This window comes from Meriones unguiculatus, chromosome 18 (genome assembly GCF_030254825.1).
Source record: "Meriones unguiculatus strain TT.TT164.6M chromosome 18, Bangor_MerUng_6.1, whole genome shotgun sequence".
NCBI classification, from domain to species: domain Eukaryota; kingdom Metazoa; phylum Chordata; class Mammalia; order Rodentia; family Muridae; genus Meriones; species Meriones unguiculatus.
Genome location: NC_083365.1, coordinates 10,110,045 through 10,172,541, shown reverse-complemented (window position 1 = coordinate 10,172,541; position 62,497 = coordinate 10,110,045). Strand labels below are relative to the sequence as shown.

At 45.8% G+C, this 62,497-nt stretch overlaps 1 protein-coding gene across 2 annotated transcripts; it reads left to right on the top strand.

Moving 5' to 3' along the window:
• The first annotated feature begins 3,294 nt into the window (after positions 1-3,294).
• On the top strand, positions 3,295-57,472 carry Cds2 (CDP-diacylglycerol synthase 2). Of its 2 annotated transcripts, none has more exons than XM_060371710.1 (13): positions 3,295-3,371; positions 35,930-36,066; positions 36,928-37,024; positions 38,031-38,128; positions 39,703-39,842; positions 40,097-40,155; positions 40,951-41,033; positions 45,389-45,476; positions 46,520-46,588; positions 47,586-47,738; positions 49,999-50,118; positions 50,488-50,591; positions 50,832-57,472. In XM_060371710.1, the coding sequence occupies exons 3-13, from the start codon at positions 36,968-36,970 to the stop codon at positions 50,962-50,964; spliced, it is 1,104 nt and encodes a 367-aa protein (XP_060227693.1). In that variant the 5' UTR covers positions 3,295-3,371; positions 35,930-36,066; positions 36,928-36,967; the 3' UTR covers positions 50,965-57,472. The 2 variants fall into 2 exon arrangements, with proteins under 2 accessions (XP_060227693.1, XP_021506833.1); XM_021651158.2 differs by lacking the exon at positions 3,295-3,371 and adding an exon at positions 3,379-3,627.
• Positions 57,473-62,497: the final 5,025 nt, after the last annotated feature.

The window sequence follows — 62,497 nt, the reverse complement described above, 5'->3', positions numbered from 1 at the left end:
AAGAAAGAAAGGAAGGAAGAAAAGAAGGAAGAAAGAAAAAGAGAGATGGGAAGTGTTTTATCATGAAGTGATATTATACCCAGTAAGAGTAATGGCCTCTTAAACTGGGTTTGCAGTTAGCATGCACATTCTGGGAGACCAGACTGCCAAGTGCTATCAATATCTTTAAAAGTAAAGGAGAGGACCCAGGTTTGACTCCCAGCACCATGATGGCTCACAACCATCTGCAACTCCATTTTCAGGGGATCTAATGCCTTCTTCTGATTATGACCTCTGAAAGTATAAGCCTAAAAAATTTTACAAAATATCTGAGTCCTGGGCACAAGATAATGTTAAGGGTAGAGGAAGATGATTAGATGTTTTTTTTTTTTCTTTTGATTATTTCTGCAATTGAAGGAGAGACATTAAAACTGAAATAAAGTGCTACTTCTAGAATTGTCTGATTGATGGATTCCTGCTCCCCACAACACTGATTTTAGGAATGCACTTATTTTGAGATCAGTTAGGTCTGATGATAACTGAGAACTTTGTTCAGGCCAAATTCTAAGGTGTTATCTAGTTGAATACATACTTCAAAACTCTCTAACTCTGATATATATTAATTGGTTTCCAGGTCTTGTTTTATTTTGTTTTGTATGGGTGTTTCGGCTGGATGTACTTATGTGCACTATGTGAACACCTGGTGCTTTGGAGGCCAGAAGAGGTTGTTGTATCCCCTAGGACTGGAGTCTCAGTTAAGGGCTGTCACGTGGGTGCTGAGAATTTGGCCTGGGTCCTCTGGAAGAGCAGTCAGTGCTCCTAATGACTTCACCATCTCTCTGCTCTGTTTTATTTTTAAGTGATGTTTATTTTATTTTGGGTATGTGTATGCCTGCATGAGTTATGTGTACTTGTGTATCATGTGCATGCAGGAGCTCCTGGAGGGTAGAGGAGGGAGATGGATTCCTTGGAACAAGAATTATAGGCAGTTGTGAGTCCCATATGGGCGCCGAGAACCAGACTTCATCCTCTGCAACAGCAATAAGTGTCCTTAACCACAGAGCCATTTCTTTAACCGTGTATTTTGGTTTTTGAGACAGGGTCTCATGTATCTTAGGCTGGCCTTGAACTCCCTATGTAGATGAAAATGACTATTTAATTCTCCTGCCTCTACCTCTCCCATACTGCCATTATAGATGTGTGCCATCAGAGCACACCGGTTTGTGTGGCAGTGGGGATTAAAACCAGGCTTTGGCTAGGCAAGCACTCTACCAACTGAGCTACGTCCCTAGGCCTCCAGCCTTCTGACACTGGGTTTGAAATGGAAGAGCTTGTACAGACCAATGTAATACTCTTCCACTACAAGATTGGTACCCAGATGTTGGGGGCTGATTTGGTGCTATGTATTCTAATGCTAATTACTGGCCTTCAAGATCTGGTTGCAGTCCAGCTGAGTACATCCTCATGTACAGTGGTCTTTGTTGTGTAGAACTTGCTCTACATAATTCAAGTTGATTGGCTAATAAAGTTGCTGAAGCCTGTAACTAGGCAGAAGAAAAGTAGGGGCTTTAAGTTTCTTGGGTTTGGGTGTCAGCGGGACCATGAAGCTGGGAGGAGGAGAGAGAGGAAGCAACAGATGGAGCAGGAGGAGAAGAAGCCAGAGAGAAGGAAGTCACCATGGGGCAGTATGGACCATGAGCATGTGGCCATGAGCACTGGCCTGATAGAACAGAAGCAGTCCAGGCAGGAACAATTATGGCAAGTAACTTAAAGTGTATAGCTGGGAATTGGCGAAATAGCATAGAGGGTTGATATCTGACCAGTTACTATGCTTTAAAGCTGTTATAAATCCAAGAGGTCTCTGTCTTGATTATTTGGGAACTAGCTGGGGTAGAGAAGCCCTCTGGAGTCTAATATCCAATTCCACAACACCCAAAAAAGTGAGGATCTGAACATCTTTACTTGCCTCAAAGATGTGGTCACTCTGAACAGATGCTCTTCTAAGTCTTTTATATACTTTGATAGATAAAGTAATTACAAAAAGTGTTAGTCAAACTGGTGCTCACTAAGACCTCAAGGCATTTACAAGAGTTTAAAAATTCCCACCAGCATGATTCTTTTTAGAGACAAGACAGAGAAGCTTTTTGGTCTAACAGAACAAAGCAAAGTACCAAACTCAACAAAACCAGCAACAACCAGCAGAGGAATGAGAGCACCAAGTATCTGTGCAAAGCAGCTAAACAGAAAACAAAATTGAGAGTTCAGAGGTCTGAAGTTTGTCTAAATACTGTCACTTCGAAGCATCATAACAAGATCTTAAGAATATATTCAGAGACCAGTGCTATTTAATGTCTTTTACAGCACTGTTCCTATTTTCTGAAAACTCACAGCTCAGGTCAAAATCGCAGAGAGGAAATTGAAACTTCCCTGTGTGGAAGACTTCTTACTGTTAGATTGCAATATGGCTAAGGACCGGGAGCCTCTGTTTTGCATGAGGGAAATGCCGGAGCAACACCGGCAGCCAGTGTGAATAGTGGTTACAGTGTGATTTTGGTAACAAAATCTGGGTTCTAATTCTTACTAGTTAATTTGTAGTTAAATCATTTTCCTTTAGAAGTTTAAAATCCATTCATCAACTGTTTAGGCTATGTCAGGAATATGGGGGTCCACAGAAAACATTCCTGTCAGCCGAAAGATCTTCCAATAATCAGTTGCGGCTGTTAGCTTACTCGAAGAGCTTGTGGTTACATAAGAGAGGCTCCGCGTTCTATCTTCAGCACAAAACAAGAAATTTAAAATACTTGATCGTACTTGCAAAAATATCCATTTCCAAGTGGTTTCTTCTTTTGGAAACAGGGTCTCATTGTGTAGCCCTGGAGCAGGATACATAAATCAAGAGCCTCTGAATGCTGTGAATCAAAAAGGCGTGTGATTTGAACCGGACAAACCAAGCAAGGCGATTTCTGAGTTCGGTGTTTAGAATCAATGCTCACTAATTTACTGGAGGTCGCGGCTGGGCAAAGCAACGCGCTTCGGTGTCCCCTCCTGCTGTGATGTTCAGCGGGCCACCTGACCTTTCCACTTGGACTTCAAGCTGAGAGCAAGCGCTGGCCACCTCACACCGCCGGGAGGCGCTGCCGTGCCCTAGGAACACATTCCCACCTGGCCCAAGCGCTCCCGCGCGGGCGCACGCGGTAGGACGCAAACGACCACTGGCTCACCGTGCTACTTTTCTTCCGCCCCCTCCCGTTTTTGTCCAATGAGCCTCCGACTCCGCCCACCTCCGCCCGACTGCCCCGCCCCTGGCGTCTGGGCTCCGGGGCCAAGATGGCGGGGGTGCGCGTGCGCGCTGGCTGGCAGCTTCCCGGGAGGAGGAGCGAGCGGCCGCTGGGGTAACAGCAGCTCTGCTCCCCGGGCGAGGGCGGCGGTGCTGGGCGGGGCCGGGCTCGGGGCTCGCGGCGCGGCTGCAGGCGCTGTGCGAGGCTGTGCGGGGCCGCGAGGTGCTCGGGGCCGCCGAGAGGCCGTGCGCGCTGAGCAGAGCTCCGCGGCCGCCCTGCTGCTCGCCCTGAGTGACGTCGCGCCCCGGTCCCCAGCATGACCGAGCTACGGCAGAGGGCTGTCCGCGAGGACGCACCTTCGGAGGACAAGGTAGAGGCGTCGTTGAGCGTGGAGGGGCGCGCCGGCTGCCCCGCTCTCTGACCTTCGCCGCGGCCCTCGGCCCCAGGCCTGGGCTGCGCCGAGGGTCGGCGGGCGCCCTTCGCTCTCGCCACAGCCGCCGGCGGGCGCGGGGAGTGGCGCGTGAGCTCGGGGTGGGGTGTCCGCGCCCTCCCTAGGCCTTCCTGGTGTGGTCTCAACACCCCACAGACCTTGCTTGTGGCCGCGGGAGTGTGATTTCGGCTCCCCGCTGGCCTTAAAAGTGCTGGTGTTTACTGGGGGGTAAGGAGACCCAGGCCATAGCATTTGTCCCCCGAGAGGTTAAAACACTTTCTTGAATTTGATTAAAACATTACATCGTTGGTTCTATTAGAGGGGCGTCTTGATGCACGCAGTGAGCCGGCCGGTTAGTGAGAAGGTGTGTGCTCCGGATGGTGGATTTGTTTACTGCGCCAAGTGTGGGCATTGATGGGGTAAAAGAGGGAGGTAAGGAGGAGGCCATTTTGGCAGGGACACAGCCAGTGTTGGGGGCTCCTTTGGTTGAAAGTGCAAGGTTTGTGTGGAGAAGTTGAGGAAGGTGCAGAGTACTTGTTCACCTGTGGACGTCGAATGACGGCATTTGTGCTTCTTGACTTAGCAGTGGTCAGGATCAGTGATGGGTAGAGCGGACGGAGGCAGCCTGGACCAGAATGATGGAGACTGGTTAACTCAGGGATTGCCAGCTGGTGACCTGCAGAAGCTTCCTTAGGCCTCCAAGCTGATACGGAAATAATGGTTCTGTTGACGGTGTTACCGGCTTGTCTTCAATAGAGGAGACTCTGCCGCGTTTCCCTTGATTAATAGTTGACAGAGTTTAGTATCTTTTTGTTTGTTCCAGATAGGTTTTCTGTGTGTAGCCGTGGCTGACCTGGAACTTGCTCTGTAGATTAGGCTGGCCTTGATCTCAGAGATCTGAATGCTGCGAAGGTGTGCCACCATGCCCGGCTTAGTTGTCACTACCCCTCCTCCATCCCCCCCCCCCCCCCCGCCGCTGTTCAAGGAAACATCATCAAGCCCGGAGCACCCACTTTTGTCGTCTGAACTTTTGTTTATTTGGTTTTAGACAGACTCTATGAACCCCTGCCATCTGGCTTGGACCTCAGGGTAGGCACCTCTGCCTACCCCGTGCTATATAGTTAAAGGCATGAGCCACCCAGCCAGCTTGTACTCTTGGTCTTTAAATCGGTTAGAGAGAACATCAGGAAGGAAACAAGCATAAGCTTTGGTGACAGGATGCCAACAGTAATTTTACTGGGAAGCACGGTTCAGATGAAAGATAAAGGGCTTAAACAGCTTTGTGACTTCTGTGGACGGTGGGTCATCAGAGAACTCTGTCCTTTGGAGAAAGCTTAGGGCTGAGGTCCAGAGTTAGATTGCAAAGACAGTACTTACAACTCTGGTCTTCCCCTTGACTGTAGTGGATTGGCCCTGGAGAATGCTTTGTTCACTCTGAGTCCTCCTTGTTGAGTTTGAAGGCCACTCTGGGAACCTTCTGATTGAGGAGGACTTCATACTTAAAGCTAGTGGGGCCCCTGGGTTAAGGTGTGAGAAGAGGGAGAAGGAAGAAGGCCTACCTGGGTGTAGTCGTGCATGCCTGTGGTCCCTGCAGAGATAGGTCAATCTGATCTCTGAATCCTTCTAGTGAGGCCAGCCTGGTCTACAGAGCAAATTCCAGGGCTACACAGAGAAACCCTGTCTTGAAAACGAAACGAACAAACAAAAAGTCTGATAGCTGTTGGGATACAGCTATGAACGCTCACGCAGACACACACGCATAAACACACACATATGCACACATATTTACTTAAAAAGTTAAGACAAAACGACTATGATGTTAGTAGGGCCGAAGCAGTTTTTACCCTCCCTCCCCAGCCCTTTGGCCCCATTCCCTAAATGTAGTGTCAGTTGATTCTTAGTATTCGCATGCATATTTTATGTAGAATAGATATGAGGAGCTGTCCAGCCTTAGTAATTTCAAGTGCATTTAAGCCTCATGTGATCTGAAAGAGGCTTGTGGTTGGTTTTGAGGTCTTCTAGGTGTGTGCTCCCTCAAATGTAGCTGTTTTGCATTCTGCTTAAAAGATTGTGGGCAGTTAGCCCATGCACAGTAATGATTACTTATTATTTCTGAATTGTCATGTGTAGGATTTTTAGTAAAATAAAAATAAATATAAAATATTAAAAATAAAGACTGACTTTAATAAAATAATAAAAAGATAATTTTAATAAAATTAATGCATTTAGGAAGCAGTGAAATGCCTTATTGACGAACTACATATAGTAACATTTTAAAATCTTTAATTTTTTTTTGTTGTTGTTTTTTCAAGGCAGGGTTTTTCTGTGTAGCCTTGGCTGTCCTGGACTTGCTTTGTAGACCAGGCTAGCCTCGAACTCTGGCTCTTCTACTTCTCTGAGTGCTTGGATTAAATGTGTGTGCCACTGCACCTGGCTTAAATCTTATTTATTTATTATGTATACAATGTTCTGTCTGCATGTACACCTGCATGCCAGCAGAGGGCACCAGATCTTATTCTAGATGGTTGTGAGCCACCATGTGGTTGCTGGGAATTGAACTCAGGACCTATGGAAGAGCAGCCAGTGCTCTTAATCTCTGAGCTGTCTCTCCAGCCTCCAAATCTTAATTCTTTAGAAAACTATTTGCTTTTATTCATGTTTGTATATGTTTCTGTGTGTATATGCATGTGTGTATGGGTGCCCATGAGGCCAGAAAGGGGTATTAAATGCCCTGGAACTACTCTTGGGTGCTTGTGAGCTTCCTGATATGGGTGCTGGCTACATGCAAGAGCAGCAAGTACTGTTAAGCATAGATCCAGGTCACCACCCAGTTGCTATTCATTGTCTCTTAGACTGGAGAAGACCCACTTCCACAGTTATGATTTTGCTATTACTATTGTGTCACAATCCAAGGGCTTAGGTATAGCGAAGCACTACTGTCTTTTTAGGGAAATGAGTAGTGAGACTTGAACTCTGTTACTTCACAGGATGAGAATCCAAAAAACAATTTTCAAGACAATTCTTTAAAGAACAATTTTGAAAGATTACTCAAAATGTTACAGTTGCTAAACTGTGTTTGCAAATCTGTCTTGTTACTAGACAATCACCACTATCAAAACAATCTGGAGAATGTGTTTATAAAAGTCAGGAGGCATTTTGTTATATTTAGCATCCTAGAATGGAATTCTCAAAGCCAGTTGCTAATAAAGGAAATGTTCTCTGGGATCTAGAGTCCCAAAGCAGTTGCCAAACTAAGACCCTTGGATGTTAAGCTTTAAGACTGGTCTCTGCTGCCAGCAAAAGGATGAAACTTGGACTAACGAACTAAAAATGGTTGGATTGGCATTTCAGGAGATTTGTTGTGGACTTACATGGAAGGTTCTGGGTTTTCTACTTTACTTAGAAGCTGACATGGTGTGAAAATATAGCGTTAGTTGTTTTAAGGGCTTCCATTCTTCTGCCTATCCATTCTAGATGGATGAAGTTAGTATAGGTAGGTAACAAGTCACTCATCTGTCTGTTTGTCCATCCATCCATCCATCCATCTAGAAACAGAGACTTGCTTTGGACCTTAGGCTGGTCTCAGATTTGCAATGTAGTGTAGGCTGGTCTTGATTGGAAACTCTTTTGTCTCTGTCTTCCCAGGGCTGGTATTACAGGTGTATGCCAATCTGATTAGAAAAGAAAATTCAGGTTTTAGCTGCAGATAATTCAAAGCATCAGTGAGATCAGCCTTGCACCTGGGCTCTTCTGTAAGCCATTCTGCCGAACAGAAGGCTTTTGTCAAGCCCGTATTCTAAGTGGGAAAACTGATGTGCTTCATAGGTCATTTGAGTGGATTCAGTGTGTATACAGGGTAAACACCGAGACAGAGCATGGTGCACTGAGAACATGTAAGCCACTGTTGCTGCTGCATAAAATAGATTTTTTATAGAATTTAAATTATTTTTTGTACGTATTGGCATGTGTTTAAACTTGCAAGTTATATTTAGAATAATGGTTGGCCTTCTGTGACCTGTTTTGAGTTCATTTTCTTGATGAAATTTTCAGTACTCAGATGGCACACTTTAATTGTAGAAGGAACACTAGGCATTTGTGTGTGCAGTCTCTGCTTTGGTACACCGGGGGTGGGGGCAGTTCGTCCTAGGCTTCCAAGCATATTAGGCAAGTGAGCCGCCACTGAGCCATATCTCCAACCCATTTTTACTTTTTTTTTTTTTTTTTTTTTTTTTTGTCAGAGAGTGTGTAAGTTGATCAGGTTGGCTTTGGAGTTGGTTGCACCCTGAGAGTAGGTAGGATACAGGCGCCAGTTCTGGCTTGTAGTTATCTTCTTCTGTAGCATCAGCTACGGTACTGCAAGATGCTCCTGAATAATCAAAATGTTTTTCTGATAGATTTTGGGAGTAAATCTACTGAGATATTATTTTAAGAGCTATAACTAGGTTTTCAGAGGCAGAATTATGTTATTTATCTTTAATTTTTATAATTAAAAAGATTATTTTATATGTGTCAGGGTCTTGCCTTGCCTGCATGTATCTACGCATACTGCGTGTGTACCTGGTGCCCATAGAGTCAGAAGAGGCCGTTGGATGCCCTGGATCTAGAATTATTGACGGTTGTGAGCAGGCATGTGGGTGCTAGGAACTGAACCCACGTTCTCTGCAAGAGTAAGTGCTTTTCACCACTGAAGCATCCCTCCAGCCCTGTGAATTATTTCTTTTTTAAAAAGTTTTTACATGAGGAGTGAGTTGGGAATTGAAAAAGTAGTAAACCTTAAGCATGGCTTGTAGACTTTATATAGGGAAATGATGGAAAAGATAAGTTTATCATACACCCCAGCATTTTAGGTTTCTAAAAGAAAAGTAAATATCTATTTATTATTTGCTGTGGGAGTTGTACATTGGCAGATGTGAGGTCAGAAGATAACTTGCAGGAATGGGTTCTGTCCTGCCTGTAGGACCCTGGAGTTTGCACTTAGGTTGGCAGTAAACACCTTTACCCATTGAGCCATCTTGCTGTTTTTTATGTTGGAAAAACAATATTATTTTAAGGACTCAGTTACTTCCTGACTTAGGACTGCTTGAAATCCACCCCTACCCCCTCCCACCCCAAGCAAAGCTAATTTAATTCAAAATACTTTGTCTTTACATGCGTTAGTATTTCTTTAAGACGATTCAGTGTCCTCTATAAATGTTAACCTGCCGTCTTTGACTCTGGGACTACAAGGGCTCTTAGAGGTGATCACTTCCTGTAACAGGTGCCACCGTCTGCAGAGTTAGGTTTCCCGCCTAAGTAAGGTAACGTAGCTAGTTCGGTGCAGGGTTGCTAGTGTGAAGTCCTTCCAGCTTTCTCTCATATTGCATATTGAGAGAAAAGGGTATAGAATTTAAGGGTATAGGATTACTTTTAATTGAAAGTCTTTATGAGTTCTTGTATTAATGAGTATTGGTTTAAAAAAAAAAGGCCTAATTCTTATTTATTTATTTTTCTTGACTTGTTTTTTTGAGACAGAACCTCACCATATATATTCCTGGCAATTCCGGGACTCAATGTATAGACCAGAATGACCTTGAATTCACAGAGATCCTCCTGGCTCTATCTCCTGAGTGCTGGGACTAAAGGCATGTGCCACCATTTGAAGCCTAATTTTCTTATGTAGTTGTAAATAAAAAGTTGGAAAAACCATGTTTTAAAATGCAAAATGTTAAAAAAGCAAGTGAGGTCGCATAGTGTGTGTGGGGAGAGATTTTTTTTTTTTTCAAGAGAAAGTAGATTAGACAGTTCTCAATCCTTGGTTCTAATTTATATACTTTGAAGTCCATCCCTGAGGGTAGCCATTGTTGGTGTTGGGATTGGGGGCTCAGAACATCCTTGAATGGAACTCCCTTTTCAGGCTCGGCCACCACAGAGCTCCACTCAGAGCAGTGTGAGTGTGTGAGGCTGCTAGAGGAAGTGCTAGCCAGGCATGACTAAGCATCAGAACCGTCTGTTCTAGCATCATCCGTCATCAGTGGTGAGCGCTTCCCAGAACATTCTCTCTGTCTGCTGTGTACATTGCCTGTGCTCTAATATTCACTGTGTCTCCGGTTGAGGTTGATGTCAGTCTGTACGGGTCACATCTATAATAACTCCAGAGGTGTGTGCTGGGGGTGGAACCCAGGGCCTTGTACAGCTAGGTAGGCCATCTGTCACTGACCTCTATCACAGCCTCTATACCAATTTGATTCCCAGTGATCTCTTTTTTTCCCCCGATTTAAATTGGTTTTGATTTGGTGGTGTAGGAACTTAAACCCAGGCCATAACGGCTCCTACTTCAAGTATTCTACACCTCCAGCCCTTAAAAAAATTAAAAATTAGCATTCCTGTGTGCGTGAGTGTGTATGTGTGTGGGTAAACATGCTACAGTGAGTGTGTGGAGGTTGGAGGACAGCTTTGTGGAGTCAGTTCCCTCTTCCACTTTTAGTTGTGTTCCTGGGTTTGAATTCAGGTCACCATCTCTAAGGCCAAGCCCTAGGTTTTTGGAGACAAGATCTCATGTAATTCCAGCCAGCCTTGAACTCGGGATCATTCTCTACCTCTGCCTCCTAAATGCTTAGGCTATAGTCACGAGTCACTGTTGCTGGCTGAGAAGCTCATTGAAAGTGACTCTTGGATTTGCATTTCACAGTGCAAATATGTGTCCATGTGTCTAGTTTTCACACTTGTCTGTCATTCTGAGGTTGTATAGGCCAAGCAGATTCCTTCATATAGCTTGTTTAGCTGCACCTGTGCCGTGACAGTTTCCAGTCCCTGACTGGTACAAGAGGCCATGGGTTAAAAAAGCACAGCCACTCCTCCAGTTTGGAAAAGAGACTTGGGCTCTTGACTGTTCAGTGTGCCAGGGTCTTGTTGAATGAATGCTGATTTGTTCCTGGCACTGAGCAGAGTGTCTGCTTTCCAAAGCTTGTTGTGGAGTAGCTGCTTGACTGGGGGAGTAGTGAGGCACACCCCTCCACCCACCCACCCAATAGTCACCTTCACTGTGCCAGTCACTGATCTTTGACCTCGTGTTTATCCAACAGTAGGGATGGCGTTGGGCCCACAAGCCTGCATGACCTCGCAAAGAAAGTTAAATTTTATCATGTTCTTTTAACTGGCAGTGCTTGCTGGGTCACGATGAATCTCCTTTCTCCTGCCTGCTTTTTCCCAGAGATACTCCTTTCTTAGTGAGCTGAAGAGCCCCTTCATGCTGGTATAAAGAAAGGCTTGACCTGTCTTGCCGAGGTCAGATGTCCCTTTGATTTGGTGCATGTGACATCAGCCTCCTTGTGTTACGGTCCCCACAGCCCCATTTTGACCATTTCTGAAGACTTGCCTGAGAGTTTGAAAAAGCTTTGGAGCCAGGCGTTGATGGCATACACCTTTAATCCCAGCATTTGGGAGGCAGAGACACGTGAATCTATGAGTTAGAGGCCAGCCTGGTCTACAGAGCTAGTTTCAGGACAGCCAGGACAACACAGAGAAACCCTGTCTCGAAAAACAAAACAAACCAATGAAAGCTTTGGGACATGTTGGGGGTTGGTCTGGTGCTATGTATTCTAATGCTAAACACTGGCTCCTGAGATGTGGTTGCAGTAGAGAGGAGTCACTACCCTAGTCTTTGTTGTGTAAACTTTGCTCTACCTAATTTAAAGTTATTTGGTTAATAAAATAGCTAGAAGTTTGTAACTGGGCAGGCTGAGAAGTAGGAGGAGCTTAGGTTCCCTGGCTTGGGGTCAGATGGAGACCACAAGGAAAGGGAAGAAAAGAAGAAATAGAAGGTGTAGCAGGAGGAGAAGAAGCTGGAGAAGAAGGAAGTAGGTATGGGAAAATAGGGACCATGAGCATGTGGCCATGAAGGTTGGCCTGATGGAACAGAACAGAAGTAGCCCAGACAGGAACAAGTATGGCAAGTAACTTGGGGTGTGTAATTGGGGAAGATTTACAGGTGACTCTTTTTGAATATCTGATATTGAGAGTTGCCTGTCACGGACACTCCCAACTTGGTTATTCTTAGAGCTCTGTGCTCCCCGTCTGTTTCCTGGTTAGTGTTGTGGTTTCAGCAGTCTAAACACATACACTCCTAGGTCCTTTCATCGGTGCAAACTTGGCTTGTCTCATACCTGAGTTTGTCATGTTCTCTATGCTGACCTTATTCCTACAGTTTCCTTTCCTCCTCCGCTAGAACCACAGGTCCCTCAGTTATTCAGGCTTTGGGCCCATTAGATAAGCTGCTGCCAAGTCTGACAGCCTGAATCTTGTGTATCTCCTCTGCTCCTCTGAGGAGTCCAGGACTCAGGTTCTAAGTGTTACTAGGATTTCTTATCTGCTGCCCTGGCACAATTCCTGTCGTTCAGGACTTGATGCCTTCACTCTTGTAAACTCTTCACATTGAGTCTCTTCTAGCTCTTCAGGATGGGCTCTAAGCACCTGCTCTAGTCCGTCTGTGCTTCTGTCCTCTAGCACTTCTGAAGCTATGCTATGAATCATAGAACAAAGACATGGAACCCTTTCTGTGTCCTTGTGTCCCTTCTGCTGGATACCTTTGCCATCTATCTTGTTCAGGTCCCTGCAGTGGCTTTTGTTGTCACCCTCTTCCACTTGGACTTAATCCCAACTGGAAACGTTCTTGCCTGTATTATAGAAACAAATGTACACAGGTAAGAATACAGTCCATCTGTGAACCCATGAGAGACATGGCTGTGGTTTGGCTCCTGCTCAGGTGTGACTGAAATAGCCACCATGAGCTCACAGTTTTCCTTTGTGCTAATGGGGCGGGGTTTGAAAAGGCAGGGTTTCTCTGTGTAACAGCTTTGGCTGTCCTAGAACTTGCTTTGTAGACCAGGCTGGCCTCGAACTCACAAAGATCACAGCGCTTGGGGAGGCAGAGGCAGGTGGATCACAGTGAGTTTGAGGCCAGCCTAGTCCACAAAGTAAGCCCAGGTCGGCCAAAGCTACACAGAGAAACCCTTTCTCGTAAAAACCTTAAAAAAAAAAAAAAGGAGAGAGAAAAAGCTCCACCTGTCCCTGCTTCCCAAGTGCTTGGGTTAAAGGCATGCACTGCTGCTGCCCAGCCGAAGTTTTGTCCTGATTATGAAGAAACAGATGAAGATAAAGACATTTATTGTAGAAGCACCAAAAAGAAAGAAAAAAATGGTCTTAATTCTGCTGTTTGGGTACCACCGTTAATATTTTGATATCTATGTCATTTCATTTCAGACAATTTACACATTCTTTCATTCTGTATATACAGCTACTTTATGACATGTGTTTTCCCCCTTTTCTAGAAATGTGATTTGAATGTTGAGAGTTTAAACTATTTTTTTAAAGATTAAGTTGATTTTGTTTTATTTTTTGTTTGTGTGGGCGTTTTGTATGCGTGTATATGTGTGTACCACATGTGTGACCAATGCCTGCAGAGGCTCAAAATGGGTGTCAGGTTCCTTTTAACTGGAAGCACAGAAGGTTGGGATCTGCCATGTGGATACTGGGAATCAGACCTGGGTCCTCTGGAAGAACAGTGAATGCTCCTAACCACTGAGCCATCTCTTCAGGTCCCCAGCATCTTAAATTTTTTTTTTTATTGTATTTATTTGTGTACATGTGGCAGTCAGGACAGCTTATGGGACTTATTTTCTTCCTTTTCCATCTGTGGGTTCTGGAGACTTAATTTAGGCCATCAGGCTTGGTGAGTGGTGCCTTTTTAAAAATTTTAATTAACTGAGCTATCTTGCTGATGCTCACCATCATTTTTTAAAAAATATTTTTATGTACATTGTGTTTTGACTGTCCATGTGTCTGTATGAGAGTGTCAGATCCTCTGGAACAGGAGTTAGAGACAATTGTGAGCTGCCGTGTAGGTGCTGGCAATTGAACCCAGGTCCTCCTGAAGAGCAGACAGTGCTCTACCACTTAGCCATCTCTGCAGCCCTCACCATCATTTTTTTAAACTTAAAAAATTTTATTTTTATGTGTATGTACCTGCATGAGTTTGTGTGTACCACATGGGTGCAGGACCCTGCAGAGGTCAGAAGGTTTTGGATCCCAGGAGTTCAGGAGGTTTTGAGCTGCCAAAAAGGTGCAAGGAACCAAATTCAGTTCTTCTGCAAGCGCAACAAGTATTCTTAACCATTAGCCATCTCTCCAGCGCCCCGCCCCCATCATTTTAACAGCTATAAGCCATTGTGCTTTGTGCTGAGCCTTAGTCTATTAAACTAGTTAAGAATTAAAATGGTTTTAAGTGTTTGGTTATTATAATTAGTGCTGTCTAAGGTAACTCTAGTTAAAAAAAAAGAAAGAAAACAAACACTAAATTCTTCTATTCATGCATGATCTCCTTGGAAGATTATTTTGTGTAGAACTACTGACCCAGAAAACATATCTATATAACATAACTGAGTTTTTTATTTATTTTTATTTTTTAAATTTTTAAAAGATTTATTTATTGTCTATACAGTGTTCTGTCTGCATGAACACCTGTGTGCCAGAAGAGGACACTATAGATGGTTGTGAACCACCATGTGGTTGTTGGGAATTGAACTCCGGACCTCTGGAAGAGCAGCCAGTGCTCTTAACCTCTGAGCCACTTCTCCAGCCCCTGAGTTTTTAAAGATGCCAAAACTTCCACTACATTTTTCCCTTTTAGTATAAAAATGGCCTTTTATTTATTTTTTGTTTTGTTTTTGACACAGGGTTTCTCTGTGTAGCCTTGGTTGTCCTTGACTCTCTTTGTAGACCAGGCTGGCCTCAAACTCACAGAGATCTGCCTGCCTCTGCTTCCCTGAGTGCCAGGATTACAGGTGTGCACTACCAGGCTCAGGTTTTGTTTTTGTTTTGTTTGTTTGTTTGTTTTTAATAACCTGGTAACTCTTGGTTTCTCTTGTTTGGAACGGCTTGTGCTTTTTGCTCCCAAGCCTTGGGCTATGACTCCAAAGCTGCTTCCTAATGGCAAGAGGTTACCTCATGTCACTCTTGGACCTGCATTCACTAGTCCAATGACGCCTTGTAAAAGGAACTTTTATTCACCTGAAGTAATTGTTGTCCTGGAGGCTCACTACATCTGTCTGTTACCCTAGGCCGAGTCCTGGAAGCTTCTAGTCTGTGTACAATCTAACCTAGGCTTAGAATGTTTTCAGCTTCTGAGATTTACTATAGAATAAACTCACCCTTTATGTTCTTTCTGAGCTTATATCTGGCTGGTTCAATTCAGCTGTTCCAGCTAAAACTCCTCTGCCAGCTGATTCTCTCAACCTCTGAATTGCTCTGCTTGGCCTCAGACTAACTCCAGCAATGATTTCTAATCTTCTGGTTCCTTCTCATTTTCTGGCTTGTTGTGTCTTCACCTGTGTCTAGCTTGTTCTCTTATTCAAGCTCTCTCTGTAAAACTTTCCCAGTAAAACAGCTTTCCCTCTCTCTCCTTCTCTGTGTTGTTCCTTTAGATAGCTTCCCTTTCCTTTCTGTTCTTGTGAGAGCTAGGCAAATCCTATTCTGTCAAATCTTTTTCTGATTCAACATTTTTTTTCTGCCACTCAATTAAACATCACTTTCAAACATGGGTGCTTCCTTTTACAAACTAACTTTACCTTTATTGTTTGGTATTAATGGTGGGATTAATTAATCACCATGCCCGGATTTAAGCTTTTCTTTACCTGAAACTTGCTCTATATTAGGCTGGCCTTGAACTCAAATATGTTTGTCTCTGTCTCCCAGATTAAAGGCGTGTTTGTATTCCAGCCAGATCACACAGCCTAGAAGGTCTTTGGATGTGATCTCTTGCTGGAGCAGCCATGTTCTAAAATAAATTCCCTCTACAATGGCTTTTATCACAGCATCCACAAACCCAGGGGAAGCTTAGGCATTCTTGCTGAGATCCAGTGTTACCAGAAAGGGCTTGTTCTCTTCTCTGGTGGTGAGTACGATACTTCTCAGAGTTAACAGACAGCCATTTTGAGTGCTGAGGCTTTTAGCAGGCTGGTCACAATTTCTTTTCAAAAGACTGAAATTTACTGCAGTTGAAGTACTGAACATTTTAGTATCCAAGACTTTAATGGCTGCTGGGAAAGCTAATGGTGGTAATGTCTTAATGTAAGGATTAACACTTTCTCTTGAAATGGAGTTTCTCTGAAACTCTTTTGCCCTATATGGCCTTCTGCTCCTTCCAGCTCCCCAGCCTGCCCAGAGCCTGTGGGAACGCGACACTGAACGGGCGTGGAATAGGGCATGGAGCAGGTCTTGGCAGCAATTGTGGGGAAACTCCTGCTCTCAGTTACCAGGTCTGAACCCTTTTTCTCCCTTTACCAGTAGTGCTATTTGCTTTCCAAGTGCTTCCATCTCTACCTACAAAATCTCTAGTTGCACAGCCAGCTCTGCAATCCTTTAAAAAATGAGAGAATTGAGTGACACTTCTGATTTTCCTATTTCAAACATTTTTTGTTTCTCATATCCTTTCATATCTACTAGCAACTTTTCCGATTGTTCAACTATTCTTCCAACCTTATTTGAAATGGAATACAGGAAGAAGACTAAGCAAAAACAGAAAATTCCTCCAGGGAGCAAAGCATGAGCGAACCCAGTGGCAGCAGACATAGTAAAACCTTTTGCGTATGTCCTGAAACGGCATGTTCATCCCTCCACACCTGCTGTCCCTACAGCATTAGAAACCAGATTTCCCGTCATTCCTCACACTGGGCACCACATGTTGGCGTGAATTTGTTTTTTAAATCTGTTTTATTTTATTGGGGTTTCTTATATCTCTTTGTCCTTTTTTTTTTCCCTCCAGTCCTCCAGCTTCCCAGCATTAGTAGGATTAGATTGTTGGGTTCCTTGGAGCAAGTCTAATCTTTTTTTCAGTACATCTCCAACTTCTCACTAAATCACAACAGCAACCAGGAGCAGTAGGGGGGAGCAGGAGCCTTCATTCTTTTTCTCTCGGCACTCCATGTCTCTCCCCTGGCTCTGGCATTTATTTCCTCTCCAGAGTCCTCAGCATTCAACTGTCTGCAGCTGGCGAAGATCACACCCCTTTCAGAGCCTGCACAAGGCAAATTGCCTGCTGCTGTGGACAGTCTAAAGCAACTTCATATCCCACTCCTGGAATTAACACAGAAACATGTTTACATAACATAACTTGAATCTTTAAACACACCAAAACTTCCGCTACATGCCACCGCCACCCACCTCAAATTTTATTTTCTAAATTTATTTATGTATGGGTTGAGTATGCCATGGTATGTATGTGGTCATAGTATCTGATCACTTTCTGAAATTTCTTTCCTTCCATCATGTGGGTTCCAGAGGATCATACTCAGGTTTTCAGGCTTGGTAGCAAACATCTTTGCCCACCCAGTCATCGCCCTAGCCCCAGGAGTTTACTTTAAAGTTGCTATATGTATAATTTTTGTTCTTTAAACACAAAAGCATATTTGCATCTGAATTGGATGCTCTTATTTTTACGTAGAGCTAAATCTTAAAATTGTTAAGTCAGATGTTGTGCACATAGTCTTAATCTCATCACTCAGGAGGCAGAGGCGGGTATTTGTGAGTTTGGGGCCCCTGGTCTGCATATCGACTTCCAGGTTAGCAGGGGCTACATAATAGATTGGCCCTACCTCAGAAATCAAACAAAAGTATTATTATGATTTCCTTTGTGAGGGGGCGTACGGGCATGGTGCACGTGTGGATGTCGGAGGACAGCTTCTCTCCATCATGTGGTTCTGGGAGATCATCACAGGTTGTCAGCCTTGGTACAGTCAGCTTTACCTGCTCTTGGTTTCTTTCCCGCATTCCTTTGTTTGTTTTTAAGGATGTTGTTTTTTGTGGGGCCTAGGGCGACAGCAGTTAAGAATGCACACTGCTCTTGCAGAGGACCCAGGTTCAGTTTCCAGCACCCACATGAGGTTACTCACAACTCCGTGATTCTAACTCTGATGGATCCGAGGCCTCTGGCACACGTCTACATACACATCTACACATACAAACAAATTAAAATGCTAAGAAGAAATATTACATTAAATTTAAAAATTGTGTATGCATGGGAATACTGCTTACATCTGTGTGCTATGTGTGCAGTGCCTCCAGGCCCCACAAGGGGGCATCATATTACCTGGAATTGGAGCTACAGACAGGTTTTTAGCTGCCATGTGAGTGCTGGGAACCAAAAACCCAGGTCCTACACGAGGGCGACAAATGCTCTTTACCACTGCACCATCTCTCAAATGGTAGAAATTGTTAGAAACAATTTGAAGCCAAAATCTATTTAATAATTCTTTTGTGTGATACTTAAGTCAGCAACTCACACAGCTATAATACGATCTAAAGATTTACCAATTTATTACATACTGAGGAATGACAGCAACATATTAAGTCTATGTTTTCTATAATTAACCTATTACATTTCTGTCAGAGCAGAACATCGTGTGTGTAAACTAAAGACATTACAGATCCCTAACAGTTGTTTAGAATTTGAGCCAAGAGGTTTCAGGCAGTGTTTGTTCATTGATGCTGTGTGCTTTGATATTGTACACATGCAAAATGCCCTTTCTGTGTGCTCAGAACCAGGGTCCCAGTGATTGCTTCGCTATGTGTTTGATTTAGAAAATTTGGTTGTTCCTCACTTAGAAATGTCTTACTGTTGCCAAATGTGAGACCACATTGAGTTAGGTGACGCAGTACGGAGTTGACACCCATGGTTTAAGAACTGGTGTGTATGGCTAGCAGTGGTGGTGGTGGCCTTTCATCCCAGCACTTGGGAGGCAGAGGCAGGTGGACCTCTGTTGAAGCCAGCCTGCTCTACAAGTTCTAAGCCTGACACAGTAGCTGCAGCCGCTGTGAGGTGTCTTAGTTAAGTTCCTGTTACTGTCTTCAAACACCATGATGAAAAAAGCAGCTTGGAGAAGAACAAGTTTATTTCAGTTTACAAATCTGTGGTTACACTTCATTCATGGCTGAGGGAAGTCAGCGGGAGCTCAAACAGGGCAGGAACTGATGAGAGGCCGTGGAGGCTTCTCCCAGCTCCCTCAGCCTGCGTTTGTATAGCGCCCGGGACGAGCAGCCAAGGTGCGGCACTGTATGCAGTGAGCTGGGCTCCTCCGCTTCAGTCGTCAGCGAAAAGTGCACCACAGGCGTGCCACAGGCCGGTCTGGTGGAGGCATTTTCTTAATTGAGATTCCCTCTTGACCCTGCTGCGTCAGGTTGACACAAAACTACCTACCGTGCTGACCTTTAGCCTAATCAACCCAAATCGTTGATTAGGGAAAGTTTCTCTTTATAGAAAGTGACAAAGGAATGATGGAGTGTTAAGGGACTGGGGGAGTGTAGGTCAGTGGCCAGGCTGTGGGTTCAGTCTCTATTACTACAATAACATTAATGGAGCTGTTTCGGCCCACACTTAGTTAATGGAATGAGATAGTAATTGTGCTCTAGTAGAGGTGGCTAGATACATTTTGTAGTTTCTGATGGAGGAGTTCCCTAGACAAAACCCGCTTGCAAGTGACCAGAACTTTCAGTTGGAAAGATTCATTGACAGGAAATTGAAGGGACAAAAGAGTTTATTGTGAAAAACACCACTGGAATAATGGCCTGCCTGCTTCTGTGAATAAACAGCTCAGAGATGCTCTACTTCTCCGTGAGACACGGGGTAAGAAGGTGAAATTGCTACATTAGCAGACTTAAAGAATATTAATGATTTCAGAACTGTATTCGAATGTTGAGCCAATCAAACTTATGCATAAAAATAATCAACATATTGGGTATATTTGAAATTTATATCTGTATGTATGTATGTATGTATGTATGTATGTAATGTATATATGTATGTATGTGTGAGATACAGTCTTAGCCAGGTGTGGTAAAATGCAGCATGCCTTTTAATCCCAGCACTTAGAAGACAGAGTTCTGTGAGTTTGAGGCCAGCCTGGGCTACATCATGAGTTTCAGGGCAGATAGGGCTATATAGTGAGACCCTGTCTCAAAGAAACAAAACAAACAAACAGAAACTAAAACAAAAGGAGAGGTGAGGTTTTGCTGTGTCCAGGCTCAAGCAGTCTCCTCAGCCTTTCAAATAGCTGGAGCTACAGGTGCATCCCTCCTCTGGCTCTTTAATACTGGGTCTTTATTTTAATATAAATGAACTTAACTTTCTTTAATTTTTTTATTTTTTCCTTTAGAAACAAGAGCCTTATTATGCAGTATTGGCTAGCCTGGAGCTCACTCTGTAGACCAGGCTGGCCTGGAACCCATAGACACCTGACTGCCTCTGCCTTGCTAGTGCTAGAATGAAAGGTGTAAACTAACATACCAAGCTGAACTGACAGTTTTTAATATTTTATTTTACTTGTGTCTGCATGTGCTAGTGCTTGCAGAGACCAGAATAGGGCATTAGGTTTCCTGGAACTGGAGTTCTAGGCAAGTTATAAGACATTCAGCGTGGATGCTGGGAAATGAACTCAGGTCCTCTCTAAGAGCAGCAAGCATTCTCAACTGCTGAGCCATTTCTCCAGCCCTGAATACTTTTTCTGACAGTTTGATTTTCTGTCCAGCTACATTCCTATTTGTTTTGTGGGGGCACTTTATCCATTCTGGAAATGAATCCCATGTCAGGTATGTTTTATAGAAATAGTCTTCATTCTCTTACTAGTTTAAGAAACAGAAGTTCATGTCTAGCCTCCACACCTAAATGCACTTAACTGCACTTAAATTACCCAACCACACACATATGCATGTAGTGAAAAGCAAAAAGAAAAGGTGCGGCCAGGTCTGGCATGTGGGAGGTCTTGGGTTTACACTCTATACCAGAAATCAGTTAGGCCAATATCAATATTAGTTATCAGAACACTAAAAATTAAAGCCCATGATAAAACATGTGCATCTGAATGGCTAAAATTGAAAAAGGTGTGAATGTACTAAGAGCTAACAAACATGCAGAACAAATGCACTGTTTGGGGAGTGGACGGTGTGTATGGAAGCTGAATATACCCGAGCCAGCCAGGTTTGAAGACCCACGCTGTTGACACTAATCCCAGCACTGGAGCCAGTCACCTACATAGTGAACTTGAGGCCAGCCTGGATGGCAGAGACCCTGGCTCAAAACAACGATAATGCTCTTTCCTTTTCTGATCAAGTCTTTGCAGTCATAGTGATTGACTGCCTAATAGAATTCTATACGTACAGCCTCTGGAGGAGAACCGTGGAATATTTATTGAAAGCTTTGTAAGTCAGTGTTGTGAATAGTGCTGCTTTCAGTACAAGTGTGCACATACTTCTGTCTTTGCTCACAGCTCACCCCTCTCCTCTTAAGACAGGGTCATTATGCAGCTCTGGCTGCCCTAAAAACTCACTGTGTTCTGTCTGGCCTCGAATTTCAGAGATCCACCTGCCTCTGCCTGCTGAGTGCTGGGATTAAAGGCCCGTGCCTGGCTCTGCTCAGCTTTTTTAGGTGGACAGCCAGATGTGGTGTTGTTCAGTGTTAGTTATACAGACTTTAATGCTTTTCTTTTCCTTGCCTCTCCTCCTTTTTTTCCTCTTTCAGTGTTGGGGAATCATACCGCTGGTTATATTTGTGCTTGCAGGTGCTCAACCACTTCCAGCTTTTTAGTTTTTCGAGGAACCACAATACTTGGGTGTTGTATTTCAGAAATTTCTCAGTTTTAATTTATTACCTGGCAAATTTTGATGGCTCTACATAAACAAGTCGTAAGGTCCTTAATAACTAAGAGCAGCCACTCTAGTGAATGAGGTGTGTCACTCATCGTGGAGGAGGGGCTGAAGCTGCTGCTGTGCTGACATGGTTCTGACATGGGTTCATGGGTTCATGGGTTCTGACATGACGGTGTGTGACTGGCTCTTGAGCACAGTGACACAGCGCTTGCTCCCTAGCGCTCTGCAGCTCCCGTCGGTGTCTGTGACACTGTCGATATCTAGTTGTCCTGAACTCGGGGAGTCCAGTTCTAGGAAGAAAAAAATGCAGTGGCACTTTATGAAAAGAAAAGACTTAATGCGAGGTGTTATGAGACATTTTAATTAAATATTGGCCCTGTGTTTTAAAAATCTTTACTTATTTTGATTTGTGTGTATTTGTGTGTGCGTATAGGTGAATGTCACGTGAGTGAGGATGCCTGAGGCCAGAAGAGGTGGGGGATCCTTGGAGGTGGAGTTACAAGGCCTCAGGTATTCCTACCGACTGAGCTACTCCAGCCCCTCTTTTTTTTTTTTTTTTTTTTTAAGGAAATTATCTTATTGTCGCAAAGAGCATGCTACTAATGCAAGCTTCAATGTCAGTAGCTTTGGGGACTTTACATTTAACATTTCATGCACTTTGCAGAATGGATGGTTTCTCTGAAGGTATGTGAAATTTATTGTGAGGATTTCCATTTAAAATGTTGACTGAGTTTTGAGTTAAAAGTCTTTTTTTTTCCTATATAGACTTTAAGATCATATTAAGGGTTAGAGTTATAGACATATGTACGTAGGGTTATACACATACATACATAGATGTGTCTGTGTATGTCGTCCCAGGAAAACATTAACCAGGAAGGGTCTGCAGAGCATGTGGGCTTGATCCACTCTCCCCATTGGTCTTGCAGAACACTTCAAGTTTTCTTCCTGGGTTTGGTCAAAGAGACACAAAGAAAGAAGCCTTGTGAATGTCTCAGAGTGAACCCCTCCTTTCTCTGCATCCAGTTTTGTAGAGAGGAAGTGCCTGCAGTTCTTTGAGGCTTTCCTCCTGGAAGCAGGAGCATCCTGGAGCCCTCTGAAATGATGTATCACAGAGCTTAAGGCTTCAGAGACTCAGATCAGCCCCAGCCTCTCCTGTGACACTCTGGACACTTCCGGCTCATATCTTTCCCCCTTGTTTCTGTGGAAGTCACTGTACACACCTCCATTAGGTGCCGTCTCCCGCTCTCTTCCCAACAGGTGGTCTTTGAGGTTTGGTTCTTGTCTTGGATTTCTGTAAATGCTATGTGTGTGTTGGGCTCACAGGTTTGAATTTTCTGCAGACTATGTCATGAACTCGATGGCTGGACCCAGTTTCTAGTACATGTGGCTTGTCAGGAGGTTAAGGGTGAGTTGGTACTAATCGGCTGTGAAGATTAACGGCTGCATGGGCAGTAGGAACCAGGCCTGTGATTTAGGGAGAAGTTTGTTATGCTCACTGAACTGTCAGGGTTTTACTTTAGGGCTGAAGTACCAGGTAAATATGTGTTAATGCTACATTAACACAACCTTAGTGCTAAATTTAAAAGTTGGGATTTAAGAAATGATGACAATCAAGTGGTTCAAATACTCAGTGTTTGGATATACCACAGAATTGTAATTAAAAGCCCAAGTTAATAAAACTGTAATTTTGAACATTTATTCTTCCTGGGTAGGTTTAGTAGACAAAATTTGAATATTATTTCCAATTAAAATTTATGAAAATGTCTCACATTAACTGAGTTTATTAAATACAAAGTCAAAACATAGATTTAAAGTGAAATGCTCTTTTAAGATCTGCATGAGTGGTGATGCTGGCTAGGTATTTTTCTTGGAGGGGTTTTCCCTGTGCAGGCTTACTCTAGGAGGAGGAATGCTGGGATCATTAAACAGCCACTCTTCCTCTTGGCCTGACATTGCTAAAGACTTGCCGCTGTGGTGTGGTAACTTTGAGGACATTGAGGCCAGTGGGCTGACTGTGTGTAGCCTTTTAGTTGCTAGTAATCGGGTTTTGTTTCTTTCTCCAGACAGGATTTCCTGTCTGTCTGTCTTGATGCCCTTCAGTTTCATCTCTTGTCTAGAAACTCCTGGAACCCAATTAAGACTTAGTCTTTAGACAGAAGCTTTGTCTTCTTGGTTGTTTTCCCTCTTCCTGAGGCTCATGCAGGGAGGCAAGGTTTCTAAAAGAAGACATTTGGTACAGGTGAGCCTATGCGTGTATACAGGCAGTGGCGAAAAGCTTGTCTTTCCGAGTGCATTGTATCAAGCCGGGGTGGGGGCATGGTGCTGGAGAGCACACGCGGGGCCTGGCACATGATACCCAAGTGCTCCACCATTGAGCTGTACCCCCAAACCCATTTCATCTTAAAAAGGCTGTCTGCTGTCTGGACCCAACACTAGGATATGCATCTGTGTGTGTTAGCTTGTACATATGTGACTTGGGTATAAACATTTCACAAAACAGTCTGTCTGTGAACGTGTCAAAGATTGCTGCTCTTTGATTTTATGTATCTACCCTTTCTGTAAATCTTTTGCTGAACTATAACAGACATGCAGAATTGTACATATTCGTAATTTCTCAGTGCCTTTTCATAAATGAAGCACATCCCTGCAACAGCGTCAGATGAAACAGATCATTCCTAGTCCCCGGGAGGCTCCCATGGGGAGTCTTCTGAGTGATCACTGACTCATAATCACTCTGGGAGCCACAACCTGCATTCTGGCACTGTGTGTGTGGGTAATTGTGACCCACTAAGTTAATTTCAAGACCCAGTGGGTCTCAGTTTCCTACTTGGGAAAAACATGTAGCCATGTTTCATCTAATTATTCTTGAAGTAGGAATTTTCTTTTCTGTAGATAAAAAAGATGAAGTCTAAGATGACTGGATCTCTCCTAGGATCACATGGCTCGTGCTGTTTGTCTCTCTCCCATGTCTGCTCTCTGAGCTGAGGGGTGTCTTGTTGAGAAGGTTATAGCTGGTGTTGTTTTCTGCTCAGCTTATCCCTCCTAATGTGTTTACAGAGTGGATGCTCACGAGGAAGATAGCTGCAGTGATTGCGCTATTAGCACGATGAGCATGAGTCAGATCCATTTGCTTGTTTCTTTGGTGTGGTCTTGGAAGTTTTCTTGGCATTTGTCCTCTGTTCTTGGTATAGACAGAACCTAGGGCATAGACAGCTCGGGCTTTCACCACGCAGGAAAAGCTGAGCGCATCCCTGCCTCTCCTGTACAGCTTGGTGGAGAGATTGCTGTCCAGCCCACGCCTCAGCAGGTTAGCATTCCTGCTGGAAGCTAGTGCAGTGGTCCTGTCGTCCTCACATCCTGGTTGAGGGACCACTACTTCTAACCCGCATCTCTCAGCCTGGAAATGTTTGCTAACGTTGTTAATGCTTAGCTGAGACTTTAGCTCCAAAAGCCTTCAATTTTCAGGTTCTTCACGCATGGTAGAATTATCCGGGGGCAGTGTTGTCAGACGTGGGTTATAGCAGTGAATAACCCAGTTTCTTCCAACATGGAGTTCATGTTCCATCGAAGGCCACAGATGAGTGTCTCCTGACAAGAGTTACTGATGTTATAAAGGGCAAAGCAGGACTCTTCTTTGGAGACGAGGTCCCTCTATGTTGCCCAGGCTGTTGGAAAACGTGAGCTCAAATGATCCTCCCATGACTATTCCTTCCAGGTAGCTGGGACTACAGGTAACATGTTGCCAGGCCTGCCTCCGTCTGTTTTGTCTTTCCTTCCTTTCCTGTTCTGTTCTTGACAGTCTTCACTGTATTGTCAAGGCTAGCCTCAAGTTCATCCTCTTCATACCTCGGTGCTGAGGTACTTTTTAGTGCTGAGATATATAGGTTTGTGGCCACCATACCTGAACCTAGGTGTTTCTTATTATGAGGGTAGCATTTTCAAGTGCTAGTTTCTCGGGGTGCCTTCCAGTGTATAGACCAGTTGGCTGAGATGTGGACAGATGTTTCTGAATCTGTCTGAGAAACAAGTGGAAATGTACTGAGACCCGTACATTCTATAATGCAAGGTGGAACCACTAAGAACCCTAAAAGGCTTTGCCTGTTATTCGTCGTTCCTGGCAGTACATTAGCTGATGTTGGGAAGTACAGCTAACCACTCCCCAATATTTATGGTTGCCCCTAGAGGGAACCTCTTACGGCTGTGGGAGCTCAAACCAAACTGTGACAGGCTTTCTCCACTTGTCTCTTCTACACACATGTCGGTGAGACCCCATAGAAAAAGGTGCATGAATTTATTACAAAGCATATTTGGAAGATGAAGAGATGACAGTGGTTAAGAGGACTTGTTGCTCTTGCAGAGGACTGGAGTTGGTGGTTTCCGGCCTCCATCAGGTACTCGCCTGTAGCTATGGCTCCTGGGGATTTCATGCTCTTTTCTGGCCCCTGGGCACCTGTATATCCATGCACATACACACACATGCATATAAATAAGAAATAACCCTTTAAGGAAGATTACTTGAGGCCAGTAAGATGCCACAGTGGGTAAAGGCACTTGACACTAAGCCTCACAACTTGAGTTGGATTCCCAGAACCCACATGATGACTCTCCCAAATTGCTCTTTGACCTACACACACACGGCAATGAAAGCATTGAGGTCTCAAGATAAATATGAAAAGCAGTCCCTATTTGTGATGGTCTTAATAAAATAAGCTATGGAAAATATCCTCTTACTGGATATTTTAAAAATAAAAAGCATAATAAATTTTATGTGTAAGATACCTATGGTAATTATTGTTATTATTAATATTATCACTGTTCTTTTTTTTTTGAGACAAGGCCTCACAGTTTAGCCCTGGTTGGTCTAGAACACTGTATAAAACAAGCTGGTCTTGAACTCACAGACGTAATCCGCCTACCTCTCTCTCCAAGTGCTAGGATTAAAGATGAAATGAAAACTATCAGAAGAGAACATTGACAAGGATGGTACAGTGAGTGTGGTCATTGTGACACAGTACTTTCCCAAGAGCTACACAGTCCAGTTACCAACAAAACAACCAGCCCAAACCTTACATGTTTTAAGTAAGTTTATGGATTTTATGTTGAGCCCTATCCATAGCTGTCTTTGTCCTATAGATAATCCTGGGGCTGCTGTAACAGATGACAATTGGGTGGTTTAAAACAACAATTTAGGTGGCATGAAGAGATGGCTTAGAGGTTAGGAGCATTGACTGCTCTTCCAGAGCTCTTGAGTTCTATTCCTAGCAACCACATGGAAAACAAAGATTTTAAAACACATTTTGTGTTTTTTTTTTTTTTTATCAGTTACATTTTATTAACTCTGTATCCCAGCCATGTCCCAATCCCTCTTTCCCTCCCAGTCCCTCCCTCCCTCCCTCCCTCATCTTCACCGTGCCCCTTTCCAAGTCCACTGATAGGGGGGGACCTCCTCCCCATTCATCTGATCCTGTTTTATCAGGTATCTTCAGGACTGGCTGCAAAGCCCTCCTCTGTGGCCTAACAGGACTGCTCCTCCCTTCGGGGGTGGGGAGGCCAAAGAGCCAGTCATTGAGTTCCTGTTAGAAATAGTCCTTGTTCCCCTCACTTTGGGAAACCAATTGGTTACTGAGCTACCACAGGCTACATCTGAGTGGAAGTTCTAGGTTATATCCATACATGGTCCTTGGTTGAATGTCAGTCTCAGAAAAGACCCTGTGCCCAGAATATATTTGGTCCTTGTGGAGCTCCTAATGTTTTGTGTTTTTTTAAAACAGATTTTTGTTGTTGTTTTCCTTTTTTTTTTTTTTTTGGAGACATTGTTTCTCTGTGTAGCCTTGGCTGTCTTAGACTCGCCTTGCTTTGTAGACCAGGCTGGCCTAGAACTCACAGAGATCCAGCTGCCTCTGTGTCCTTGAGTGTTTGGATTAAAAGTGTGTGCCACTTCACCTGGCTTTTCCTTTGTGTTTTAACAAAAGATTTATTTTTAATCCTGTGCATGGGTATGTACGTATGAATGCAGGTGCTCTCAGAGCCAGAGCAGAGCACCTCCAGGAGCTGGGGTTACAGATGGTAGTGACCCACCTGACATGGCTGCTGGGAACTGAATTCAGGTCCTCTGGAAGAGGCATCTCTTCAGATTCAGTTTCTTTTTTTTTTTTTAAAGCTTTGAGGTACATCATTAGGTTGTCTATTTGAGAACTCTCTAGTTTTTAAATATGAACTCTCATTTAGAATGGTCTCAAGAGACAAAGCTGGAAGCCTAGCCCAGATCTTATCCTAAGGGAGTTTGAAAGGGTTTAGACATAGTATTTGAACTATGGGCTACTCTGTAAGATGTGGAGGAGTATGTTAGCTACTTTTATTTTTCCTTTTTAAAGATGTATTATTTTATTATTTATACAGTGTTCTGCCTGCACGTATACCTACACATCAGAAGAGGGTAGCAGATCTCATTATAGATGCCTATGAGCCACCATGTGGTTGCTGGGAATTGAACCTAGGACCTCTGGAAGAGCAAGCAGTGCTCCTAACCTCTGAGTGATCTCTCCAGCCCGTTAGCTACTCTGCTATTCCTGTGATTAAACATCATGATTAAGGCAACTTATAGGAGAAAGAATTTATTTGGGCTTCCAGAATTCATGGCTGCTGGAACAGAAGTTGAGAGCTTGTTATCTTGAACTGGGAGGGGGGGGGAAGCAGGAAGAGTGAATTGAAAATGGAGAGTCTTGTAAATTCTCAAAACCTACCCCGAGTGACTTACTTCCTCCAAAAAGGCCAACTTCCTAATCCTAGGAAGTATCATCAACCTGGGACCAAATTCTCAAAGGCTGGCCTATGGGAACAGCTCATTTGCCCCTCAGGGAGTGGGGAGATTAGATGTTCTTTCCTTGTGGCAGTGTCGAGAGTAGATTCGAGGCTAGAAAAAGGTAGCAAGTATGCTTTTGCAGTTATCAGAGGAGGAAAGATGATACCAGCTTGAATTAAGGAGTCAGAGAGGTAAAAAGATGAAATGTAGCTGAAAGCAGTTTAGGAGATAGCATTTACACATTTAGTAATGGGTGTGAGGAATGTGGGATGAGTCACATTTCAAACTGGGAATTCAAGGGGAAAGATCCCATTGCTAGATAGGTTACACAGGAGGAGGAGGAGGCTTGGAGAGGAAGTAAGTGTGCATTTTGTTTTGGAGATGTGGAGAGTTTTAGGTGCATGTGGAGCCTGAAAAGTGTTTGGATATAATGCCTGCAGGCAAGCAGAGACTCGATGGCTGGAATATAGCATAGAGGTGTAGAGAGAGCTTGTCTAACATGGGCCGAGCCCTGGGTTGGGCCCCAGCCTCCCTTGCCCTACCCCCAAAGGAGGACAGTTTGGAACCTGATTTGAGGGAGTGAGGTATTACTCAGCATGCCCAGTGGTAGGACGGTCTCCCAAGGAACCCCCCAATTAAGGGACAGGCTGAGAAAGAGGCTCTGCTGAAGAGAAGGCTGGTTAAGGTGGTCTGGCCAGAGAGGCAGGTGGGAGACCAGGGTGTGTGCTGCTGAGAGGCCAGAGGAAGAGGGTTTTTGTTGTTCGTCGAAGTTGCTGAGGTGAGGATGGAGAGCTGGTTCAGAGGGCTTTCATAATGAGCTTATTTTGATGAAGGAGCTGCTTGGACCAGGTTGAGATGAAGCTGGCTTGCTAAGGTTTGAGGAATGGTACAGCCAGGGATGCTCTTCCCTAAGGTTTTCTGTGGAGCGGTGAAGAAAGCACATTAATTGGATGAACTTTTAGAAGTTGTTTATTATTGAGCCTGCTTAGATGGCTGGGAGGAAGTGGTGAGAAGAGGAAGGAGGAGGTGAGCAGTCAAGGGCCGGGCAAGCACATGCAGACTTCTCAGTGTAGCTTTCCAGGAGCTCTGGTAGGGTACATGCCATCCGTGCTCTTGTCCTCTGCAAATGCCTCTTTGTCCTGGACTGGTGAAATTTAGGTTTTTAAAAGGTAAATTATCCTCTGCCTCCTCACCCTTGATATTTTTTCTGATGCTGTTACTGGTAATGAGTTTCATCTCGGCAGGCTAAGTGCCCTTTTTGTAATCTCAGTATTGATTTGAGACTTTACTTTCCGGGGGGCGGGGTATGCAATAGTGGGAGTGGTTCTGTTAGGGCTCAGAAATGATGCCCAAGTGTGTGGCACTTTGGCGTGCAGAGCACTTACATTTCTTGGCACTTCTCTCCTGGCACTCAGAGGTCTTTATGGTTCTAAACCGGCCAGCTGTATTCTCCAGTAGAGTTGCAGTTGTAACTTTTTCTTTTCTTTTCTTTTCTTTTCTTTTCTTTTCTTTTCTTTTCTTTTCTTTTCTTTTCTTTTCTTTCTTTTCTTTTTTCTCTTCTCTTCCTCTTTCTCTTTCTCTTCTCTTCTTTTTTCTCCTTTCTTTCTCTCTTTTTCTCTCCTCTCTCTTTCTCTCTTTCTTTTCTTTCCAGGGTTTTCCTGTGTAGACTCAGCTGTCCTGGACTTGCTTTATAGACCAGGCTGGCCTGGAACTCATAGCAATCTGCCTGCCTCTGCCTCCTGAGTGCTGGTACCAAAAGCGTGTGCCACCATGGTCGGCTCAATTCACAAGAATGAGGGCTTGACTCCATGCAGGATAGAGTTGGGTCAGTTAGCACCAGCTCTCTGGGCCAATTCATTGCCCTCGAAATTGCCAGCTTGCTTACAAAGAGTGTAAATAAGCTCCTGTTTCCTGGGTTCATAATGTTCACTAAATCTGGGAATGCCCCTTCCTCTGGAGGTAAAATCTATGTGTCCCTTTCTGTAAATCTTTGTAGGGCAGGGAGGAAGTTCACTTTGCTTCTGCAGTTCCCTACTCACAGTAAGCTCATCTTTGACCTTTTCCTTAGACATATGAACTTGTCAAATGAAATTAGCATTGAAAACAGGAAGAGTATTTCTTTGTTCTTCTTAACAGTGCCTACCCCACCCTGCACACGTGCAGTACACATGCTGGCGTTTATCCTTCTGTTCTGTAAGAACTCTGATGGAAACCTACTGGGCGTTCCCATCGAGAAGGACGCAGGGATCCTGACATTCTAAGCACCCTCTGTCTAGCAGTGTCTTTCCTCAGGACTTGTCTCTGAAAGTGGGGAGAAGTTGGTTGCTCTGGCAGCTGCCAAAAGGCTTGTTAAGATGACAGGGTTAGTATTCAACTAAGGTTAAGCTTAGGCTATGTCTTTGCTCCAGGAGGCGGCATGCAATTTTCATATAAAGCAGTGCAAAAAAATAGTTTGTAAGTTGTGGAGTAACTAGTAAATGGAGTTTATGGATTGGACCACTGGGTCCCCAAAGGAGAGAGCTTGGGGATCGTAAGGGGCCTCTTGAAATGAATGAAAGCCTAGTGGGTGGTACTGTTTGTTTCTTTGCCCCAGTTTTTAGCTCTTCTTAGCAAACTAGGATAAAACATGAAAAAAAAAAATGGTAAAGAAATGGGTGTAGAACAGAGTGAGGCCCACCTACCTGGATCCCCCATCCACAGGGCCTTCTGTCCAGCCCTGGCCCCTGGCCATACTTCTAAAATGTCAACCTCTGTCACATGGGGAAGGTTGCTGTTTTTTTGTGAGCCAGAGGCAGCCAGTCATGAAATACGGAAAATTAAGAGGGTATGGTGAGAAAACAGGGCATGCATGGGCTGGTTTTGTGTGTCAAGTTGACACAAGCTAGAGTCACCAGAGAGGAAAGAGCCCTCAGTTGAGGAAATGCTTCCGTGAGATCTAGTTGTGAGCATTTTCTCCATCAGTGATCAGTGGGGAGGGCCCAGCCCATGGTGGGTGGTGCCATCCGTGAGCTGGTGTCCTGGGTTCTATAGGAAAGCAGACTGAGCAAGCCGCAGGTCAGCAGGCAGCACCCTCCATGGATTTTGCATTAGCTCCTGCCTCCACATTCCAGCCTGCTTGAGCTCCTGTCTTGACTTCCTTCAGTGATGAACAGTGATAAGGAAGTTTAAGCCAAATAAACTCTTTCCTCCCCAGCTTGCTTTTTGATCATGCTGCTCTCGTCACAACAATAGAGAACTCAGGGTGCAAGTCAAACAAGGGGCTCCACTAAGAAAGCCTTAGCAGGAATGAGTTAGAATAGGCTGTGGCCGGCCCAGTGAGGTCCTTCCCCAGTAAAATCCAGATGGCAACACAGGGGCTTCCTTGCCTACCCACAGTCTCTCTGCTTCCTTCCACATTTCTTTCTGTTTTAGATAGACTTTTTGTGCTGTTTTGAGACTCCTGCGGTGGTGGGCCGGGGGTGAAGAGTCTGGAAGGCTGGTCAGGCACACTCTTTGAATAACACTTTCTCTAGAAGAGCCACTGTCTTTTGCTTGGCTCTTGGTGTCTAGGCTCTGCATGTGTCTTCACTCTAAGTGCTGATGTCTCTCCCTGAAGGGTCTGTGACCTCACAGGAAAAGGCTTCTAGAGGCCCTTTCCCTTCCTTGCAGATTGGTTTGTTTCCTGTTTACATCAGCATCACATCCCTCTGGGACTGCCTCAGGAAACATGGGAAGATGGGTGGAGGCTGAGGGGCTTGCTCTGCTGAGCTGCTGCTCTGGGCCTGGGAACTAGAAAGGAAGAAAGGCTCTTGGGAAGGAGGAGGGCCCCTGGAAAGAAATGCGTTTCTAGGAAGGAAGCCCTGGGGAGAAATGGGGGTCCTGGGAAGGAGGAGGGGCCCTGGGAGAAGCCTATTCTGCAGCCACTGCCCTATGCCCATCAAGGAGGGAGGTAAGAATGGGTTTCAGGAGCATTGAGTAGCAGTGGAGGCAGCCCTTGTGTTGTCCATGGGAGCTGGTGTGGGGACTGTATGTTCAGTAGAGTCATAAGGTCTTGGATGTGGATTCAGAAGGGACACTGAGATGGATTACTGGGGGCATGGAGTTTATTTGAAGAGTTATTAATGCATGGACAGACAGATAACTAGCATTGCATAGACCCTGAGCAGGCTACAGCACTAGAGAAAACAAGCAAAGCAGGCCTGAAGACAGAAAACCCGGGCCTGACCATAATCCCAACAGCAGCCCTTTCACAGATACACATAAATACTCTATTGCTGCACTGTCTGATTTTCTAGTTTCCAGACTCCCAGGTGTCAGAATCTCATCCAGCAAATGAATTTACACCAGAGAGCATTGGTACATGGGAGCCAGACAGCCTGGCTGCCAGCGTGTGCTGTGAAACCACCCCCATTCTCAGCAGTGCTTAAGAGGCCCAGGGCTGGAAACATGGCTCAGTGGTTAAGAGCACTTGCTGCTCTTCCAGAAGAACTGGGTTCAGTTCCCAGCACCCACCTGATGGCTCATCTGGGATGGAGTTACAGAAGACCCTCTTCTGGTCTTCCAGGGCATAAGCATGCATATGGCACACAGAATGCACACAGACAGCAAAACACTCATACATGTAAAATAGAAACAATTCTGTAGAGGGGGAGGCTGTCCCGGCACACAGAGGGCAGATGTGTTATGTGCATCCCAGTGGAGAGTGAGCACGTACAAGGCATTGTTGCTTTAACAGGCAGCTTGCGAGTGTTAGACATCACATGTTGGCTCAAGGGGTCTTCGTTTTTGGTTGGGCTGCCAGTGTGAAATGAGGAGGCCACACAGGCAAATGCTGCATTTGAGTAATTTATTAGTTGCTTAGCCCACTGTTTTTCCCTGCACCCCACCTTCCTTAGGAACGATGCCCAGGTTGCCTGGCTATTTGAGGTTCTCTTGCTTCTGACCTGTGTGTTTTGGGCATATTAGTGAGAAGTAGAAGCAGGAGAGGCTGATGGATAGCTGCCGCAGACCCCCGCGACTGTGAGATAAGGGAGTCTTCCCTACTGGAAGACTCGAGAAGGAAACTCGTGTTGAGTGTGGTGAACATGAGCCAGCCTTGCTTCCCAGGCTGAACCTGCCACCTCCTACAGGAGGTTTTCCTAGACATCTGTCTGCACTTCTGAATTTCTGTCTGTCTATCTATCAATCTATCTATTTCTGGGTTTTTGAGAGCCTTGGCTGTTGTAGACTTGATTTGTAGAGCAGGCTGACCTTGAACGTACAGAGATCCGCCTGCCTCTGATTACAGGGAATGCCACCAGGCCCAGTGGATTTTTATTTTTAATTTGTATTTATTTGCTTATTGTGGTATGGAGGCGTGCGTGGAAGCCAGAGGACAACTTTTGACGTCACTTCTTTCCTCTCTTTGGGTCCCACAGGTTGAACTTGGGTCACCAGGCTTGACAGCAGCTGTCGTTTCCCACTGAGCCATCTTCCTGGCTCCACTTCTGACTTAAAACAAGACAGAACAAAAAATTAAAACGTTCATGTGTGCTGCATGTGTGTTAGTCCAGAAGAGGGCATCAGGCCTCTTGGAGCTAGAGTAACAGACAATGTGAGCTCTGTGAACTGAACTCAGGTTCTCCGGAAGGGGAGCAAGCCCTCTTCACTACAGAGCAGCCTCTCCCATCCCTCATTCCGGTTTTTCTGCCCAGAATGTGCTACTTTATTCTTGGCCGGACTCTGGGCCCCAGGTTCCCTTTCTGCCCGGCATGGAAACTGCTGTGGGCACTCTGCCTCCCTCATGTCCACATGAGTTGCCACTTTCTGAGTGGAAGGTCTTTGCCTGGAGTTGAGGAGAGGCCAGGAACACTGCAGGCCCCAGGTTCCCGTGGTGTGTTTGGTCCTGACCTCCACTCCTGGGTGTGTGGGGGAGTAGACGGAGAGGTAGCCAGCTTCACCCTTCCCAGACGCTGGGCAGGAGCATGGTGTTATGAATGAGTGTGGGCCTCTTGCCTAGCGGTTACTCCTAAGGAGGCCTCCAAGGTGTTTATTCCAGAGACATCTTGAGGCAGGTAAAACCTAGGCTTGATCATTCCAGAAGCTTACTCCATTTCTTAGTTCTTCATCCTAGTCACGCTGAGGTCCTGGTAGTGATGACAGCCAGAGGGCTTTGTGAGAGTTCTTTATCTCCTACTTTTTCCTCTTCAAAGAAGAGGAAATAGGATCAGGTTTGGAAAGTATAGGTCAGGCTGAAGACTTTTTTGTTTATTTGTTTCTCTTTTAGAGACTGGGTTTCTCTATGTAGCCTTGGCTGTCCTGAACTCAGTTTATAGACCAGGCTAGCCTTGAACCCACAGAGATCTGCCTGCCTCTGCCTCCCCAAGTGCTGGGATTATAGGCATGTACCACCATCCCCAGCCCTTGGAGACTTTTTAATTTAATTTAATTTTTTTTTGGTTTTTGAAACAGGGCTTCTCTATGTAGCCCTGGTTGTCCAGGAACTTGCTCTGTAGATCAGGCTGGCCTCGAACTCAGAGATTCCCCTGCCTCAGCCTCCCAAGTTCTGGGATTAAAGAAGTGCAACACCATACCTGGCTAACTTATGTTATGTTTGAGACAGTTTTACTGTGTACCTGTGACTGACTTGGAATTCACTGTAGGCCCAAGAAGGCTTCAGACTCAAAGCGGTCTCCTGCCTCATCTTTCTGGGTGCTAAGACCCCAGGATTGCAGGTACATGCCACCGTATATGACCAGAGATCACCCTCCCCTTAACTTGCCAGCACTAGCCTTTGTTTTTGTCCTTTCCTGCCTAGGGACCCAGCAGTCTCTGAGTCTCCTTGACAACGGGATAGATAAGTTAAAAATAACCCTGCGCTGGCCTTCTGGTGCTTGGCTCAGCTCCTGGGGCTTGTAGATGCTCCTGGAGCGTGTCAGCATATGGGGCAGGCAGGTGCTCATGTGGTGAAGCCCTGAGGTTTAGGGGTCAGAACTGCGTTATTATCTAGTCTCACTCACAGGTAGTTGGTTGCTAGTAGGATGTAAATGTAAATGTTAAAGAATGGAAAACTGAAGCTGGTGCCTGGGCTTCACTTCCTCTAACAGAGCTTGGGGGTGTTGTTGTCTCAGAGTTTCTGTGACAGTGAAGTGGGGCACAGCTCTGCTGGCATTTGCTTATCTGTCTTAAGGGAATCCCCAGGCTGGACTGGAGGATACAGACAGTGTGGTAGGTAGGGCCCAGCATGCACAAAGCCCTGGGTTTAACCCCCAGAACTGTAAAACAAAACACACAGGAAAGGAACCCCTAAAGATGAAGAGAACCCTTCGTGAGCTCCTTTCACAGAATGGGAACATCAGAGTGTTCAGAGCGTCTGGGTCAGTGGTTACAAGCCGTGGCTTCTGCCCGCTGGTTAGGCCCAAGTGCTTGTGGAGCGGGGCTTTCAGAAATGCTTAGGCCTGACATAGGGAAGGGTCTTGGAGGCTTAAACAATGGCCGGCTCAGGGCCAGGCCCTCAGGAAGTCAGTCACAGTCTCCTCCGTTTTACATTCTTTGGATACAAGTGAGCCACTTCTGTCTTCTCATACCACCCGCCCCCAGGCCCCATGGTGTGGGGCTGTAAACATATTGTGCATGGCACAGATGTCTCTCCTCGTGTCAGAACCCCGTCAGGATTACCGTGTCCCCCTGTCCTGTCATGTCAGTGTGCCAGGTGCCCTGAGTTCTTTTCCTGTGGCTCTCTGGTGATAGCTGCGCACTTCTTAGTAGTTGCCCAGGAGTTTTGACCTTTGCTCTTCTGTTTTTGCCATGTAGGAATCAGAGACAGAAGCAAAGATAGATGGAGAGACCGCGTCAGACAGCGAGAGCCGCGCGGAACCAGCTCCCCTGCCAGCCTCCGTAGATGATACCCCAGAGGTCCTGAACAGGGCGCTTTCCAACTTGTCCTCAAGGTAACCTGGCTGAGTGATGCACCGCGCCCATTGCCGTGCAAGACTGGGGCTTTTAGGGTTTCTGGCTGACGGTTATTTTCTCTCCTCCATGTGCATCCTCTGAACATTTCCTTTAGTCCAGGAAGAACTAAAAACTGTCTTAACCGGAGTCAGGGTAAAACTCCTGTCCCTGGAGAAGCCAATCCTCGTAACTTGAGTTGTATGCATACATGAGAAAGCACAAGTCCTGAGACTCCACAGCGCTCTCTGAAAGTTTCTGCGTTCCTTCTGTGGGTGGGGCATTGTGGATCTTGGGTTTAAACTTTAGCTTTACCATTAGCTTGCTACAGGGTCTTTTTTCATTTCTCAGCATACTGAGTACAGATACTGTGTGCTGATTTAAAAATGTATTTGAAATAAAACCTACTGAGACTGTTGTGTTGAAGGTTAGGTAGGTTAATGCATCAGGTTTTTGCAGATAAGCCTGGTGCCTATTTGTGATAGTTGGTACTGTCTGTCTAAGACAGCTGTTACCATTGTGATTTTAGGGCCCTGCAGTGTTCAGAAGCCAGCTACAGGAAGAATGATTTCAGCCTTTTCTGTTCAGATAGAAATGGCCCTGGAAACCATCATGTAGAAACAGCAAAGGACACTGTCTTATGCCCTGCCTCTCCCCATACTAACTCATGTTTTGTTGTACCCCTGTGTGTATGCTGGTGACTTCTGCAGCTGCTGAGTGATGGTGAGCAGGCATCAATGCTGAGGCCCTGCTCTCACAAGCTGGCCTCTGTTGATGTGAAGGAAGTGAGCCCCTCGACCTCACTTCCTTAGGCTTGTGTGTTGGTTCTCTGGGCTCCTGACGGGTCTTTCTCTCTCACTTAGATGGAAGAACTGGTGGGTGAGAGGCATCCTGACTTTGGCCATGATTGCATTTTTCTTCATTATCATTTACTTGGGACCAATGGTTTTGATGATGATTGTAAGTACCATTGACAAGCCAATTTAGTGTTGCATCCAGCCTTTCCTGGGGGCCTGTCATCTCTAGTGCCTGCTGCCCACAATATCTGGTGCTGGGTTGGTGCTGGGAAACCTTGGAGCTCCAGGTTTCTTTCTCAGAACCTTCTGTCTCAGAGAACCTGTAACTTGCCATTTTTCACATCCCAGCTGTAGGGACACCGACATGAAAGGTGACCTTGGCTCTTGGTTCATGTAAGACTCTGGTTTTGTTTCTCGTGTTCCTGGGGCTTTACTCACAAACTTAGACAGTTCATTAAGGAGTTCAGTCTTCCCACCTTTTTCATTTTGGCTTTCTGTTTCTGTGATAAACCCCATGACCAAAAGAAACTTGGGGAGGAGAGGGTTTATTTGGTTTACATGTCCTGATCACATCATGAAGGGAAGCCAGGGCAGGAAGTTGGAGGCAGGAACTCAAGCAAGAGGGTGGAGGAACATGGCTTGTTGGCTTGCCCCCTATGACTTGCTCAGTCTGCTTCCTTGTACATCCCAGGGTCACCTGCCCAGGGATGGCACCACCTTTGGTGGACCGGGCCCTTCCACATCAATCATCAGTCAAGAAGATGGCTTGCCTTAGGCTATTCTAGTAGAGGCATTCTCTCAGTTGAGGTTCGATCTTCCCGGATGCTATAGCTGGTGTCAGGTGGACCATTAGAGACAGGTCTAGATGAGGACAGCTGGATGCTCTCACCCAGCCCCCACACATATGTATTCAGGGTCAGCCTGGGAAGATTGGCCGAGACCCGGGAGGTTCTAGAAGAAAAGGTTAATCAGGGTACCAGGACTGTGTTTTATTTGAGAAATTGTGACATAAGGGCTACATTACCCTGTGGGGTGGTGTGAGAGAGCAGGAGGAAAGCAGAACAGTGTAAGACCAAAACATTTCCTAAATGCCATAGCTTTCTTGAAGGCCTGTGACCTGTTGGTTTCTCTTTCTGAAGACCCTAAGCTGATTCCTCTTTGTTTTTCAGGTTATGTGTGTTCAGATTAAGTGTTTCCATGAGATAATCACTATTGGCTATAATGTATACCACTCCTATGACCTGCCCTGGTTCAGGACCCTCAGCTGGTAAGTTCTCTGGTCCATGGGGCACCTTGCCTAGTTTAGGTGATGTGATTTTTGTGGCAGGTACTTAGAGGACTGGTAGAGATAGTTATTTCCACAGATGTACACAGGCTCTTTGAGCCTGTGTCTTTCATAGGCTGGATTGTATGGCCACCTTTGAGGAGTCTTGAGAAGCTAGGAGAAACAGGATGAGCCTCTGGCTGGGTTTACCTCAGCAGGAGGATTCCTTGGTCTCCTGTAGCCAGGGATGGTATTTTACATCCCCACTGGAGGTCACTGTAGTTTTATGCTGCAGCCCAGCATGTCACTGGAGTCACCTGGGAGCTGGCAGGGTCTGGTGTTGGCGTTGCTCTATCTGGAACTTCCTCAGCATTACAGCAGATTGTTGAGGCTGCTTCCTCTAAGGCACTCAGGGTGCCGGCATGGTTAGCATCTGAGCTCTTTCAGAGAGAAGATTTTTTTCTTCTAAAAAGGCTTGGCTGCCTAACAGCAAAAGGTAAATAAAGAACTGTAGCACATAATGATTTCTGAGCGCCTTCCTGACCCAGAGCTCTGCTGTTGGCCCCACTGTTCTCAGTGGTGGTATTCTAGCAGAGCTGGGAAGACCCACCGACCATGCTAATTACTTTGTGACTTAGTGGCCGATTTGTGTGTAAGAAACTTGGATATGGCCAAGGAAGCTGGCCTGCTCAGACTTGGGCACACTGTGCCCCGTGTATCCATCAGGACACGCCGACTCTCAAGCCTCCACCTGCCTTCGCGGCTCATGTTTTCTTCTTGTCTGTTCTGTAGCTAGACAGCTGTGTTTTGAATTTTGTTAACATACTCAGGAGGCCTGATCCTTCGCTACGGTGGCTCCACAAAGGAAATTTTTTTCATTACAATGAAAAAAAAAAAAAAACCAAAAACACAGTGTGGGAGTTCATGCTTCATAATGAAAAGATGGGAAAGAGGATCTGCAGTTTCTTCCTGTTGAGGGCTTGGGGTGATACAGCATGATCTCATGCCCAGAAGCGTAATGGAGGACGCACAGGGCCGTGAGTTGTGATTCCCCTCATGCTCCTCTCCGTGAAGAAAGATGTAAACAAATGCATAGTGCATTCTAGTTGAAGGGTCTGGCCATGGCCAGAGGGTGTGTCCTGAGGTGGAGCCTAATTGTCCAATGAGGTCATTAGCTACTACTTGTGGTAGAAACAAATGCGACGTGGCAGCCAGGATGCCAGCTTATGCAGAGTTTAAAACCTTATCGAATGATGTTAGAGCAACAAACAAAATCAATGAAAGGGGGTGTCCCGTTCAGGGAACAGTTAAAGCAGGACAGTGACAAAGCCACGTGGACCACTTTCGAGTGGAGGGTTCCTGCGGGAATAGTAGGAGGGAGCCTAGGGAGGTAGGGGAGGCGCACTGGGAGGGGCCGGAGGTTGGGTGTGGGAGCACCACAGAGGGGCCGGAGGTTAGGTGTGGGAGCACCACAGAGGGACTGGAGGTTGGGTGTGCTGTTCTGTCTTCTCGGGGCTGACAGCTTCGTGGAGGAGAGCTGCATGTGCTCCCTGGCACTGTGTTCTCATCATTCGCAGGTACTTCCTCCTGTGTGTAAACTACTTCTTCTATGGTGAGACAGTGACGGACTACTTCTTCACTTTGGTGCAGAGAGAGGAGCCTTTGCGGATTCTCAGCAGATACCACCGGTTCATCTCCTTCACCCTGTATCTGACAGGTGTGTCCTTCCAGTTCTCCTCTGGGCTCCGTGGTCCTGTTTCATTTGTAGGAGTTGGTTAAAGTTTTGTAACCTTACCTCTGGCCATGCTGGGAAGCAAGCTGACAGCTCTGTCTTACATTGACTGTAAGCTAATTTTCCCCTGTGGGATTTGAAATTAATGTTACAAATAAATTAGCCAATGGAGTACTTAACTTAGCTAAAGAAAAAGCAATGCAGTGTGATTCATTTTGTCCTCTCTTGTCTCCAACTAGGATTCTGCATGTTTGTACTGAGTCTAGTTAAGAAGCATTATAGACTGCAGTTCTACATGGTAAGGCGTGTGTGTGTGCGCGCGCGTGTGTGTATGGGAGGTGAATGTGTATGTTCTAGAGGTGTATAAATGACAGGTTGAGATTGGCTTCTTGGTTTACTTGAAGATCTGCAGAAACTAACCAGCTGAGCTTGTTGGCCAGATGAAGTGCAGAAACTCAGCAGGCCTTTCATGCTTTCTGTGACAAATCAGAAGTTGTCATGGTTTGTTCTGTATTCACCTAGACTAGAGCAGAAGAGCAAGCAAGGGTCCTGCAGTTCTTCATCTAACTGACCAGATACTTACTCAGCTTACATCCTGAGAGGTCTTCCTCCATGCCTCTGAAGGTGGGCTTGAGGGAGGGACAGGGACATGGCTGCAGAGGCTCCAGCTCATTCACTTTTGGTACTGGTCATTGCTTGCCTCAGCCTGAGAAAATCAGTCTGAGTGAGAATGTCCCTGTGCTTGAGGGCACGAAAGGACCCAAGGCACAGACCCTGCTGAGATGTTTCTGTTGTTGTTTGATTGGATACGATGTAGCTGAGGCTGGTCTCACCTTTACGATCCCCCTCCCCCGGAGTGCTGGGATTTGTTTGCATCACCGATGTCTGACTTAGTGCGTGCTTTTGGCGGGACTGTCCTGGAAAAGACTTCATTACTTTTAAAAGTTTGTTCTGTACTTTCACTGCCAATAAGTCATCTATTAAAGCATGTGTCTTCCCTATTTCTCAGTAGATTCTCATTTGTTCCTTATTGTTCTTTGAAGCTGTTTTGGCAATGAACTTGGTAGGTAGAATTCATTTTCTTCTCTTGCAGTTTGGCTGGACCCACGTGACCTTGCTTATTGTTGTAACCCAGTCACATCTTGTTATCCATAACTTGTTTGAAGGAATGATATGGTAAGTAGTGAACTGACAAGAATTTTTCTTCCCCTGCCCCAGGGGCTGGAGGGTTTCTCATACCCAGGAAGACTAAGGACCTCTGCCTCTGTGTTCAAGCTTCCCACCTATAGAATTTCCTGTGGGCTGGCTTTCAATTCATAGGTGATTCAGTAGGTATGGGGTGGCACTTTATTTGAATTTCGAGTACGCTTCCAGGAGATATAGATGCCATTGCTTAGAGCCAAACTGTGAGAGGCTCTATTCTAGATTGGCAGGTGTATTGAAAGTTAAAGAACCAAAGGTGAAAAAAACTGGCAACAGACTTGATAACATAGGTGAGTTAATCATGATTTTCCTAGCGACTTGTAAACAAGGAAAGTAATGAAGATAAACACTTGAATAAATCAGTAATTATAGAGGAGCTTTGAAAACTGTAAATTCCACACTCTGGCAAAAGAAACAGACAGATGGGTCAAGAGCTGATAGTCACCTGACGCTGCTGAACATCATATAAAGGGAAGAAGTAGGTGAGAAACCACTGATTCCCTTTACAGTTGGAAAGAAATAGTGCCAGATAATTGAATCTGTCAGTGGGTCAGAAGAACAGGGAGAGATTTCATTTGAGTGTGTGGGTTCACTGGAAGCCTTTCTGTTGTCAGTCACAGGCTGATTGGAGAAGCTGGATTCCCTCAGTGGGTGGACAAGACACACCTGGTGTAATGAGAGAGGTGCTAAGTGTTGTGGGTAATAAGCCCCCAAGCTTCATTTCAGAATTTACTTGCCTCTAGAGAGCTCTTGTAAATGTTAGCCTTGTATATTATATTTAAAACAAGCGTAATGGCCCGGGAAGGCACCAAGCAGCTCATTCCCTGTCTGGGTTTTTATTAGGTATTTAAGAGTGCTAAAGTCATCCGTAGCCCAAGCACACCGGCTGGATCATTAATGACTAATGCCAATGTTTCTAGTGAAGGCTTTTTCATAGTTGTATAGAGCAGACTGCTGGAAGCCTTGATGAAGGGAATGTGGTGGGAGTTGGAGGTGAATGAAGTGAGGGGGTTCAAACACTTTAAACGGCCTCAGAGAAAGGCAGGAATTGTTGGGCCAGGAAATAAGATTTACGTAATGCGTGTCAAACTAGCAAAGGAACTTAGAACAGTGTCAGAGAGTGAGAGGGGCAGACTGAAGCAGTTCTTTTGGGAAGGAGAGAGCAGTAGGGCAGCAGGGGAGGAACAGGGAGGAAGTCTGAGGACTAGATTTGCTTTCCCAGGGTCTTAGTTATTTTTTTATTGTGGTGAAGAGACATCATGACCAGGGAAGCTTATAAAAGATTTATTGAGGCTCATGGGTCCAGGTGGTTTAGCATCATGGTGGGAACCATGCAGCAGGTATAGCTCCTGGAGCAGTGCCTGAGATCTTGAAATCTATCTTTAGATGTAACCAGGAAGGAGGGGGAGGAAAGAGAGAAGAGAGAGAGAGAGAGAGAGAGAGAGAGAGAAACACTAATTTGGAATGGCAAGCTTGGAATGGAAACCTCAAAGCCTGCTCCCAGTGACACACCTCCTCCAACAAGGCCACACCCCCTAATCCTTCCCAAATAATTACACCAACTGATGACCAGGTATTAAAGTATATGAGCTGCTTTGATCACCTCCCCTGAGGGGTGCAGCCTTGCCAGGCCACAGAGGAAAATGATGCAGCCAGCCTTGATGAGACCTGATAAGCTAGGATCAGATAGAAGGGGAGGAGGTCCTCCCCTATCAGAGGACTAGGGAAAGAGTGTAAGGGGAGAAGAGGGATAGTAGGTGGGACTGGGAAGAGAGGAGGGAGGAGTCTGCAGTGGGGGTATAAAGTGAATATATTGTAACAAATAAATAACCTATCGGGGGCTTTCTTATTCAAACCGCCACATTCCACTCCATGGCCCCTGTAGGCTTGTGACCATATCATAATTTGAAATGCATTTTGTTCAACTTTAAAAGTTCCCCTAGTTTTTCAGACTCAACAGTTTCAAAGTTCAAAATCTCCTCTGAGATTCAAAGCAATCTCTCTCTCTCTTTCTCTTTGAGACAGGGTTTTTCTGTGCAGCCTTGGCTGCCTGGACTTGGTTTATAGACCATGCTGGCCTTTCACTCACAGAGATCCACCTGCCTCTGCCTCCCTGAGTGCTGGGATTAAAGGCCTGCACCACCACACCCCGCTTCAAGGCAATCTCATAATTGTAATGCCCGGTAAAGTCAAAAATCAAATTACATACTTCTCTATACACATACAGAATATATATTACCATTTCAAGGGAAGAGATGGGGCGTAGTGAGAAAGTGCTAGACCAAAGCGGGACTGAAACCCAGCAGGGCAAACTTCAAATCCTGTAGCTCCATGTCTCATGTCAGAGGGCTTAGATATCTCCGCCTTGCCAGTTTTGCCATCGCAGGACACTTCTTTCTCTTGGACTTGTTCCACTCACTGTGTGCAGCTCTTCCTGTCTGGAATCCAATGGCTGTGGTACCTCCAACATTCTGGGCTCTTGAGAGAAATCCAGGCCTCACTTTAACAGCTTCACACAGTGGCCTTTATGGGCCCCCATTCAGGGACTCTACTGCCACATGTCTGTCCTCAGCATCTTTCCTTAACCAAGGAAGAGGATTCCATAACCCCTTTTTATCTGTCTCCTTCGTGACTCTAAAGCCAGAACCATTTGGTTGATGCCGCCACATTCTGCTGCCTGCTTGGGCTGGATTCTGGCCCTCACCTTGAGTTACAGTTGCATAAGCTTTGATTTGTTGTTGCTCTTTAGGAACAGATCATTCCATAGGCAAAACTTGCTCCTTTTCATTGTACATCTGCATAAGAGTGATTGCTAATAACCACATTCCAGAGACAACATTAAACTGTCTTGAAATCTCCTCTGCCAGTGAAATTAGTTCAAAACTCCTCAACTTAGCCTCAGGCGAATTCTTAGGACAGGGGCAAAAGTAGCCATATTTTTTGCCCGGATATCACAAGAAAAGCCTCTAGCTTAGTCACTAATATTGTTCTCTTCTGAAACCTCTTGAGTTGGGCCTCCATAGTCCACACTGCTCAGCACTACTAAGCTTCTTTTAGGACTGCCACATAAGCCCTTCATGCAGCATTGAACTGCTTTCCTAATCCAGAGCTCCAAAGTCTTCCACATCCCTCCAAAACCCGGCATGGCCAGGCCTGTCACAGCCATAGTGCACTCCCTGGTACCAACTTCTGTCTTAGTTACTTCTCTGTTGCCATTAAAAAAGACCAAAGCACCTTATAAAAGAAAGCATTGTATTTGGGACCTGTGATTCCAGAGAGAGTCCATCCATCAGTGAGAGAAAGAGAGGGGGGAGCTGGATTGGGCTTTTGAAACCTCAAAACCTGCTTCCAGTGACATACCTCTTCCAACAAGGCCTAATTCTTCCCAAAGAGTTTCATCAACTAATGATTAAGTTTTCACATATACAGGCCTGTGAGGGTCATTCTCATTCAAGCATCATAGGGAATACTAGTGCTAGCAATAAACAGTGAGAAATTTAACTGGCATCAGAGTATATTACTTAAAAGATCAAAGTTAGTTGGGAAGTGGTGGCGCACACCTTTAATCCTAGCACTTGGGAGTCAATGGTAGTCATATCTCTGAGTTGGAGGCCAGCCTGGTCTACAAAGTGAGTTTCAGGACAGCCAAGGCTACACAGAAGAAACCCTGTCTTGAAAAACAAAACAAAAATATTAAAATGATTTTAAATGGCTATTTTGGGGAGGGGTAGTAGAGATGGGGAAATAAGCAAGTTTTCTCTTACTTTAACAGTTTATTTTCTTGCTTATGTATTATTTTGTAATGAAAAAGGAGAAAATGACATTTATAGAATGTTGTCTTCATTTGTTCAGTCATTCAGTGAACATCTGAATACCAGTCATGTGTCAGGCACTAGAAAGGGCATTTTGGTGTGTTCCTCCACTGGAATTTTTAGAGATGGTCTCAGTGTGTAGCCTAAACCAGTTTTGAGCTTACAGCAATCCTTTCTTACCCTTTCTAGCTGGAGTTAGAGGCTCATACAACCACAGCTGACTTACTTTAAAAATTATTTTTGCAGATATCAACTAAACATAGTAATGTATTTTATTATGCTTTCATATGTGTATACAATGTATTTTTATCATTCATGTGTTTGTCTTTTCTTACCTCCTTCCTGCTTTCACTTTTTCCTTTTCTCTTCCCATGTGTATTTTCTTTCTTCTTAACGTGAATCTTAATGAATTATAAATACACCATGAGTTATTTTGTACTGACTTGTTATTGACACTCTTTGGTAGACTTCTGAGATTGTCTTGGTAGAGTTATTCCTGTCTTGGGTTTTTCCTAGGTTCATTGTCCCCATCTCGTGTGTCATCTGTAATGATATTATGGCCTATATGTTTGGCTTTTTCTTTGGCCGGACTCCACTCATCAAGGTAAGTGGGTCATCGTAACGTGGGCTGTCCCAGTAGGTGGTGATGCTTTCTCTATGGCATGTCAGTGGACAGAGAGGAACTCTAGCTGGTTGTATCCACTGTAGGCCTGTCTTCATGTTACTCTGGGGGTATTTTAGAGGGAAAAACAAACAAACAAACAAACAAAAAGCTGAAAGAGACACAGGCAAATGCTTATTTCAAAAAAATCTCCCAAAGAAAATATTTGTATGTAGACATTATTTTATGGCTTTGCTCTTTATGTGACTTTTGTTATTAAATAATGTATAATTTTTATAATTTAATAAATGTGTTAGTCAGTAGTAGAACAGAAAGAAAACTAAGCTGAAGAACATAGGATAAGAAGCAAGAAAAAAGTTTTGGGGGAGAATTTTGAAAGTACATGATTAATTGAAGTTTGATTTTATGTAGAAATACTTCTTGTTTGCATGGTTTTGAGACAGGGTCTCACTATGTAGCCCTGGTTGTCCTGGAACTCACCATGTAGACCAGGCTAGCTTTAAACAGAGATCCTCCTGCTTCCGGCTCCCTAAAACTGGATTAAATGTATGTTGCATTAGCCTGGCATGGTGGTGCACATCTGTAATCCCAGCACTCAGGGAGGCAGAGGCAGGCGGATCTCTGAGTTTGAGGCCAGCCTGGTCTACAAAGCAAATCCAGGACAGCCGAGGCTACACAGAGAAACCCTGTCCCGAAAAACAAACAATGACGACAACAACAACAGATGAATACCATCATGCCTGGCTGGAAATACTTTATTTATTTATGTACGTTTATTTTTTTGTGTGTGCAGTGGTGTTTTGCCTGTATGCATATTTGTGTGAGAGTGTCAGATCTTGGAGTTACAGACAGTTGTGAGCTGCCATGTGGGTGCTGGAAATTTAACCCAGGTCCTCTGGATGAGGGGTCCGTGCTCTTAACTACTGAGCCATCTCTCCAGCCCTGGAAATACTTTTCATAAGTGATGGACCACCAAATCTGAGTTCCAGAGTGTTCTATGCTGACAGTGTGTTTTCTGTCTGCAGCTCTCTCCAAAGAAGACCTGGGAAGGCTTCATTGGGGGCTTCTTTGCTACTGTGGTGTTTGGCCTTCTGGTAGGTGGTAGCTCCCATCTGGATGGGGAAGGGACAAGGCTTACACCATCTTCAGAGGCTTGTGCAGGAGTAGACACTTGTCTTCCAGAGCACAGAGTCTTTTCTGCCCAATGCTGGCCCTTGCCTGGAAGAACACTTTCTGTAACTGGCATGGCACCTGCCAGCTTTCAAGCAGTTGTGTAGGGTCCATGTATACCTTATCTGTCCTCTAATGTCCACACACCATGTCATACTAAGATTGGGGTAACTCTGGCAACTTGGAGTAAGGAGTGAGGTGAGATGTGTTACTTTGCCTCAGATTTTCTTGTACACAGGACTGTCCTGGAGAAACACAATCTTCCAGCCCTTGGAGAACACCACTTTTTGTGGCTGGTCCTCAGGCCCTCTCTTAGCGTTGGCTGGCTGTCACTGAACCCTTCACACCCACCATGGTTTCTGTGTAGCACTGAGTTCAGAGACTCTTCGCACGGTGGGGCAGGGTTCCCCGGGTGGGAAGAATTGTCTTACATCTTTGTTCAGATCACATATGGACATATATATGTGAGTCCCCAGTGAGACATGTGAACCTTTTTATTTAACAGTTCAGGTAAAATACACATGTCCCCCTGAGTGGGGAGCAGCCTTGCCAGGCCACAGAGGAAGACAATGCAGCCAGTCCCGATGAGACCTGATAAGCTAGGGTCAGAGGGAAGGGGAGGAGGACCTCCTCTATCAGTGGACTGGGGGAGGGGCATGGGAGGAGATGGGGGAGGGAGTATAGGATTGGGAGGGAAAGAGGGAGGGGGCTACAGCTGGGATACAAAGTGAATAAACTGTAACTAATATAAAAAATAAAAAAAAATACACGTGGTGAAACACAAACCTGTGTTTGAGCCCATGGCCTGCAGTGGACGAGGTAGGAGGCTCTCTGAGAATGGTGGGCCGGTCAGCTGTGGGCCAGCCAGGCTGAATGTCTGCAGCTGGTGTTCTTGCCTGTCCCTCTGCTCTTCATCCTTAGCTCTCCTATGTGATGTCTGGGTACAGATGCTTCGTGTGTCCTGTGGAATACAACAATGACACCAACAGCTTCACTGTGGACTGTGAGCCCTCTGACCTATTCCGCTTGCAGGAGTACAACATTCCTGGGGTGATCCAGTCAGTCGTAGGCTGGGTACGTAATACTTACATGGGTGCCTGCGCAGAGGAGTTCCCTCCAGAGATGGTAGCTTCCCCATCTGAGCTCTACGCCAGGATAAGGGTAGAGAAGGCCTTTCCCCAACTCCCTGTCTCGTCGAGAAGCGGTTCTCAGATTGTGTAGCTCCTAGAGGACCCTGAGGTTTCTTTAAAGGGCTCTGTGAAGTCCCAGCTGCTTTCTGAGTAACGTGCGCCTCTTTCACTGGGCTGGTGTGTCCTTGATGATGCAGAATCAGTGGTGGGTAAGCTTACGGCAATGGGTGTAAGCTAAAGCTGCCTGGGCTGGCAGGCCATTGCTTGCTTCATGCTGTACCCTAGTGAATGCAGACAAGCTAGTTGCTCTTGTGAATGCCCTTGATAGGATTCTAAAATTAGTAACTTCATTAAGATATTCCTGATCCCTGACACCATTTTAATATTCTCTGTACTGAAGTAGAAAATACTTCTGCCAAATACTGAAGCACAAGTGTCCCAAGGAGAAACATGTATAGTTGATTCAGTTGTGAGCTCAGCTGGCTGCTTAGTCGTTGGCATAGGTTTTATTAGAGAAGACTTGGTTATGAAATGGGTGTTTTTCTTGAGAGGAATGAAGTAACTCTGTCACTTCAAAGAAAATGACTGATAGCAGTTGTAACCAATGATAAAAGTCTGCATTTCAGGTGAAAATGAGAAGTTTGAAAGTGTGCGCCTGTTACTGTGAGGCACTGTGGCGTTGTGACACTTAAAAGCCCTCTGGCATCATGTAGCAGAGTGTGCCCACATGTGGAAGTTGCATAACAGTGAGCCAGCACTTCTTTTGTTGTTGTTTTTTTGGTTTTTAAGACAGGATGACAGTATTTCTCTGTGTAACAGAGCTCTGGCTGCCCTGGACTCACTTTGTAGACCAGTCTGGCCTCGAACTAACAGAGATCCACCTACCTCTGCTTTCTGAGTGCTGGGATCAAAGGCGTGTGTCTCCAAGCCCAGCATGAGCCACTGTTTCTGAAATACTGATCAGTAAATGATGTTCCACAGTCATGCCTGGGTAAAAGAACCACCAGCAGGGCATTGTAGACCATGGACTTATGTGAAGCAGCACACAACATTCAGTAGGAGGGCTTTAGATTTCACACTGTACCTTTTCTTTTTTTTTTGCTTTTGTTTTTGGGAAACAGTATTTCATTAAGAACTTGGAATCCTTCTACCACCTGGCTTGCAACTATATTTCTTTTCATGTTTGTTTGTGATTGTGTGTATGAATATGTGCATGTTTGCAGGTATATGTAAATAAACATACATATGTGGAAGCCCAAGGTTGATGGCAGAAATCTTCCTCAGTTGCTCTTTTACCGTATTCTTTTAATTCGGGGTTTCCTGAGCAAACCACAAGCTTGCCATTGTGGCTAATCTTGCTAGCCAGCTTGCTCTGGATCCCCTTCGAGGTGTGGCTGCCGTGCACACCCAGCATTTCCATGGATTCTGGGAATCTGAACTCTGTTCCTCTTGCTTATAGGGCAAGTACGTTAACTGATGAGTATCTCCCCAGCCTGCACCTAACGTTTAAGGAACTATCTGTGTCAGGTTCTGGCATAAAGGTAAAGAATAGCCACAGTTCTCTGAGAAGGCCGCTGAAATACTCATCCTTTTGAAATTACATTTTCTGTAAGCTACATTCTCTGGACTTTGTTCATACAGTGCTTGCAAAACAACATAAGTTGATTTCTGTTTGTTTGAGACAGGTTCTTATGTAGTCTAGTCTGACCTTACACTCTCTGTGTAGCTGAGGCTGCTCTTGAACTCCTGATCTTACTGCTTCTACCTACCAAGTCCTGGGATTGCAGGCACCTGCCTCCACTCCAGGCCAGAATATCTTAATGTCTACCATTAGGAGACCTAAAAACATGGGCCAGTTTTCGCTTTCCTTTCCTTTCCTTTTCTTTTCTCTCTTTTTTTTTTTTTTTAAGACTCATTCCTTTTATATGTGTGAGTGCTTTGCTTGTGTGTATGTGTGTGCAGTGCCAGTGGACACCAGAAGAAGGCATCAGATCTTGAATTGGTGTTATGGATGGTTGTAGGCCACCACGTATGTTAGAAACTGAACCTAGGTTCTTTGGTGCTCCAAACCGTAGGACCTACCGTCTTTCCTTTCAGTCTTCTGGTGGATTAAAAAAGTAGAGAACTGGATTTATTAATTTCTCCCATTAACTGTGAAAAGCCAGACTTGCACACCTCTTGATTTTGATTTCACTTCTTCTCAGAAAACGGTGAGGATGTACCCTTTCCAGATCCACAGCATCGCTCTCTCCACCTTTGCCTCGCTCATCGGCCCATTTGGAGGGTTCTTCGCAAGTGGATTCAAGCGAGCCTTTAAAATTAAAGTAGGGAACTCTCCGCCCCGCCCCTCACCCCTGTCTGTTGCCCATCCAGTCTCTCCCCTGCCCTGCTGCGTCAGTGTTTACCCTTCACCATGCCAGCGTATGCACCTGGCACTTAAAAATGTGCGCTCTTCTTGACCCATGTGTTCAATTTGGGGACAGTAAGAGAGGAAGTCAGGTTTTCATTTATTAGTGTTTCTTTCAAAAAAAAAAAAAAGAACATTTCCCAATTGACCATTGTTCATTTGATTCTATGCCTCTTTCCATCACCTTCTCTACCCAGCAGGGTTTGGGACATGGGGTGGGTCCATTAGTGTAGAATTTGATTGTTGGAGAGCCTAGGCTCATCATGTTTCCCTCTGCCTCTAACAGGACTTCGCCAACACCATTCCTGGTCATGGAGGCATCATGGATCGCTTTGACTGCCAGTACCTGATGGCCACCTTTGTCAACGTGTATATCGCCAGCTTTATCAGGTGCGCGTCCCCTCTACCTGAGCCAGATGAGTGGGGTTTCAAACTCTGAAATCCTCGAACTTGTCTCCGGTGGTTCAGTAAAACCAGCCTAAGCATGAGTGAGGTTTCAGTTGTTACTGTTTAGAGGGTCACTGAGGTCTCTCCACCTCTAAGAGTGAATTCAGGGATCAACTAGCACATGGGTAACTGGGCCAGCGAAGCAGCTGGCCCCGCTCAGGGTTGCTTCATGTTCTGTTGTAGGGGCCCAAACCCGAGCAAGCTGATTCAGCAGTTTCTGACGTTGCGGCCGGATCAGCAGCTCCACATCTTCAATACACTGAAGTCTCACCTGACTGACAAGGGGATTCTGACATCTGCCTTGGAAGATGAGTAGCAGAGTCCCACCCATGGCCAGGAGAGCTGGAGCAGGATTGAGTGAGGGGCAGGTCATCAAGGCCAGCCCAGCTGCTGTGACTTAGATAATGAAAAGCTTCAACTCACTGTCTTTTTTTTTTTTTTCCTTTTTAATTTGTGTTTTATTTTTTAAAAATCTGTATATACAGTCTGTTTATAATGTGGGCTGTGAGTAAGCTATAGCTTTGAGTTGCAAAGAAGTCACAGGGAAGACCCATTTGGGTTTCTTAATGTAGGTATTGAACATCGTGAAGGACAGTGTCGCCCACTCAGGGTGTGTGCTTGGTGGTTGCAACCCCCACCCGTCCAGGTGTTTCTGTGCTGTTTGAGAGAACATACAGTCCTCCATGCCTGACTAGCTGAGGGGCTTCCCCCTTGGGCAGGGTAGCCTCTGCTTTTGGTCTTCTTGACACCTTTCCTTGGGGCTCCTCAGCCATCTCTGGCTGGGAGCAGTGGAGGGCTGCCTTCTGTAGAACTGAGGGAGGCTTACTGATCAGATGAGCTCCCGTCCAAGCCGAAATCCTGCAGAGGGCACGTGAGTTTTGCTTAGAGTTTGCTTTCATAATGCAGACTAAAGGAAGATTTCAGACTTCGTCTTTCCCAAAAAGCATGGAGAATTTACGAAATCTGGAAAAAGAAATCCATACTGCAATATTTCAAGTGTTTGCAGTAGAATGCACGGTCACAGCCCTTTCCCCGCCACCCAGGCGCCGGTGGCTTCTCAGTCCTGCAGAGCTGAGGCTGTCATGTTTGTGCTGTGGGTTTGCTGCTGCTGAATTCTGAATTCTGGGGACTCCTGAGAGTGGGGAGCCCTTTGCCCCAAAGCCCACTGTGTTGCTGCTGTGTTGTGTATATAGTACTCTTGAGGTGAGTGTGTGTCTGTGTGTCTTAAATTCACTTGTTTCGTACATGATTTCAGTCAAACCTGCACTTCTCACAGAAGTCCCTGCGTCCTGCTTAGAACTGTGACAAGCCTGATCTGTCAAGAGGCTTGGATCTTCTCGAGACTCAGTGTATACTTTTTATGAAATGTGACCAGTGTAGATGTAGTTTGCACTTTCCGGGGGACCTTTTGCTGTTGCTTATGTAACCTGTGAGTATTCTTTTCCTTCCTGATCTTAAGTTGAGACTATTGTGGAATGGAGCAGTTGGCAGGGAAAGAACTTGTTCTCCAAGCGTTTAACAGCATGGCCCTGCCATGGTGTGCCCACTGCCAAGAGGGGCACAGTGACTGGCTTAAGCACTGGTTTGTGCTTGTTTGTTTTCCGATTAGCCTGTCTCCTCCAATGCTTAGACAGCCCCCAGACTGTCTGTCCTGAACCATCTTGCGCCCTGCACGGGGCAGGAAGGTGGGGGACAGCTTCTTGCCTCTCACCTTTGACTTCCATGTCAGCCTTGTGGCTTTTTGTTCTCAATTCCCAGGGCCACACTGAACAGAATATGTTGGTGCCTTGGGTTTGGGTTCTTGTGGCGTGGCCCTGGGTGGGAGCTTTGCTCTCAGTGTTCTCCTTTTCTGACTTACCCTGGAGGTTCACCAATTGTGTAAATCTACAGAGAAGTTCCTGTCACTAGTGGCCCCTGTTGTTATTGAGTCATGTCATGGGGACTCAAAAAAGGAAATACACTGAGCTGTATTTCACAATTGCTCCTTAAGATGAGCCAGTATCTTCTTAAGATTTTCAGCAATGATTAGGAGTAAGGCTATATTTATTTGATTGAAAAATAACCTTGGATCACCAAACTAGATAGAGAAGGGCATGCCGCTCCCCGGCAGCTGAGACTCGCTCGGGTAGCAGCAGCTGAGGCTCGAGGAAGGGTTCCTGGTGTCCTGAAAATCTGAAAGCCAGGGCTCACTGCAGTTGTCAGCGAGGGCTTTGTTCCTCCTGAGTTCCCAGTCTTCTGAAAGAGGAAATTTCCCAGTCAGTAGCCAGGAGAGCAGTGCCACCTTGTGTCTGTCCAGCATGTAGTTTGTCCCATTAAACAGGCAGGATCCCAGAGACTGCTGCACCCTGCAGATCTCAGTGGCTCACAGGACTTGCTTTACACTCATTTTGTTTTGTCAGAAATAAATTTTTGTGCCTTTCCTTGTCATGAATTCAGTGTTTGTCACTTTCATGCATGACTTTGTTTCCCACTTTATGTGATTGTAAATACTGTGCAATTTTAATTTAAAGGGTTTTGTTTTTCACTTTGTATGCCATCTGTTCATACCCTGAGGTATCTCAGGTTAGAGCCATGGGGTGGAACCAGAAAGTACCACATCTCACAGTATGCCTGAAGGACAGGATTAGCTAGTTCCTGAGGTCCCAGCACCAGAAACACTGCAGTGTTCCTTCCCACAGGCTGTGGAGCCCCGAGCCAGGTGCGGCCTGGGGAGTGCTTAGATGCCTAGTAGCTTATAACTGGTGTAGTAAGGGTTTGGTGAACAGTATGGTCCCAGAAAACAGGCTGACGTCAGAACAAGCCAGGGTGCCTCCCACGTGAGTTCTGCTCATGATTGTTCTCAAGAAAACTGGGCCTTTCCTTCCCTTTGTGTGTGCTTTTCTCAACCTCCTAACCACTTCAGTATGAAAAAGAAATTTCTGTTTTACTTCTGAAAGTGAAATCATGTAAGGAATCATGAAGGAAGAAATCATGTAAGGAAGTTGGGAGAACACATACACACACACACACACACACACAGCCTGTCTCACACTCTCAGCCTTTTAGTTTCTGCTCTATAACCACATTTAAAATGTATTAATTCTTAACGTACTGGAGTGTACGTGAGCCAGGCTTCAGAGATGTGGAGTCTAACATGTCCTCTTATAGGTGGACTGTGAAACAGTTCTTATGATCTCTTGCTCCTGCTCACTTTCATCCTGTAACCTGGCTTATATTATGAAAGAGAATTTGATCAGTGTACTTCAAGAGAACCAACAAAGACCTTGTGTTGGGCTAATTGCTGGGTTGCCTGGGACCTCCTTTGAAGTGTTCCCTGAGCCCCTGGCAAGCTGAGGTCAGTCCCTGTTGTTGATGGAGCTGGGAGAAAGAGTGACTTAAGGACTTAGGAGGAGTATGCCACATACAATTCTGTATGGAGGTCACTGTGTTCCTTACAGCCTGAGGTGGATTTCCAGGAGAGCCTTTTCCTCACTACCAGTGTAGGATGTTACAACTAAAACTTGCTGGGTTAGTAACATCCGAGGCCATGTTGTCTTTGTCTTTCAGAGTAATTCCTGTCTGTGGCCACCATGCCTGCACACCATTCCTGTGCTTAGTGGGGAGGAGGGCAGTTTCCCTTGCATCCAGGCTTCTTGTTCTTTCCAGGTCGAGAGGGTGGCTAGGGCACTGCTGTAGACACAGCCTGAGACAGTCAACTCTGGGTGGGTACACTCCACCTGGAGCGGAGGGCTCCAGAGAGCACCCGGAAGGCTCCACCCAGAAGGCTCCACCCGGAAGGCTCCACCCGGAAGGCTCCGACAGCTGCTGGACAGGAAGCTGAGTCTTGGGCAGAGCTTCAGAAAAGAGATTATTAGCTTCTACTTCTTGACTCAGTTTTCCCTTGTTGAGTGGGCACCTTCCAGAGGCATGCTGGGGCTTAGACCAAGTGGCAGAGGAGGGTTCTTATTTAAGGGCTTCGCTAGGCCCATTCACTGGGCACATCCTGGGTAGTCCTCACTCAGTCTAGCACGGTGAGCCCATGCTAGAGCCCATAGCTGCTGACCTGGTCATTCTGTTAGGATGTGGTCTGCCTTCCTGCCCCTCCACTCAGGTTGACTGGGAGCGACCTTACCTGGGCCCTGTGCGCTCCTGCGGGTGGAGGCTCTTACCATTGGGATGGTTCTTTATTGGGCAAGCCAGTCTCCATTTGCTTCTAGAGAGTGTGCTCGGGGTGCTGAAGTGTTAGGGCTTTAGGACATAGGGATGATTTTGAGACTTAAAGGGCAGAATACACAAAAGCTAGGGTTTCGTGGCCAGTGATCCTCAAATCCATTGGCTATTTGAAGACCCTGCCCCCATGATTGCCCTTTATCAGGTGCCTCTCTGCCAGCCTCTTTATCTTATTCGTCAGCCAATGAAATAGCAGCAGTGTGTTATTAATACGTGCACTCATATAGTGCTTAATATGTGCCAGACACAGTGCTGAGAGTTGGCATGCGTTACCTCCTTTAATCCAGAAGAAGCTGTGTGCTAGAGATTGAGAACATACAAAACTGGCGGACTAGAGGTTTAGGTAGCTCTACCTCTGGCCAGGTTCTAGGCTGCAGGCAGCCTTCACTTCCAGCCGGCTGGCTGTGAGGATTTAGTGAGCTAATGCATTTAAGCATTTAGCAAGGTGCCTGGCACATAGTAAGCGCTCAATAAATGTTGGTAGTTTTCTTTGTTTTTGTTTTTAAACTGAGCTCAGTGAGTAGTTTGGCCCTCACTGATGGGCTGCTGGGTATTCAGTCACCACATGCTCGCTGCCGTCACAGGTGTCCTGTAGAGCGACCATACTGTCCTAAGAGCAGCACTTCAGCAGTCCAGTGCTAAGAGCTTGGTGTTTCCCATAGCACTGAGGCCAGCCTGACTGGATGATGTGAGGCTGCTCAGCACTTCTGCTCTTCTTTTCCCGTGGTTGAGAATGTTCACAGTTTGTTCTGACCTGGTGGACCCAGAGTGGAAGGGTGCAAGGACCTGTCCTGTTCTGGACCCCACTTTCCCCAGCCAACGCCTTACTGTGTTGTGTAGGTCTGGAACCCCTGGTTCCCTCTACAAGTGGATATTTTCAGGAATAGAGAAAACAAACCTGAAGCTTTGTGCGTCAGCCAGAAGCCTAAAGCTCCACCTGTGCCCTGACACCATGACCATTCCACCTTGTCTCTCCGCCTGCCTGCCTTTCTTTCTTTGTTGTTTATTTTTTGAGACAGGGTTTTCTTTTTGTGTAACATTGGCTATTATAAAACTCTCTGTAGACCAGGTTGGCCTTGAACTCAGAGATCCACCTGCCTCTGCCTCCCAAATTCTGGGGTGAAAGGTGTAAGCCACCAACCTCTTGACTTTTCTTTCTTTCTTAAAAGAATAGTTTAGAGCAGGTGACCATTGAGGACAGGTGATCGGGGTGTTTCTGTCTGTTCTAGATTAGCAAAGAATCACATATCACATAGATTATTAATCATGAATGGAGAAATGCTTATTTCAGTTTTCTGAATGGACACGGGAAATTGGGAGAGAGAGTGACTAGTCTTCACCTTGATTGAGTGGCACTGGCTAATATAACCCAGGAGGTTCTTAGACTGCGTGATGGTAACAGAGAACTTGGTTCCAGCAGTGGTGGGGCCCAGGTGTTAATGGGACCCACAGGCCCATTGCTGGAACAGATACTGGAGCTCCCCTGCTCTTCTGGAGTTTTCCAGCTCTGGCCCTTCCTCCTTCATCGTGCCATCTGATGGACCAGACAGTCCTTTATCTGGAGAGAAAAGTCTGATGCCAGCAGAGGTCCTGGGGCACTGCCCTCCCCTACTCTGGCCAAGCCCAGCTCTGCGGCTTCCGAGGACTTTCCTGAGTACAGTGTTCAGAAGGCTTTCCCGCCTGGCCACCTGCCCTCAGTGAAACTGCTTCTAGGTGCCACCCTGTCAGCCCTCTCTGCCCTCCTCACTAGCATACCTTTTCCTCACGCACAGGCTTTGTGTGCTGATTTAATGGCTTTTCTCTAAGGAACACCGATGTAGAAAGGGTTAAGAGTGTTAATTGCAGTGAGCTGAGTGTGCACACATGTTTATGACAGTCCTCTGTGTGACGTTTCCTCTCATTCCTCAGTTTCTGTCTTGGCTCACACTGGGCAAGTGTCTAAAGAGTGGAGGCAAGGAAGGCATCAGCTCTTTGTCCAGCTCAGGGACTCCTGAGACACCGGGACAGCAACAGGACTGGGGTGGGGATGGGAGTCACGTGTTCTTATACTACTGAAGGTAGACTCAGACCAGCTCAGTGCTCCTCGGTGGCTGAGGGGACCAGAAAACGCCCTGGAAAATCCATCCTGGGAGTGTTGGGACTCACTGGCTCCTTCCAGAGTCTTCATGGACCCAGTTTCGACACCTTCCAAACAGCAGCGGGGATCACAGTGGCAAAGAGGGAGGCTACCCGGGACAGTCTCTCAGCCACTTCCATTGTGCGGAGGGACCTGCTGAATCAGTTATCTCACACCGCCTGGCTGCTTCCCTGCCTCAGACCGGGCGCACTGCGACACAGCACTTGGCTGTGTGGAATCCACATCACAAACCCTGGGTCTCCCCAGATAGGCATGTGCTTATGTGTTACTGTCGTGCCACTTCTTCAACCCGGTTTCACTAAGTCAGTGTTTTCACCATGTCCGACCTTTCTCTCTGCACTTAGGATTGGTGTTGAACACACTTGTAGATTCCTTTCAGCGCAGTATAAGAATGTGATATATTGTATATTGGAAAGTATTTACCTTATTTATATACCTGAATGTTCCTATTAAACAAATAAACATATATTAAATTCTAGATTGTGGTTTTTGATTGAAGAGGCCCTTTTAAAAAGTTGTTTTATACGTATGGTTGTTTTGCCTGCATGTGTGTGTAAGGACCACACGTGGCTGTTGCCTGCAGAAGCCAAAAGAAGGTATTCAAATCCCTCCTGCAGCTGGAGTTACAGATGGTGGTGCACTACCGTGTGGGTGTGGGGAATTGAATCTGGGTCTTCTAGAAGAGCTGTCAGTGCCTGTAATCACTGAGCCACTTCTGTATTCCCAAGAGATTGGTTTCTGTGTTTTTAGACAGTCCTGTTATGTGGCCTGGGCTGGCATGGAACTTAAGATCCTCTCATCTCCACCTCTGAATGCCGAGGCCACATATATGTCACACTGCCAGTCAGAAAGTGTGTGGTGCCTTTGTTTTTGTTTTTGCTGCCTGTGTGTGAGAGAATGATGTGCTTGTGTCTGGGCACGTGTGTGGAGGCCCCGGGGTGATGTGTGTGTCTTCTCCTCATTTGCTCTCTTCCTTACATATTGAGGCAGTGTCAGGCTGAGCCTTTGCTTGGCTTTTGGCTAGTCTGTCTTTGCTTCCTGCAGTATGGATTACTGGCAGGCTGTCATGTCCACATAATTTTTAGTTCTGGCGATCTGAACTCAGGTTTGTACAGCAAGCATTTTACCTTCTGAGCCATCTCCCCAGCACCGGGAACTGTTTTTGTTTTTTAATATGTTAAAAAAATTTAAATTAGAGTCATTTTTCTTTAAAATTTTATGTGTGGTTGTTTCCTCTACATATATGTATATGCAGACTTGGATGCCTGATGCCCAGGGAGGTCAGAAGATGGCATTGGATCCCCTGGATTGGAGTTACAGGTGGTTGTAAAATAACACATGGCTGCTGGGCATCAAACCCAGGTGCTCTGGAAAAACAGCAAGTGCTCTTACCGCTGACCCTTTTCCCCAGCACCCAGGAGGTGTGTGAAGGCTGAAGGTGGGACAGGAATGTGGTGATCTGGTGTGTTTACTTCCGGGAATGGGGTTGGCTGGGGATAGGGTTTAGCCAGGGTTAACCTTCCAATGCTGCCCTTGGTCTTTGTGCCAGCTCTCTGGGCACTCCTCATCTTTGTGGTTGCTCCTCCTCAGCCTTTCTGAACGACTCTTTACTTGTCCATCTCATAGATGGGCATTCTGCCGTGGCCTCTCTGTGCTCCTCTGGTTTCCTAGGTGTTCCTGTCACTCTGAGGGTGTCAGTCACCACGTTCTCATGTTGCCAGCGCTCACAGGGCCTCTGCTTGCAGGTACTTCCTTACTTGACCAAACCCAACTCATGGCCTTTTCTAACTGTTCTCTGACCATCTCTGCTCTACAAGCCAGTAATGTAGGTGACCTCATCTGTAGTTGGCATGACCACTCTGCCTTCTGGGCCTCTGGGTAAGGCCTCATTTTCCTGACAAATTTTGTGGCAGCCTCTGGCTGTTTCCTTGCCATGTGGTCATCTCTGCTGATCATTCCTTACACCACAGCTGGAGTTTTCAGCCTTGTTCATACGATTTCTGGAGGACACGCTCAGACCCTGATCTTGCTGTCCACTCATGGTGGTCACCTCTTTGTCTAGACACTCACTTCCTGCCCTTAGCATATGTCATTCTGTCTGATTTCTTTCTTTCTCCCAGCTCTTTCCCAGCTCACTTAGCTGTATAACAGTGCACATTTAGAAAGGCCTTGTGTGGCCCTTTGTTCCCTGTTTCCTGCCTTAGGACTCTTGTTACCTTGACACACTATAGGTCCTAGAAGCAAGAGTTGAAGATAGGGCCAAATCCAAATTCCAGGAAGAGAGGACTAGCCTCACCAGGATTAATGCCTGGGAACAGTGGGGCTTACAACCATAGCCTTTTTTTTTAAAATTTTTTTTTATTGTTTGTTATTATTAGTTACATTTTATTAACTCTGTATCCCAGCTGTATCATGCTCCCTTATTCCCTCCCAGTCCCACCCTCCTTCCCTCATCTCCTCCCTGCCCCTTTCCAAGTCCACGGATTGGGGAGGACCTCCTCCCCTTTCGTCTGGCCTTGTTTTATCAGGTATTTTTAGGGCTGGCTGCGAAGTCCTCCTCTGTGGCCTAGCAGAACTGCTCCTCCCTTGGGGGGTGGGGAGTCAATACTTGATGAGATTATTTTTTTCTTTCTCAATTTTTTTCTTTATTATTACTATTTATTACAGTTTATTCACTTTGTACTCCAGCTGTGGCCCCCTCCCTCAACCTGGTCCTACCCTCTCTTCCTTTCCCCTCAATATGTGCCTTCCCCAGTCCACTGATAGGGAAGGTCCTCTACTATCTGACCCTAGCCTAACAGGTCTCATCAGGACTGTCTGGATCCTCTTTCTCTGTGACCTAGTAAGACCACCTCACCAGGGGGAGCTGATCAAAGAGCCAGCCACTGAGTTCATGTCAGAGATAACCCCTGCTCCCCTTACTGGGGTACCCATATGGAGACCGAGCTGCTCATGGGCTATATCTGAGCAGGGGGTCTAAGTCCTCTCCATGTGTGGTCCTTGGTTGATTAGTCTCCACAGGACCCCCTGAGCCCAGATTTTTTGGCTCTGTTGGTTTCCTTGTGGAGCTCCTGTTCCCTCCAGGTCTTTCTATCTCCCCCTTCTTCTGTAAGTTTCTCTGAACTCTGCCCAAAGTTTGGCTATGAGTCTCAGCATCTGCTTTGATACCCATTCTAGCATAGGGACCTAACAAATGATGGGTGGCCAGGATTTGAAGTACAAAGCCCATTGCATTTGTTTTTTTGATGTGTTAGCTTTCCATTGCTATGACAATGGAAAACAATGGCAAAAATCTTGTGGCAAGGTATATTTTGACTCAGTTTCAGAGGTCTTATTCTGTATTTGGTTGACTTCACAGCTTTCAGGCTTGTAGCAAAGCAAGCAGATCATGGTGGAAGGGCTTTGTCAGAGAAAGGTGCTGACTTCATAGCAACCAGAAAGCAGAGAGGTGGGGGGGGGGGGCAGGGACAAGAGATACAAAGGTACATTTCCCAGAAATCTTTCTTCAGCTAGGCCCCACTTGCTAATAGCCCATTCAGCTATGAACTTGCCGGTGTATTAATGCATTGATGATATTAGCACCCTCTAAACCTATTTTTTTATCTTGTTTCTTAGGCTAGGGTTTTGGTATATAGCCCAAGCTAGCCTCCACGTCTCCATCCTCCTGCCACAGTTTTTCCAGCTACAGAACTACAGGTGTGCCCTACCACAGCCAGCTTCCTCCTCATGTTCCAATCACGCCTCAGTAGCACCACTGCATGGAGACCCAGCCTTCAACATGAGCCCTTGGGGACATTTTCAATAGAGCCACAGCATGGGGACCCAGCCTTCAGTGTAAGCCCTCGGGGACATTTTATAGCTAAGTCATAGTACTAACAAAACCTGTTTACAACCACCAGTTTCTGGGGTTGATGAGAAACCGAATAGTCATTTTCCCTGATTCTCCTGTGTTAGTACCAGGAGCAGAGTACTTACGTACAACTCAAGTGGGGACCACATGGTCAGCGGTCCACCTGGGAAGTGCATGCATTTATTCTGGGGAGCGCCTTGCGGTGACATCAGGGCCCTGGTGTTCATGCCTGCATCTGGTGTTGTTCTATTTGGAGCTTTCAAATGGGCCTTGGCAACCAGCATTCATTGGGTGAATGTTTAGGAGGTGTTGCTCTGTACTGCGCCCCATCTGCACACTGGGCACATGTCACCGAGTCTCATGGAGCTCAGGTGGAGACAAACGGAGTCAGGAGGGAGGAACATGGAGTGCTGGTGGGGAAGGGTATTCCAGACCTGTTGGAGGTTGGCCTAATGCTAATTACTGGCCCTGAAGATCTGGTTACTGCCTGCCAGATACACCATCCTTGTTAGTGTAAACCTACCGAAGACATACCTGATTGGTTGATTAAACATCCTGTACCCAGGCAGGGCAGAATAGGTAGGTGTGGCTAGGGTTCCTGGGCTCTTGAGGAGAATCACAGGAACAGATGGACAGGAGGAGAGGAAGAAGGGTGCTGCAATGGTTAGCACAGAGAGGAAACCACATGGGCCAGGAGGAAGGACTCCAATAATGGAGTAAAAAGGCCCAGATGAACAATACAATCAAGTGCCATGGGATTATGGATAGAAGATAGTTTAGGTGAGGAGGATTATGGAGGTTGGCATTGGATGGGCACTGGGAGATGGGTGGTGAGGATAGTGAGACGGTGAAAGTGAAACATCTGCCCGGCCCAAGGTAAATAAGGCAATTACAAATCTAACAGGTATCTCTGTCTTTTGTTTGTGAAAGCGGGTTAAATAATCCATCACAGTAATCTTAGGGCTAATAATAAACTCATAGCCCAGCACCCATTTTATTTATTTACAGCAGATCAACCTGAAGCAAAGGTGAAGACATGGAGGCACTGCAGGGCCGTGTGCAGTTGGGGGGATTCTTGTAGTAATGCAGCCCCAGAGACAACTTTACTCTGAGCAAAATGAGATGCTGACAGAGAGTGTTGACCCGAGTTCTTTAATCTGATGTTTCCAAATTGTTACTTGGTAGCTGTTAGATGACAGACTCCAGAAGGACAGGAGTGGGAGCAGGGACACCAAGAGGAGGGAGTGACAACAGTCCTGGGTAGAAGATAGCGCCTTAGACCAGCAGAATCGCCTGGAGGGCTAGATACAGCACGGGAGAGAAAAAGAAGAGTTAGGGATGGTTGTGAGGTGGTCCTTGGCCCCCACAAGAATGGCCCTGCTAGTTCTGAGCTGTAGAAGCTACGGAGCACAGGAGAGTGAAGATGAAGGGTTTCATTTGGGGCACACGTGTGGATGTCTGGTCCAGGGACGTGGTCTCCTGACAACCACGAGCCTGGAGACTGGATAAAACCACCAACAGGGAAGAGTTGGAAGTCTGCCTTAAGTCACTTGTCTATTCCTGTCAATGGACACCATGACCACGCCAGCTTATGACAGCATTTAATCGGGGCTTATGGATTCAGAGGGTGGAGTCCATGATCATGTTGGGGAG

Excerpts from the sequence above, each read along its gene's own strand:
- Cds2 (XM_021651158.2), top strand. The coding sequence starts at position 3,574 with ATGACCGAGCTACGGCAGAGGGCTGTCCGCGAGGACGCACCTTCGGAG. Across the intron at positions 50,119-50,487 it reads AGCGAGCCTTTAAAATTAAA|GACTTCGCCAACACCATTCC; the intron begins GTAGGGAACTCT and ends TGCCTCTAACAG. Across the intron at positions 50,592-50,831 it reads TATATCGCCAGCTTTATCAG|GGGCCCAAACCCGAGCAAGC; the intron begins GTGCGCGTCCCC and ends GTTCTGTTGTAG.